At 47.4% G+C, this 51,773-nt stretch overlaps 1 protein-coding gene across 1 annotated transcript; it reads right to left on the reverse strand.

The window, feature by feature from the left end:
- Positions 1–3,858: 3,858 nt before the first annotated feature.
- Positions 3,859–43,446, reverse strand: LOC311117438 (EH domain-binding protein 1-like; the record flags this gene model as incomplete). Its single annotated transcript, XM_084192370.1, has 5 exons — positions 43,398–43,446; positions 41,660–42,132; positions 15,506–15,563; positions 13,705–13,800; positions 3,859–3,912 (listed from the first exon to the last, which is right to left on the reverse strand). Coding segments are annotated over exons 2-5 (312 nt in total), but the record flags the coding sequence as incomplete, so codon positions are not given.
- Between the last annotated feature and the right edge of the window lie 8,327 nt (positions 43,447–51,773).

Raw genomic sequence — 51,773 nt, forward strand, 5'->3', positions numbered from 1 at the left:
TAGAGAGGAGGTAGAGATAGAGGAAGAGAGGGGGAGAGAGAGATAGATGGAGAAAGAGAGGAGGGAGAGCGAGAGAAAGGGAGAGACATTTTGAGAGAGGTACCAGTGGACTGGCTTCGTGCCACCCAGGAGCCTCCTACCCATCTGTTATTTTCCCCCAGTGGAGAACACACACACACACACACAATAATGGTCCCGTGCCAAGGGTTCCAGACAGATGTGACCTTTCCCATTGACTCAGTACTAGAAGCATGCTCTGGATTTCCCAACCTGAGATTTAATTCCCCAAGGTGTACTCAGTCTTTGAACACACACACACACACACACACACACACAGTAAAGGTATGAGTGCCCTATGCCAAAAACATTCCTAATATGACTTCATTACCCGTCATTGGAGATGCAGTGAATGTATTTACTTAAGGACTGAAAGCTAATATCTGAGTCTGACCACTAGATGGCAGCATGTACCCATGTAATGCCAGGCCAGCCCTGTCCAGTCCATATAGTCCAGCCCTGTCCAGTCCATATAGTCCAGCCCTGTCCAGTCCATATAGTCCAGCCCTGTCCAGTCCATATAGTCCAGCCCTGTCCAGTCCATATAGGCCAGCCCTGTCCAGTCCATATAGTCCAGCCCTGTCCAGTCCATATAGTCCAGCCCTGTCCAGTCCATATAGTCCAGCCCTGTCCAGTCCATATAGTCCAGCCCTGTCCAGTCCATATAGTCCAGCCCTGTCCAGTCCATATAGTCCAGCCCTGTCCAGTCCATATAGTCCAGCCCTGTCCAGTCCATATAGTCCAGCCCTGTCCATATAGTCCAGCCCTGTCCAGTCCATATAGTCCAGCCCTGTCCAGTCCATATAGTCCAGCCCTGTCCAGTCCATATAGTCCAGCCCTGTCCAGTCCATATAGTCCAGCCCTGTCCAGTCCATATAGTCCAGCCCTGTCCAGTCCATATAGTCCAGCCCTGTCCAGTCCATATAGTCCAGCCCTGTCCAGTCCATATAGTCCAACCCTGTCCAGTCCATATAGTCCAGCCCTGTCCAGTCCATATAGTCCAGCCCTGTCCAGTCCATATAGTCCAACCCTGTCCAGTCCATATAGTCCAGCCCTGTCCAGTCCATATAGTCCAGCCCTGTCCAGTCCATATAGTCCAGCCCTGTCCAGTCCATATAGTCCAGCCCTGTCCAGTCCATATAGTCCAGCCCTGTCCAGTCCATATAGTCCAGCCCTGTCCAGTCCATATAGTCCAGCCCTGTCCAGTCCATATAGTCCAGCCCTGTCCAGTCCATATAGTCCAGCCCTGTCCAGTCCATATAGTCCAGCCCTGTCCAGTCCATATAGTCCAGCCCTGTCCAGTCCATATAGTCCAGCCCTGTCCAGTCCATATAGTCCAGCCCTGTCCAGTCCATATAGTCCAGCCCTGTCCAGTCCATATAGTCCAGTCCATATAGTCCAGCCCTGTCCAGTCCATATAGTCCAGCCCTGTCCAGTCCATATAGTCCAACCCTGTCCAGTCCATATAGTCCAGCCCTGTCCAGTCCATATAGTCCAGCCCTGTCCAGTCCATATAGTCCAGCCCTGTCCAGTCCATATAGTCCAGCCCTGTCCAGTCCATATAGTCCAGCCCTGTCCAGTCCATATAGTCCAGCCCTGTCCAGTCCATATAGTCCAGCCCTGTCCAGTCCATATAGTCCAGCCCTGTCCAGTCCATATAGTCCAGCCCTGTCCAGTCCATATAGTCCAGCCCTGTCCAGTCCATATAGTCCAGCCCTGTCCATATAGTCCAGCCCTGTCCAGTCCATATAGTCCAGCCCTGTCCAGTCCATATAGTCCAGCCCTGTCCAGTCCATATAGTCCAGCCCTGTCCAGTCCATATAGTCCAGCCCTGTCCAGTCCATATAGTCCAGCCCTGTCCAGTCCATATAGTCCAGCCCTGTCCAGTCCATATAGTCCAGCCCTGTCCAGTCCATATAGTCCAACCCTGTCCAGTCCATATAGTCCAGCCCTGTCCAGTCCATATAGTCCAGCCCTGTCCAGTCCATATAGTCCAACCCTGTCCAGTCCATATAGTCCAGCCCTGTCCAGTCCATATAGTCCAGCCCTGTCCAGTCCATATAGTCCAGCCCTGTCCAGTCCATATAGTCCAGCCCTGTCCAGTCCATATAGTCCAGCCCTGTCCAGTCCATATAGTCCAGCCCTGTCCAGTCCATATAGTCCAGCCCTGTCCAGTCCATATAGTCCAGCCCTGTCCAGTCCATATAGTCCAGCCCTGTCCAGTCCATATAGTCCAGCCCTGTCCAGTCCATATAGTCCAGCCCTGTCCAGTCCATATAGTCCAGCCCTGTCCAGTCCATATAGTCCAGCCCTGTCCAGTCCATATAGTCCAGTCCATATAGTCCAGCCCTGTCCAGTCCATATAGTCCAGCCCTGTCCAGTCCATATAGTCCAACCCTGTCCAGTCCATATAGTCCAGCCCTGTCCAGTCCATATAGTCCAGCCCTGTCCAGTCCATATAGTCCAGCCCTGTCCAGTCCATATAGTCCAGCCCTGTCCAGTCCATATAGTCCAGCCCTGTCCAGTCCATATAGTCCAGCCCTGTCCAGTCCATATAGTCCAGCCCTGTCCAGTCCATATAGTCCAGCCCCGTCCAGTCCATATAGTCCAGCCCCGTCCAGTCCATATAGTCCAGCCCCGTTCAGTCCATATAGTCCAGCCCTGTCCAGTCCATATAGTCCAGCCCTGTCCAGTCCATATAGTCCAGCCCTGTCCAGTCCATATAGTCCAGCCCTGTCCAGTCCATATAGTCCAGCCCTGTCCAGTCCATATAGTCCAGCCCTGTCCAGTCCATATAGTCCAGCCCTGTCCAGTCCATATAGTCCAGCTCTGTCCAGTCCATATAGTCCAGCCCTGTCCAGTCCATATAGTCCAGCCCTGTCCAGTCCATATAGTCCAGCCCTGTCCAGTCCATATAGTCCAGCCCTGTCCAGTCCATATAGTCCAGCCCTGTCCAGTCCATATAGTCCAGCCCTGTCCAGTCCATATAGTCCAGCCTGTCCAGTCCATATAGTCCAGCCCTGTCCAGTCCATATAGTCCAGCCCTGTCCAGTCCATATAGTCCAGCCCTGTCCAGTCCATATAGTCCAGCTCTGTCCAGTCCATATAGTCCAGCCCTGTCCAGTCCATATAGTCCAGCCCTGTCCAGTCCATATAGTCCAGCCCTGTCCAGTCCATATAGTCCAGCCCTGTCCAGTCCATATAGTCCAGCCCTGTCCAGTCCATATAGTCCAGCCCTGTCCAGTCCATATAGTCCAGCCCTGTCCAGTCCATATAGTCCAGCCCTGTCCAGTCCATATAGTCCAGCCCTGTCCAGTCCATATAGTCCAGCCCTGTCCAGTCCATATAGTCCAGCCCTGTCCAGTCCATATAGTCCAGCCCTGTCCAGTCCATATAGTCCAGCCCTGTCCAGTCCATATAGTCCAGCCCTGTCCAGTCCATATAGTCCAGCCCTGTCCAGTCCATATAGTCCAGCCCTGTCCAGTCCATATAGTCCAGCCCTGTCCAGTCCATATAGTCCAGCCCTGTCCAGTCCATATAGTCCAGCCCTGTCCAGTCCATATAGTCCAGCCCTGTCCAGTCCATATAGTCCAGCCCTGTCCAGTCCATATAGTCCAGCCCTGTCCAGTCCATATAGTCCAGCCCTGTCCAGTCCATATAGTCCAGCCCTGTCCAGTCCATATAGTCCAGCCCTGTCCAGTCCATATAGTCCAGCCCTGTCCAGTCCATATAGTCCAGCCCTTTGCAGCCCAGACTAGACCAGCCCAGTATAAGTGAGGGGAGAGGTAAGACTGTACTCACATTTTCTATGACAAACGTCCACTCCTTGTCTTCAAACTCTTCTGCGTGGGGGTCCTAGGAGAGAAAACAAATGAGACAGTGCCTTCAGAAAGTATTCAGACACCTTCCCCTTTTCCACATTTTGTTACCTTACAGCCTTATTCTAAAATTGATTAAATTGATTTTTTCCCCTCATCAATCCACACACAATACCCCATAATGACTAAGCGAAAACCGGTTTTTAGACATTTTTGCAATTGTATAAAAAAATTCAAACAGAAATACCTTATTTACATAAGTATTCAGACCCTTTGTTATGAGACTCGAAATTGAGCACAGGTGCATCCTGTTTCCATTGATCATCATTGAGATGCTTCTACAACTTGATTGGAGTCCACCTGTGGTAAATTCAATTGATTGGACATGATTTGGAAAGGCACACACCTGTCTATATAAGGTCACACAGTTGACAGTGCATGTCAGAGCAAAAACCAAGCAATGAGGTTGAAGGAATAGTCCATAGACCCCCGAGACAGGATTGTGTCGAGACACAGATCTGGGGAAGGGTACCAAAAAATGTCTGCAGCATTGGAGGTCCCCAAGAACACACTGGCCTCCATCATTCTTAAATGGAAGGAGTTTGGAACCACCAAGACTCTTCCTAGAGCTGGCCGGCCGGCCAGCCAAACTGAGCAATCGGGGGAGAAGGGCCTTGGTCAGGGAGGTGATCAAGAACCCGATGGTCACGCTGACAGAGCTCCAGAGTTCCTCTGTGGAGATGGGAGAACCTTCCAGAAGAAGAACCATCTCTGCAGCACTCCACCAAATCAGGCCTTTATGGTAAAGTGGCCAGATGGAAGCCACTCCTCAATAAAAGGCACATAACAGCCTGCTCGGAGTTTGCCAAAAGGCACCTAAAGGACTCTCAGACCAAGAGAAACAAGATTCTATGGTCTGATGAAACCAAGATTGAACTCTTTGGCCTGAATGTCAAGCGTCACGTCTGGAGGAAACCTGGCCCCATCCCTACGGTGAAGCATGGGACAAGTCTCTGAATGTCCTTGAGTGGCCCAGCCAGAGCCCGGACTTGAACCCGATCTAACATCTCTGGAGACCTGAAAATAGCTGTGCAGCACCGCTTCCCATCCAACCTGACAGAGCATGAGAGGATCTGCAGAGAAGAATGGGAGAAACTCCCCAAATACAGGTGTGCCAAGCTTGTAGCGTCATACCCAAGAAGAATCAAGGCTGTAATCTCTGCCAAAGGTGCTTCAACAAAGTACTTAGTAAAAGGTCTGAATACTTATGTAAATGTTATATTTCAGTTTTTTTATTGATACATTTGCAAACATTTCTGAAAACCTGTTTTTGCTTTGTCATTATGGGGTATTATGACTAGATTGATGAGGGGGGGAAATAATTTCATCCATTTTAGAATAAGGCTGTAATGTAACAAAATGTGTAAAAAGTCAAGGGGTCTGAATACTTTCCGAATCCACTGTAAGTATTGAACTTTAGAAACGTTCAATGTTGTATTGATCGGCTAGTTAACACAGAAATGTGGCAGTTTCCCAGACATAGAACAACCTAGTGCAGGACTAAAATGCATTCTCAATAGAGATCCAATGAAATACCTTTTTAGTCCAGGGCTAAGCTTAATATGCATAATAGATAGTTATCACTGGCTGGTGTAACGCTAACCATGTATCTGGGATAGTATGCATGCATCGCCTGCATGTATTTACATTGTGTGCTCATGCTTCAGGTGACAGAAATCTGAACTTACAACCAGTGTTTTGAAACGTCTTTAATAATACTTTCCTGTGGGTCTCAAAGACCCAGTTGCATAAGGACCCCACCACCCAGAAAACCAGTAGAGTTTATGTCCAAATGTCATTTGATTCAACATTCCTTGCTGAGGTCCTGAGAGAAAGTCATTACATTACATTCTCCCAGACAGTACATCGTTAGCATTAGCTACCTAGCTATCACCGGCTGGTCAATCAGGCTACTGGGAAACTGCCTAGCTATCACCGGCTGGTCTATCAGGCTATTGGGAAACTACCTAGCTATCACCGGCAGGTCAATCAGGCTACTGGGAAACTACCTAGCTATCACCGGCTGGTCAATCAGGCTACTGGGAAACTGCCTAGCTATCACCGGCTGGTCTATCAGGCTATTGGGAAACTACCTAGCTATCACCGGCAGGTCAAATCAGGCTACTGGGAAACTACCTAGCTATCACCGGCAGGTCAAATCAGGCTACTGGGAATCTACCTAGCTATCACCGGCTGTTCTATCAGGCTACTGGGAAACTACCTAGGTATCACCGGCAGGTCAAATCAGGCTACTGGGAAACTACCTAGCTATCACCGGCTGGTCAATCAGGCTACTGGGAAACTACCTAGCTATCACCGGCTGGTCTATCAGGCTACTGGGAAACTACCTAGCTATCACCGGCTGGTCTATCAAGCTACTGGGAAACTACCTAGCTATCACCGGCTGGTCTATCAGGCTACTGGGAAACTACCTAGCTATCACCGGCTGGTCTATCAAGCTACTGGGAAACCACCTAGCTATCACCGGCTGGTCTATCAGGCTACTGGGAAACTACCTAGCTATCACCGGCTGGTCTATCAGGCTACTGGGAAACTACCTAGCTATCACCGGCTGGTCTATCAGGCTACTGGGAAACTACCTAGCTATCACCGGCTGGTCTATCAAGCTACTGGGAAACTACCTAGCTATCACCGGCTGGTCTATCAGGCTACTGGGAAACTACCTAGCTATCACCGGCTGGTCTATCAGGCTATTGGGAAACTACCTAGCTATCACCGGCAGGTCAAATCAGGCTACTGGGAAACTACCTAGCTATCACCGGCAGGTCAAATCAGGCTACTGGGAATCTACCTAGCTATCACCGGCTGTTCTATCAGGCTACTGGGAAACTACCTAGGTATCACCGGCAGGTCAAATCAGGCTACTGGGAAACTACCTAGCTATCACCGGCTGGTCAATCAGGCTACTGGGAAACTACCTAGCTATCACCGGCTGGTCAATCAGGCTACTGGGAAACTACCTAGCCATCACCGGCTGTTCTATCAGGCTACTGGGAAACTACCTAGCTATCACCGGCAGGTCAAATCAGGCTACTGGGAAACTACCTAGCTATCACCGGCAGGTCAAATCAGGCTACTGGGAATCTACCTAGCTATCACCGGCAGGTCAAATCAGGCTACTGGGAAACTACCTAGCTATCACCGGCAGGTCTATCAGGCTACTGGGAAACTACCTAGCTATCACCGGCAGGTCTATCAAGCTACTGGGAAACTACCTAGCTATCACCGGCTGGTCTATCAGGCTACTGGGAAACTACCTAGCTATCACCGGCAGGTCTATCAGGCTACTGGGAAACTACCTAGCTATCACCGGCAGGTCTATCAGGCTACTGGGAAACTACCTAGCTATCACCGGCAGGTCTATCAGGCTACTGGGAAACTACCTAGCTATCACCGGCTGGTCTATCAGGCTACTGGGAAACCACCTAGCTATCACTGGCTGGTCTATTAAGCTACTGGGAAACCACCTAGCTATCACCGGCAGGTCAAATCAGGCTACTGGGAAACTACCTAGCTATCACCGGCTGGTCTATCAGGCTACTGGGAAACTACCTAGCTATCACCGGCTGGTCTATCAGGCTACTGGGAAACTACCTAGCTATCACCGGCTGGTCTATCAGGCTACTGGGAAACTACCTAGCTATCACCGGCTGGTTTATCAGGCTACTGGGAAAGTACCTAGCTATCACCGGCTGGTCTATCAGGCTACTGGGAAACTACCTAGCTATCACCGGCTGGTCTATCAAGCTACTGGGAAACTACCTAGGTATCACCGGCAGGTCAAATCAGGCTACTGGGAAACCATATGGGCCATTTCCAGGTCTATTAGCCATCCAGGCTGTCTGTCAGATGATGGTTTGGATGCTGATGTGAGATGACACTGAGTCATTCAGAACAGAAGGGCTCAGAGGGAGAGGACATACACCATTAGGCCTGTCCTCAAACTGATGGGACGGATGGGAGGATGGTATGGAAGGATGGTAGTGAGTTGGAGGAGAGTAAAGGGCAGTAATGGAAGCAATATGCACTCAGTCTGACTGGGCTGGCATTGGACCTTTTGAGGAAGTAGGCCTACTCCAGGAACATGCACGCAGGCAGGCACGCGCACAACATGGGGTTGAACTCTTTCAGTGTGACTGCTGGTTCTAATCCCCAAGCCGACTGGGGGAACATTCCCATATGTAACATGTATGCAGAATGACTGAGTGGCTTTGGATAAAACTCGGATAAATGGCATATATTATATGACATTATAAGGCGCTCTGGATAAGAGCGTCTGCTAAATGACTTAAATGTGAATGTAAAAATGATATAAGATATTCTGTACAGAACCTGAAAAGGTCTGTACTTTTCTATACCTCGCCACAGAACACAGTTGACTACTTCCTGTGTGAACAGGAAGGAGGGGCGGGTCCAGAATAAAGAGCGATGACATCATTAACTGTTTTACTGCCGCTATCCTAGAACCTCAGCCTGTAGAGCTCCGGGGTCATTTCCATAAAGCACCTCAGAGGAGGAGCGCTGATCTAGGATCAGGAGGACGTGGACAGGAGGGACGTGGACAGGAGGACGTGGACAGGAGGGACGTGGACAGGAGGGACGTGGACAGGAGGGACGTGGACAGGAGGGACGTGGACAGGAGGGACGTGGACAGGAGGGACGTGGACAGGAGGGACGTGGACAGGAGGGACGTGGACAGGAGGGACGTGGACAGGAGGGACGTGGACAGGAGGGACGTGGACAGGAGGGACGTGGACAGGAGGGACGTGGACAGGAGGGACGTGGACAGGAGGGACGTGGACAGGAGGGACGTGGACAGGAGGGACGTGGACAGGAGGGACGTGGACAGGAGGGACGTGGATCAGGAGGGACGTGGATCAGGAGGGACGTGGACAGGAGGGACGTGGACAGGAGAGACGTGGACAGGAGGGACGTGGACAGGAGGGACGTGGACAGGAGGGACGTGGACAGGAGGGACGTGGACAGGAGGGACGTGGACAGGAGGGACGTGGACAGGAGGGACCTGACCCTAAATCAGCAGTCCTACTATGGTTGGGCCGTATTTCGAAATAGATTTGAATATTTGTACGTTTTAAATAAATACCTGCAGTCAACTTGTGCATAATTTCACCTGTTTATAATTATGAAGTTTCCTGGTACTAGTTTCCCAAAACAGCAGTTTGAGCCGTGTATTTGTTTATAAAGAAGCACAATGAGCTAAACGGGAGGTTCCTGAGGTGAGCAAGTTACACCTGTATGAAATTCACTACTCATGTTTGCCAGATATATAATAACTATTAAGTGAACTATCTAAGATGTGCCAAATAAATTCTCTCCAGCTGAGTTTTGCTAACGCTAGCTAAGTGGCTAACGTTAGCTTGCAAGATGAAGCTTCTTGGTAACAACAGCAGAGACAATCCCCTCCTGGATTAAGATCCCTGCTATACAGAAGCATACCAGATGGACATCATGAAAATGATCGGAGGAAGTTCAGGAGCAAAAACAAACAAAATATAATTAGTGACTGTGTCCATAAAATGTATATAGTATGTATAAGCTGGAAGTAGAGGCCTAAGCATTGTTGTTCACTAGTTTACTCCAATTAGGGAAGGGATGGTGGGGTTGGAAAGTAATAAAGGGAAATATATTTTCTAAAGGATATGTATGTAGTGGAAGCTAGGTAAACGCGGGAAGAGCGCAAGCAAACATTTACTAAGACAGACAACCCAGCTCATAAAGTTATGCAAGTATCTCAAAATGCAGTTTGCAGCACGCACAAAACAAATAGCAGGGATCTTTTTTTTTTTCTTAGGGGGTAGATAAGCTTTAATATTGCAGATAGATTGTAACTTCCATCAATGTAATTGTTTGCATCTCTTCCATTCCCCGATATGTTTTTAGTATTTATTCTCTCGCATATATATATATATATATATATATACACTTGCATAACTTTATGAGCTGGGTTGTCTGTCTTAGTAAATGTTTGCTTGCGCTCTTCCCGCGTTTACCTAGCTTCCGCTATTGGGGATTCCTTATTCTGGTGAGTGACGTTTATGTTTTATTTTTATTTTTTATATATAGCGCCCCTTGTGTGCACTACCGGTAATAGCGTATTTCCTGGTACGGCACCCCAACTACTACTCTGAGACGCTTTATGAATACAGGCCCTGGCTACTATGTGTAGCTTTGACTTGTTACACAACCTCAGCCTACAGTTGTAACATATTAGATGTTTACCTTTGACTTGTTACACAACCTCAGCCTACAGTTGTAACAGATTAGATGTTTACCTTTGACTTGTTACACAACCTCAGCCTACAGTTGTAACAGATTAGATGTTTACCTTTGACTTGTTACACAACCTCAGCCTACAGTTGTAACAGATTAGATGTTTACCTTTGACTTGTTACACAACCTCAGCCTACAGTTGTAACAGATTAGATGTTTACCTTTGACTTGTTACACAACCTCAGCCTACAGTTGTAACAGATTAGATGTTTACCTTTGACTTGTTACACAACCTCAGCCTACAGTTGTAACAGATTAGATGTTTACCTTTGACTTGTTACACAACCTCAGCCTACAGTTGTAACAGATTAGATCAGGGGTGTCAAACGTCCGGCCCACGGGCCGGATCAGGCCCGCAAACGGGTTTAATCCGGCCCGCGAGATGATTTTGTAAAGTATAAAAATGAGCTGCAATTTTTCAATAAAAGAAACTGCTGTTCCAATTGCGTCCACTGGATGGCGCAATATTAATTGTGTTAAGCAAGCAAACTGTTTATACCGGGGCAGAGCAAATAGGTCAAGCAAGTGCAGCCAGTCCGGATGAGCTACTTTGTTTTGCCCGCGATATTTATTACGGCTTCTACTTTTAACATTATGTGCTTTGGCACCCTCATTGCCCCAATATGTCTCTGTCAAAAAAGAGAAAAGTGGACGCAGAGTGCAGAGTGTTCCAAGAAAAATTGTCATCCTTCTATTTATTCACGGAATTGAATGGGAAAGCTGTATGTTTGGTGTGTTCACAGCATGTTGCAGTGCTGAAAGAATATAACCTTCGTCGCCACTATGTGAGTCTTCATGCCGACAAATATGACAACTTTCAAGGACAGCGGAGAAAGGAGAAGGTGAATGAACTGTTGGCGGGTCTGAAGAAACAGCAGTCTGTTTACTCACAGCCGAGACATCAGTGACGCTGCAGTGAAAGCTAGCTACCTCATTGCTAATGAAATCGCAGTGGCTTCAAAACCATTTAGTGAGGGTGAATTTGTAAAAACATGCATGATGAAGGCAGCAGAGATTGTGTGCCCTGAAAAGCACCAGGCTTTTGCAAATATCAGCCTGACAAGAAACACAGTTGCAGACAGGATTTCCGATCTTTCAGTGGATTTGGACAGCCAGTGGAAGCAAAAAGTAAAGTAATTTATTGCGTTTTCGGTTGCAATTGATGAAAGCACGGACATTACAGATGTTGCACAACTGGCCATTTTCATCCGCGGAGTTGATGACACATTGACCGTCACCGAGGAGTTCATGGAGTTGGTGCCGATGACAGATACAACGACAGCAGCTGATATTTTCACTGCACTCGTCGGCGCGCTGGACAGGGTCGGAGTGGACTGGTCCCGCGCTGTCAGCCTGGCTACAGATGGTGCGCCCTCAATTATCGGGAAAAAAACAGGCGTTGTGACAAAGTTCAGAGAGAAAGTGCAATCTGCAAATGGAGGACGTGATTTTTGGACTTTTCACTGTATTTTGCACCAGGAGGCTTTGTGTTGCAAGTCATTAAAGATGGATAACGTCATGAAGGTGGTCATCCAAACTGTTAATTTCATCCGATCCAGAAGCCTGAATCACCGTCAGTTTGACAGCCTTCTCAGAGAGAAAGACCACATCTATGGCCTGCCATACCACACTGAGGTAAGATGGTTAAGCCGAGGTGCTGTGCTGAGGCGTTTCTTTGATTTACGAGAAGAAATTGAACAGTTCATGGAAGAAAAGGGCAAACCAGTGTTAGAATTTAATTCCGCAGAATGGATGCAGGACCTTGCATTTATGGTGGATGTTACAGAGCACCTGAATAACTTGAACAAACAGCTGCAAGGGCGCAACAAAGTTGCCACGCAGTATTATGACAGCATACATTCTTTCAAGTTGAAGCTGTCATTGTGGGAGATGCAACTCACTGGTGGTGATGCAGCTCACTTCCCCTGTCTGAAAAATGTGTGCGCGACCCAACATGTGGCAGACATGAAGCGGTTCAAAGATAAAATAACGGGACTGTTAAGGGAGTTTGAGCAACGCTTTCAGATTTTTGGTGAACTGGAGAAAGACTTCAAAGTTTTTTGTTCGCCATTCACCGTGAATCCCTCTGATCTGCCGTCAGCATCCAACTTGAAATAATAGACTTGCAGTGTGACTTGGATTTGAAGGGCAAATTTGCCGCAGCTGGCTTGGACACATTTTATCAGAATCTCTTGCCAGGTTACCCCAACTTGACAGCCCTCGCTGCAAAACTGTTGTGCATGTTTGGAACCACATATCTTTGTGAGCAAGTTCTCTGTAATGAGCATAAATAAAACAAAGCTGCGCTCAAGGCTCACGCACAAGCACTTGAATCACATCCTGAAGTTGGCTGCCACTCAGGATGTGACGCCTGATATTGATGCGCTGGTGAAAGCTAAAAGATGCCAGGTATCAGGAGTCAAATAAACTATGCAACCCCACTTAAAGTGCTGCATGAGACACCCTGATATAGTTCTGTGATCTGTGATATACTTCTGTGAATCACTGAGGCATTGTGTGTTTGTGTGTTGTTTGTCCTGAGAATTTCAAATAACTTGAGGTGTTTTATGATTAATAGTGATGTTGTGCTTTTGGACACACTGTCCTCAGGCTCCAGCTTTATGTTTATATGTTTTTATGTTGATGTGCTATTGTTTTTAATTGATTGTATTTTATTTGTATATTTAACCTATTCTTGACTATGTGGTTCTTGCACTTGATTGGGGAACAGGATTTCATTATTTGTATCTACATTTCTGCCTGAGAAATGACACCCTGATATAGTTCTGTGATCTGTGAAACAGTTATGTGAATCACTGAGGCATTGTGTGTTTGTGTGTTCTTTTTCTTTAGAATTTTCAAATAAACTTCAGGTGTTTTATGATTAATAGTGATGTTGTGCTTGTACTATTTTGGACACACTGTCCTCAGGCTCCAGCTTTATGTTTTATGTTGATAGTATTAAAACAAAGAAAACAATCTGAAGTTGTTGTTTTTAAGTTATATATACCATGATTTTACCGGTCCGGCCCACTTGGGAATAGATTTTCCTCCATGTGGCCCCTGAGCTAAAATGAGTTTGACACCCCTGGATTAGATGTTTACCTTTGACTTGTTACACAACCTCAGCCTACAGTTGTAACAGATTAGATGTGTACCTTTGACTTGTTACACAACCTCAGCCTACAGTTGTAACAGATTAGATGTTTACCTTTGACTTGTTACACAACCTCAGCCTACAGTTGTGACAGATTAGATGTGTACCTTTGACTTGTTACACAACCTCAGCCTACAGTTGTAACAGATTAGATGTTTACCTTTGACTTGTTACACAACCTCAGCCTACAGTTGTAACAGATTAGATGTGTACCTGTTTGCTTCTACACCAGCTAGCCTGTCAGCAAGAAATCAGCATGTTGAAATACCAGTCTCTCTCACACACACACAGAAAACCTACCTTGAAGAGTGTGACAGTGATTTCTATGTTTTCTGGTACAGGCCAAACCACCACTCCTCGGTAGGGGTTCTTGATGCCTGGCTGCCAACTGTGAGCCTGGGGAGAGATTGAGAGAGTTTATTTATTTTCCCTTTTGTACTTTAACTATTTGCACATAGCCATAATATGTTGTGAGTGTAATGTTTACTGTTAATTTCTGATTGTTTATTTAACTTTTGTTTATTATCTATGTTTCCCATGCCAATAAAGCAATTTGAATTGATTTGAGAGAGGAAGAGAGAGACACAGAGAGACAGAGAGACACAGAGACACACAGAGTGACAGAGACACACAGAGTGACAGAGACACACAGAGTGACAGAGAGACACAGAGTGACAGAGAAACACAGAGTGACAGAGAAACACAGAGTGACAGAAACACAGAGGGAGACAGACACACAGAGACAGAGGGAGACAGACACACAGAGACAGAGAGAGAGACAGACACACAGAGACAGAGGGAGACAGACACACAGAGACAGAGGGAGACAGACACACAGAGACAGAGGGAGACAGACACACAGAGACAGAGGGAGACAGACACACAGAGACAGAGGGAGACAGACACACAGAGACAGAGGGAGAGACAGACACACAGAGACAGAGGGAGACAGACACACAGAGACAGGGGGAGAGACAGACACACAGAGACAGAGGGAGACAGACACACAGAGACAGAGGGAGACAGACACACAGAGACAGAGGGAGAGACAGACACACAGAGACAGAGAGAGAGACAGACACACAGAGACAGAGGGAGACAGACACACAGAGACAGAGGGAGACAGACACACAGAGACAGAGGGAGACAGACACACAGAGACAGAGGGAGACAGACACACAGAGACAGAGGGAGACAGACACACAGAGACAGAGGGAGACAGACACACAGAGACAGAGGGAGAGACAGACACACAGAGACAGAGGGAGACAGACACACAGAGACAGGGGGAGAGACAGACACACAGAGACAGAGGGAGACAGACACACAGAGACAGAGGGAGACAGACACACAGAGACAGAGAGAGAGACAGACACACAGAGACAGAGGGAGACAGACACACAGAGACAGAGGGAGACAGACACACAGAGACAGAGAGAGAGACAGACACACAGAGACAGAGGGAGACAGACACACAGAGACAGAGGGAGACAGACACACAGAGACAGAGAGAGAGACAGACACACAGAGACAGAGAGAGAGACAGACACACAGAGACAGAGGGAGACAGACACACAGAGACAGAGGGAGACAGACACACAGAGACAGAGGGAGACAGACACACAGAGACAGAGAGAGAGACAGACACACAGAGACAGAGGGAGACAGACACACAGAGACAGAGGGAGACAGACACACAGAGACAGAGGGAGAGACAGACACACAGAGACAGAGGGAGACAGACACACAGAGACAGGGGGAGACAGACACACAGAGACAGAGGGAGACAGACACACAGAGACAGGGGGAGAGACAGACACACAGAGACAGAGGGAGACAGACACACAGAGACAGAGAGAGAGACAGAGAACACAATAAATACACTTTAAATCACTAAATATAACATGATGAAGGGTAAAGCCCCTTACCCAAATGGCTGCCAAGGTGCAGACCAACGAATAATAAACTCTGAACAAATACTGTAGAAGGTTGTACACTATATCTCTCCCCAGGGATTTAGCCTGCCTTCTGCCTCCTACTTCCTACTTCCAGCTAAACAGCCTGAAGTGCTACCAAGACACAGAGCTAACAGGACACACACCTTGGAGGACTTCCGTCGGCTCCTGCGCGTCCACACCACTACCAGCTTGTCTGGCTGCCTGGAAAAGAACAGAGGAAGGAGGATGGATGAGGAGAGGACAGTCTGGAGATGATCATATCACAGACCGGCCATTTAATAAGGGAAAGGTTTGACCTGTGTGCCCTCTAGCCATGTCTTTCCATGATTCATTCAATCAATCAAATCTATTTTATAAAGCCATTTTTACATCAGCAGTTGTCACAAGGTGCTTTACAGTAACCCGGCCTAGAGCCTCATTTCCTAATGCGCTGTGTGGTACTATGTCCCCCTATAACTACAGCAGTACCCAGCCCATTCAGGTGGCTCAGTGGGTAGGAGCGAGGTGCTGGCACACTCAAGGTTGTGGGTTCAAATCCCGCCTAGGCATTGAGTTTCTGTGTCCAAGAGAAATGTCACGAACGCTGTATGAACTAGCGTGTCCACGTTCCACAAAGAAACACACTCCCCTGAATACATCCCAGCACAGTACAACAGAGACCCATGTCCGATACAACACACAGAGAATGATGACCCCTGACCTAGTCTCTGTGGACTGATGCAGTCCAGTATAAATGAATGATGTCCCCTGACCTAGTCAATGTGGACTGATGCAGACCAGTATAAATGAATGATGACCCCTGACCTAGTCAATGTGGACTGATGCAGACCAGTATAAATGAATGATGACCCCTGACCTAGTCTCTCTGGACTGATGCAGACCAGTACAAATGAATGATGACCCCTGACCTAGTCAATGTGGACTGATGCAGACCAGTATAAATGAATGATGACCCCTGACCTAGTCAATGTGGACTGATGCAGTCCAGTATAAATGAATGATGACCCCTGACCTAGTCAATGTGGACTGATGCAGACCAGTATAAATGAATGATGACCCCTGACCTAGTCAATGTGGACTGATGCAGTCCAGTATAAATGAATGATGACCCCTGACCTAGTCAATGTGGACTGATGCAGTCCAGTATAAATGAATGATGACCCCTGACCTAGTCAATGTGGACTGATGCAGACCAGTATAAATGAATGATGACCCCTGACCTAGTCTCTGTGGACTGATGCAGACCAGTATAAATGAATGATGACCCCTGACCTAGTCTCTGTGGACTGATGCAGACCAGTATAAATGAATGATGACCCCTGACCTAGTCTCTGTGGACTGATGCAGACCAGTATAAATGAATGATGACCCCTGACCTAGTCTCTGTGGACAGATGCAGTCCAGTATAAATGAATGATGACCCCTGACCTAGTCAATGTGGACTGATGCAGACCAGTATAAATGAATGATGACCCCTGACCTAGTCAATGTGGACTGATGCAGACACAGACCAGACCAGAGGGGAGACACTCAAATCAAATATTATTTGTCACATACACGTGTTTAGTGGGTGTAGCGAAATGCTTGTGTTTCTAGCTCCGACAGTGCAGCAATATCTAACAATTTCACAACATATACCCAATACACACAAATCTAAGTAAGGAATTAATTAAGAATATATATTTGGACGAGCGGCATGGACTAAGATACAGTAGAATATTGTAGAATACAGTATATACATTTGAGATGAGCAAGATGTGTCAACATTATTAAAGTGACCAGTGATTTCTATAGGCAGCAGCAGCCTCTAATGTGCTAGTGATGGCTATTTAACAGTCTGATGGCCTTGAGATAGAAGCTGTTTTTCAGTCTCTCTGTCCCAGCTTTGAGGCACCTGTACTGACCTCGCCTTCTGGATGATAGCGGGGTGAACAGGCAGTGGCTCGGGTGGTTGATGTCCTTGATGATCTTTTTGGCCTTCTGTGACATCGGGTGCTGTAGGTGTCCTGGACGGCGGGTAGTTTGCCCCCGGTAATGCGTTCGGCAGACCGCACCACCCTCTGGAGAGCCCTGCGGTTGCGGGTGGTGCAGTTGCCGTACCAGGCGGTGATACAGCCCGACAGGATGCTCTCAATTGTGCATCTGTAAAAGTTTGTGAGGGTTTTAGGTGCCAAGCCAAATTTCTCTGTTGCACCTTCTTCACCACACTGTCTGCGTGGGTGGACCATTTCAGTTTGTCAGTGATGTGTACGCCAAGGAACTTGAAGCTTTCCACCTTCTCCACTGCAGTCCCGTCGATTTGGATAGGGGGGTGCACCCTCTGCTGTTTCCTGATGTCCACGATCATCTCCTTTGTTTTGCTGACGTTGAGTGAGAGGTTATGTTCCTGGCACCACACTCCCAGAGCCCTCACCTCGTCCCTGTAGGCTGTCTCGTCATTGTTGGTAATCAAGCCTACTACTGTTGTGTTGTCTGCAAACTTGCTGATTGAGTTGGAGGCGTGCTTGGCCACGCAGTCATGGGTGAACAGGGAGTACAAGAGGGGGCTGAGCACGCACCCTTGTGGGGCCCCAGTGTTGAGGATCAGCGAAGTGGAGGTGTTGTTTCCTACCTTCACCACCTGGGGTGGCCATTTAGGAAGTCCAGGACCCAGTTGCACAGGGCGGGGTTCAGACCCAGGGCCTTCAGCTTAATGATGAGCTTGGAGGGTACTATGGTGTTGAATGCTGAGCTATAGTCAATGAACAGCATTCTTACATAGGTATTCCTCTTGTCCATATGGGATAGGGCAGCGTGATGGCGATTGCATCGTCTGTGGATCTATTGGGGCGGTAAGCAAATTGAAGTGGGTCTAGGCTGACAGGTAAGGAAGAGGTGATATGATCCTTGACTAGTCTCGCAAAGCACTTCATGATGACAGAGGTGAGTGCTACGGGGCGATAGTCATTTAGTTTAGTTACCTTTGCTTTCTTGGGTACAGGAACAACGGTGGCCATTTTGAAGCATGTGGGAACAGCAGACTGGGAAAGGGAGAGATTGATTATGTCTGTAAACACACCAGCCAGCTGGTCTGCGCATGCTCTGAGGACGCGGCTAGGGATGCCGTCTGGGCCGGCAGCCTTGCAGGGGTTAACATGCTTAAATGTCTTACTCACGTCGGCCACGGAGGAGGAGAGCCCACAGTCCTTGGTAGTGGGCTGCGTCGGTGGCACTGTGTTATCCTCAAAGCGGGCGAAGAAAGTGTTTTAGCTTGACCGGAAGCAAGACGACGGTGTCGTCTGGTTAGGGGAGGTTTTAATAGTCACAGTGGGCACAACATCTCCTATACACTTCCTGATAACTTCAGTCACCGTTTCAGTGTATTCGTCTAAATTATTTTCGCAAGCTACCCGGAACATATCCCAGTCTGCGTGATCAAAACAATCTTGAAGCGTGGATTCCGATTGGTCAGACCAGCGTTGAATAGTCCTTAGCAGGGGTACTTCCTGCTTGAGTTTCTGCCTATAGGAAGGGAGGATCAAAATGGAGTCGTGGTCAGATTTGCCGAAAGGAGGGCAGGGGAGGGCCTTATAAGCATCCCAGAAGTTCGAATAGAAATGGTTGAGAATTTTAGCTGCCCGAGTACAACAGTCGATATGTTGATAGAACTTCGGCAGCCTAGTCCTCAAAAATGGCTTGAGGGGGGATATACACGGCCGTGACTATAACCGAAGAAAATTATCTTGTGAAATAATACGGTCTGCATTTGATTATGAGGTATTCTAGGTCGGGTGAACAAAAGGACTTGAGTTCCTGTATGTTACTACAATTACACCATGAGTCGTTAATCATGAAACACACACCTTCGCCCTTCTGCTTCCCGGAGAGATATTTATTTCTGTCTGCGCGATGAACTGAGAACCCATCTGGCTGGACCGATTCTGACAGAATATCCCCAGAGAGCCATGTTTCTGTGAAACAATGTATGTTACAGGCCCTGATGTCTCTCTGGGAAGAAATCCTTGCCCTGAACTCGTCGACTTTGATATCCAAAGACTGAACATTAGCGAGTAGTATACTTGGAAGCAGTGGGTGGTGTGTGCGCCTCCTAAGTCGAACAGCAGGCCGCTCCGAGTGCCTCTCCTCCGCCGGCGATGTTTTGGGTCAGCCGCTGGAATCAGTTCAGTTGCCCTGGGGAGAGCAAACAAAGGATCTGCTTCGGGAAAGACGTATTCCTGGTCGTAATGCTGGTAGTTCTGGTGAGTTACCGCCGCTCTGATATCCAATAGTTTTTCCCGGCTGTATGTAATGATATAAAACACTTTCTGAGCTAATAATGTAAAAAATAATACATAAAAAAACTAAATATTGCAAAGTTTCCTAAGAGCTAGTCGCGAGGCTGCCATCTTCGTCGGCGCCAAATACATCACAGACCAGACCAGAGGGGAGACACACTCACAGACCAGAAGGCAGACACTCACAGACCAGACCTGAGGGGAGACACACTCACAGACCAGACCTGAGGGGAGACACACTCACAGACCAGACCAGAGGGGAGACACACTCACAGACCAGACCAGAGGTGAGACACACTCACAGACCAAACCAGAGGTGAGACACACTCACAGACCAGAGGAGACACACAGCTAGAGCTAATACAGAAACACAGAGTCAAATATTATCATATCAACCATACAGGTAAGAGGCCAATAATATCATATCAACCATACAGGTAAGAGGCCAATATTATCATATCAACCATACAGGTAAGAGGCCAATATTATCATATCAACCATACAGGTAAGAGGCCAATATTATCATATCAACCATACAGGTAAGAGGCCAATAATATCATATCAACCATACAGGTAAGAGGCCAATAATATCATATCAACCATACAGGTAAGAGGCCAATAATATCATATCAACCATACAGGTAAGAGGCCAATAATATCATATCAACCATACAGGTAAGAGGCCAATATTATCATATCAACCATACAGGTAAGGCTAACACACTGACAGACAGCTGAAACAGGTGCAAAGAGACAAACCCACTGTACCTTTCATTACACCCCTTCAGTATCAGAGAGGGGAACAGAATTGGGAACACACACCAACATTCAGCAACCGCAGTGCTTGCTGAGCCTCATACTGCAGATAATCTGACCCCTGAGCAAGGAATCCTCCTGCACTCCTAGGCCTGTGTGTTGATATGATTGGCCTCCTCCTGCACTCCTAGTCCTGTGTGTTGATATGATTGGCCTCCTCCTGCACTCCTAGTCCTGTGTGTTGATATGATTGGCCTCCTCCTGCACTCCTAGGCCTGTGTGTTGATATGATTGGCCTCCTCCTGCACTCCTAAGCCTGTGTGTTGATATGATTGGCTTCCTCCTGCACTCCTAGGCCTGTGTGTTGATATGATTGGCCTCCTCCTGCACTCCTAGGCCTGTGTGTTGATATGATAGGACTCTGTTTGGGTGTATTGGCTGTGAGTGACTGTCCTACTCTATGTACGTGGGTGAGATCGACAGAGACAGAGACAGAGACAGAGACAGAGAGAGACAGACAGAGACAGATAGACAGACAGACAGACAGACAGACAGACAGACAGACAGAGAGAGAGAGAGAGAGAGAGGAGAGAGAGAGAGGAGAGAGAGAGACAAACTGGTGAAGAAAGTGTAGGAGAGGAATTCCAGAATCCATGTGGGACTAGTCCAGTCCAGGTCTTTCCTGTAGTTCTGACTGTTCTGCTGTGGCTCAGGCACTTCATACTAAGCTTGGGCGAGATATATATATATATATATAACTTTTGGGTTGGGGGCAGGGGTGAGTGCTCCACCACTGCTTATAACTATCAGTTCAGTATAACTATAAGAAATCTAAGATATGTCAAATAAATGATATCCAGCTCAGGGCTCCAGCTATGCATCTGGTTTGCTAGATGTCAAGATCAAGCTTCTTGGTTACAGCAGGGACATCCCTGTTGCTTAAAAAAAAAATATATATATATATATATAATAATAATTGAAATTGTGTGCACTTCCGGTGATACCGTCCAAACCTACTTTATACCAGCCAATGAACAGGTATGATGGGTGGGTGTGTGTCTGTGTCATGCCTAAGGAGTACTCTAGTGGGAAACACTGACTGTCAGTGTGACAGAGAGGGAGAGGACAGAGAGAGAGAGAGAGAGAGAGAGAGAGAACAGAGAGAGAGGACAGAGAGAGAGACAGAGAGAGAGAGACAGAGAGAGAGAGAGAGAGAGAACAGAGAGAGAGGACAGAGAGAGAGACAGAGAGACAGAGAGAGAGAGACAGAGAGAGAGAGACAGAGAGAGAGAGAGAGAGAGAGAGAGAGAGAGAGAGAGAGAGAGAGAGAGAGAACAGAGAGAGAGAGAGAACAGAGAGAGAGAGAGAGAAGAGAATAGGGTGACTGCAGCGGAGGCCCACACAGAGAAGCTATTGTCCCACAAGACAGAACGTGTGTCATATCAGAGAAAGACATGCACACACATCACGTCTGACCCCCAGGCTGTGCCGTACACAGTGTACAATTCTAACCATTCATCCTCAGACCATCCAACTAAGACTGTCTGATTTCTAGATGAGTTTCTCTCCCTCAGTAATACACACACACACACACACACACACACACACACACACACACACACACACACACACACAGTCCCTCAGTAAAGGCCTCAGCACGCTTCAGTTCGGCTGGCGCTTATCCGAACCGAACAACCTTAGAAGTCCTATTGTACACACAAACACATCCCTGCTACCACCGCACTCGCACACAAATACAAACACACACGTCAGATCCACAGGCCTGCCTCCTCTCCATGTCGTCAGATCCACAGGCCTGACTCCTCTCCATGTCGTCAGATCCACAGGCCTGCCTCCTCTCCATGTCGTCAGATCCACAGGCCCGCCTCCTCTCCATGTCGTCAGATCCACAGGCCTGCCTCCTCTCCATGTCGTCAGATCCACAGGCCTGCCTCCTCTCCATGTCGTCAGATCCACAGGCCCGACTCCTCTCCATGTCGTCAGATCCACAGGCCCGACTCCTCTCCATGTCGTCAGATCCACAGGCCCGACTCCTCTCCATGTCGTCAGATCCACAGGCCCGACTCCTCTCCATGTCGTCAGATCCACAGGCCCGACTCCTCTCCATGTCGTCAGATCCACAGGCCCGCCTCCTCTCCATGTCGTCAGATCCACAGGCCCGCCTCCTCTCCATGTCGTCAGATCCACAGGCCCGCCTCCTCTCCATGTCGTCAGATCCACAGGCCCGACTCCTCTCCATGTCGTCAGATCCACAGGCCCGACTCCTCTCCATGTCGTCAGATCCACAGGCCCGACTCCTCTCCATGTCGTCAGATCCACAGGCCCGACTCCTCTCCATGTCGTCAAATCCACAGGCCCGACTCCTCTCCATGTCGTCAGATCCACAGGCCTGACTCCTCTCCATGTCGTCAGATCCACAGGCCTGACTCCTCTCCATGTCGTCAGATCCACAGGCCTGACTCCTCTCCATGTCGTCAGATCCACAGGCCTGACTCCTCTCCATGTCGTCAGATCCACAGGCCTGACTCCTCTCCATGTCGTCAGATCCACAGGCCTGACTCCTCTCCATGTCGTCAGATCCACAGGCCTGACTCCTCTCCATGTCCGGCACTACAGCCCTCAGACTTTAGCATCTATCACTTGTTTTCAACATGGCCGCCCTGGGACAACATGGCCGCCCTGGGACAACATGGCCGCCCTGGGACAACATGGCCGCCCTGGGACAACATGGCCGCCCTGGGACAACATGGCAGCCCTGGGACAACATGGCCGCCCTGGGACAACATGGCCGCCCTGGGACAACATGGCCGCCCTGGGACAACATGGCCGCCCTGGGACAACATGGCCGCCCTGGGACAACATGGCCGCCCTGGGACAACATGGCCGCCCTGGGACAACATGGCCGCCCTGGGACAACATGGCCGCCCTGGGACAACATGGCAGCCCTGGGACAACATGGCTGCCCTGGGACAGCCCTGGGACAACATGGCCGCCCTGGGACAACATGGCTGCCCTGGGACAACATGGCAGCCCTGGGACAACATGGCTGCCCTGGGACAACATGGCTGCCCTGGGACAACATGGCTGCCCTGGGACAACATGGCAGTCCTGGGACAACATGGCTGCCCTGGGACAACATGGCCGCCCTGGGACAACATGGCCGCCCTGGGACAACATGGCTGCCCTGGGACAACACGTCACACCTTCCAGGCTGTAGGGCAGACAGAGAAACTGAGGAAGAGGGAGTAAAAGAAGGAGAAAGAGGGTGCTCCATGTGATCTACTGGAGGGAAGAAACTACTGGAAAATATCTGACAGAGAGAGAGATTTTTCCCTCAGATTACACGGACCCACAAAGAATTCGAAAACAAACCCAATTTTGATAAACTCTCATATCTATTAGGTGAAATACCACAGTGTGTAATCCCAGATTTGTGAACTGTTGCCACAAGAAAAGGGCAACCAGTGAAGAACAAACACAATTGTAAATACAACCCATATTTATGTTTATTTATTTTCCCTTTTGTACTTTAACTATTTGCACATCATTACACCACTGTATATAGACATAATATGACATTAGAAATGTCTTTATTATTTTGGAACTGTGAGTGTAATGTTTACTGTTCATTTTTTCTTATTTATTTCACTTTTGTTTATTATCTATTTCACTTGCTTTGGCAATGTTAACACATGTTTCCCATGCCAATAAAGCCCTTAAATTGAAATATGAGAGAGAGAGAGAGAGACCGAGACACAGAGAGACTGAGAAACCGACAGACAGAGAGACATAGAAACATAGAGACAGAGTCTCTCTATGTCTCTCTGTCTCTGTCTGTCTCTCTGTTTGTCGGTCTCTCTCTGTCTCTCTGTCTCTCGGTCTACACTCAGAGAGAGACAGAGAGAGACAGAGAGAAAAAGACAGAGAGAGACAGAGACAGAGAGAGACAGAGACAGAGAGAGAGAGACAGAGAGACAGAGACACAGAGACAAAGAGAGAGTCTCTCTGCCTCTCTCTGCCTCTCGGTCTACACTCAGAGAGAGACAGAGAGACAAAGTAAGAGGCTGGAAGGAAGAAACTAGCACCCATTTCAGACATGTTTTTTTTACAGGTAATATACCACATCTTCTAAGGCAATGTTTATATGACAGACTTTCAAACAGCCCCTTAGTTACCACTTATTTGCAGGGTAACTGGCAAACTGGGAGGGGTTAAACCATGGGGGCTGTTTGTAGTTCAAATTAGGTGTTAAACAACGGAAGTGTTAGGGAACTTACCTATTAAAAAAGAGAACCACTCACACAGACCCTATATCTGTATTTTGGTTAAATGGAAAATGCAGGAATCATGACCAGGTCTTTATGTGGCTTTTAAGTGGCCATGTTTTATACCCCCTCCCCCTTTCAGATATACCAACAAGCAGGCAACAAGAAGCAGGCATTGGTCAATTAGTGGGATTTGGGTCTGTGTATTAAAAGGCATATATCTGACAGAGACAAGTCTCATCATTATCAGATTCATTCTGGGGGAAAGAAATCTATCCTTCAGGACATTCAGGAGGCATAGTGGAGTGTGTGTGTGTGTGTGTGTGTGTGTGTGTGTGTGTGTGTGTGTGCAGTATTGTGATAGACACATACACACTCACATGCAGACACACAAACACACACTCCCTCCACTCTTGCACCACATGAATCAAGGCAGAATGTCCCCATTTGACACAACTGAAGACAGAAGACAGAGACAAGAAAGTGTTTTTTTAAACAGAGAAAGAGAGGATGAGAGAATGAGAGAGAGAGAACGAGAGAGAGGGAATGAGAGAACGAGAGAGAGAGAGAATGAGAGAGAAGGAGAGAGAGAACGAGAGAGAACGAGAGAGAGAGATAACGAGAGAGAGAACGAGAGAGCGCGAGAGAGAACGAGAGAGAGAACGAGAGAGAGAACGAGAGCGAGAGAGAGAGAGAATGAGAGAGAGAGAACAAGAGAGAACACGAGAGAGAAGAGAGAACGACAGAGAGAGCGAGAGAGAACGAGAGAGAACGAGAGAGAGAGCAAGAGAACGAGAGAGAATGAGAGAGAGAGAACGAGAGAGAGAGAACGAGAGAGAGGGAATGAGAGAACGAGAGAGAGAGAGAATGAGAGAGAAGGAGAGAGAGAACGAGAGAGAACGAGAGAGAATGAGAGAGAGAGATAACGAGAGAGAGAACGAGAGAGAGAACGAGAGAGAGAACGAGAGAGCGCGAGAGAGAACGAGAGAGAGAACGAGAGCGAGAGAGAGAGAATGAGAGAGAGAGAACAAGAGAGAACACGAGAGAGAGAGAACGAGAGAGAGAAAATGAGAGAGAGAGAACGAGAGAGAAAATGAGAGAGAGAAAATGAGAGAGAGAGAACGAGAGAACGAGAGAGAAAGAACAAGAGAGAGAGAATGAGAGAGAAGAGAGAGAGGATGAGAGAACGAGAGAGAGAGAAGAAAGAGAGTGGGGGAGAGCAGGGGCTTAGATATCTCTAGGAGTCTACACTCAGCAGGCAAGCAGACAAAGAGGATGTGGTAACTGGAAGTGGAGGGCGTGACAGGATACTGTAGTTAACTATCTGTAGTCTCAGAGGAAGTACTTCAGATATTATATTACACTGCTTTTTCTGTGTGTCACAGAAAGGGAGGAACAGGAAGAGAAGAGAGGTTGGGGGTGGTGAGGTAGAGAGAGAGGCTGAAATGTATAGGGAAGAGATTGGAAGGGAGGATGGTTGGGGGTAGAGAGAGGCTGAAATGTATTCTCTCTCTCTAATTCAATTCAATTTAAATTCAATTTAAGGGCTTTATTGGCATGGGAAACGTATGTTAACATTGCCAAAGCAAGTGAAATAGATAAACTAAAGTGAAATAAACAATACAAATTAACAGTAAACATTACAGGTTCCCTTGGAGAGTTCATCAATGAGCTTGACGCCTTGATAAGTTCCTTTCCTGAGGATGGCTCACCCCTCACAGTTTTGGGGGATTTCAACCTCCCTATGTCCACATTTGACTCATTTCTCTCTGCCTCCTTCTTTCCACTCCTCTCCTCTTTTGACCTCACCCTCTCACCGTCCCCCCCTACTCACAAGGCAGGCAATACGCTTGACCTCATCTTCACTAGATGCTGCTCCTCTACTAATCTCACTGCAACTCCCCTCCATGTCTCCGACCACTACTTTGTTTCCTTTTCTCTCTCGCTCTCCTCCCACACTACTCACTCTGCCCCTACACAGATGGTAATGCGCCGCCGCAACCTTCGCTCTCTCTCTCCCACTACTCTCTCCTCTTCCATCCTATCATCTCTTCCCTCTGCTCAATCCTTCTCCCTCCAATCTCCTGATTCTGCCTCCTCAACCCTCCTCTCCTCCCTTTCTGCATCCTTTGACTCTCTGTGTCCCCTATCCTCCCGGCCGGCTCGGTCCTCCCCCCCAGCTCCGTGGCTTGATGACTCATTGCGAGCTCACAGAACAGAGCTCCGGGCAGCGGAGCGGAAATGGAAGAAAACTAAACTCCCTGCCGACCTGGCATCTTTTCACTCCCTCCTCTCTACATTTTCTTCATCTGTTTCTGCTGCTAAGGCCACCTTCTACCACTCTAAATTCCAAGCATCTGCCTCTAACCCTAGGAAGCTCTTTGCCACATTTTCCTCCCTCCTGAATCCTCCCCCCCCCCCCTCCTCCTCTCTCTCTGTGGATGACTTCGTCAACCACTTTGAAAAGAAGGTTGACGACATCCGATCCTCGTTTGTTAAGTCTAATGACACTGCTGGTCCTGCTCACACTGCCCTACCCTATGCTTTGACTTCTTTCTCCCCTCTCTCTCCAGATAAAATCCTGCGACTTGTGACTGCAGGCCGCCCAACAACCTGCCCGCTTGACCCCATCCCCTCCTCTCTTCTCCAGACCATCTCCGGTGACCTTCTCCCCTACCTCACCTCGCTGATCAACTCATCCTTGACCGCTGGCCATGTCCCTTCCGTCTTCAAGAGAGCGAGAGTTGCTCCCCTTCTCAAAAAACCAACACTCGACCCCACTGATGTCAACAACTACAGACCAGTATCCCTTCTTTCTTTTCTTTCCAAAACTATTGAGCGTGCCGTCTTTAGCCAACTCTCTTGCTATCTCTCTCAGAATGACCTTCTTGATCCAAACCAATCAGGTTTCAGGACTGGTCATTCAACTGAGACTGCTCTTCTCTGTGTCACGGAGGCTCTCCGCACTGCTAAAGCTAACTCTCTCTCCTCTGCTCTTGTCCTTCTAGACCTGTCTGCTGCCTTTGATACTGTGAACCATCAGATCCTCCTCTCCACCCTCTCCGAGCTGGGCATCTCCGGCGCGGCTCACTCCTGGATTGCGTCCTACCTGACCGGTCGCTCCTACCAAGTGGCGTGGCGAGAAGCTGTCTCCGCACCACGTGCTCTCACCACTGGTGTCCCCCAGGGCTCAGTTCTAGGCCCTCTCCTTTTCTCCCTATACACCAAGTCACTTGGCTCTGTCATATCCTCACACGGCCTCTCCTATCATTGCTACGCTGACGATACACAACTAATCTTCTCCTTTCCCCCTTCTGATAACCAGGTGGCGAATCGCATCTCTGCATGTCTGGCAGACATATCAGTATGGATGACGGATCACCACCTCAAGCTGAACCCTGGCAAGACGGAGCTGCTCTTCCTCCCGGGGAAGGACTGCCCGTTCCATGATCTCGCCATCACGGTTGACAACTCCGTTGTGTCCTCCTCCCAGAGTGCGAAGAGCCTTGGCGTGACCCTGGACAACACCCTGTCGTTCTCCGCTAACATCAAGGCGGTGACCCGCTCCTGCAGGTTCATGCTCTACAACATTCGGAGAGTACGACCCTGCCTCACACAGGAAGCGGCACAGGTCCTAATCCAGGCACTTGTCATCTCCCGTCTGGATTACTGCAACTCGCTGTTGGCTGGCCTCCCTGCATGTGCCATTAAACCCCTACAACTCATCCAGAATGCCGCAGCCCGTCTGGTGTTCAACCTTCCCAAGTTCTCTCACGTCACCCCCCTCCTCCGCACACTCCACTGGCTTCCAGTTGAAGCTCGCATCCGTTACAAGACCATGGTGCTTGCCTTTGGAGCAGCGAGGGGAACGGCACCTCTGTACCTTCGGGCTCTGATCAGTCCCTACACCCAAACGAGGGCATTGCGTTCATCCACCTCTGGCCTGCTGGCTCCCCTTCCTCTGCGGAAGCATAGTTCCCGCTCAGCCCAGTCAAAACTGTTCGCTGCTCTGGCACCCCAATGGTGGAACAAGCTCCCTCACGACGCCAGGACAGCGGAGTCACTCACCACCTTCCGGAGACATTTGAAACCCCACCTCTTTAAGGAATACCTGGGATAGGATAAAGCAATCCTTCTACCCCCCCCCCCCCACACACACAGCGGAGTCGCTCACCACCTTCCGGAGACATTTGAAACCCCACCTCTTTAAGGAATACCTGGGATAGGATAAAGTAATCCTTCTAACCCCCCCCCCCCCACAGCGGAGTCACTCACCACCTTCCGGAGACATTTGAAACCCCACCTCTTTAAGGAATACCTGGGATAGGATAAAGCAATCCTTCTACCCCCCCCCCCCCCCACACACACAGCGGAGTCGCTCACCACCTTCCGGAGACATTTGAAACCCCACCTCTTTAAGGAATACCTGGGATAGGATAAAGTAATCCTTCTACCCCCCCCCCCCCCACAGCGGAGTCACTCACCACCTTCCGGAGACATTTGAAACCCCACCTCTTTAAGGAATACCTGGGATAGGATAAAGTAATCCTTCTACCCCAACAAGTTCAAACAGGTGCCATTAATACAGGTAACGAGTGGAGGACAGAGGAGCCTCTTAAAGAAGAAGTTACAGGTCTGTGAGAGCCAGAAATCTTGCTTGTTTGTAGGTGACCAAATACTTATTTTCCACCATAATTTGCAAATAAATTCATTAAAAATCCTACAATGTGATTTTCTGGAAAAAACATTCTCAATTTGTCTGTCATAGTTGACGTGTACCTATGATGAAAATTACAGGCCTCTCATCTTTTTAAGTGGGAGAACTTGCACAATTGGTGGCTGACTAAATACTTTTTTTCCCCACTGTAAACATAGGTTGTATTTCCAATGGTGTTTGTTCTTCACTGGCTGCCCTTTTCTTGTGGCAACTGGTCACAAATCTTGATGCTGTGATGGCTCACTGTGGTGTTTCACCCAGTAGATATGGGAGTTTATCCTAAATGGATTTGTTTTCAAATTCTTTGCGGATCTGTGTAATCTGAGGGAAATATGTGTCTCTAATATGGTCATACATTTGGCAGGAAGTTAGGAAATGCAGCTCAGTTTCCACTTCAGTTTGTGGGCAGTGTGCACATAGCCTGTCTTCTCTTGGAAGCTTTCCTTAATTTTGGGTCAGTCACAGTGGTCAGGTATTCTACCACTGTGTACTCTATTTATGGCCAATCGCTTCCTTTTAGGTGGTTGTAGAATTTAACGGCTCTTTTCTGGATTTTGATAATTAGCGGTTATCTGCCTAATTCTGCTCTGCATGCATTATTTTGTGTTTTACGTTGTACACTGAGGATATTTTTGCAGAATTCTGCATGCAGAGTCCCATTTTGTGAATTCTTGGTTGGTGAGCGGACCCCAGACCTCACAACCATAAAGGGCAATGGGTTCTATAACTGATTCAAGTATTTTTAGCCAGATCCTAATTGGTATGTTGAATTTTATGTTCCTTTTGGTAGCATAGAAGGCCCTTCTTGCCTTGTCTCTCAGATTGTTCACAGCTTTGTGGAAGTTACCTGTGGCGCTGATGTTTAGGCCGAGGTATGTATAGTTTTTTGTGTGCTCTAGGGCAACGGTGTCTAGATGGAATTTGTATTTGTGGTCCTGGCAACTGGACCTTTTTTGGAACACCATTATTTTTGTCTTACTGAGATTTACTGTCAGGGCCCAGGTCTGACAGAATCTGTGCAGAAGATCTAGGTGCTGCTGTAGGCCCTCCTTGGTTGGTGACAGAAGCACCAGATCATCAGCAAACAGTAGACATCAGATTCTCTCTCTCATAGTTTTAACCATGTTTTTGAGTCAATGTTTGCATTTACTTTGTCCACAAACATTGGAGTATAACAAGCTTATATTTTTGCCTGCTTTATATAGCAAGCCACGGTCACGTGACTCACTGTCTATAGGAGTAAATTATTTGTGTGAACAGGGTGGTGTACCTAATAGATTGGCCAGTGAGAGTGTATATAGGTTTTTAAAAGTTTCGGTTTTCCTCTGTTTTTTTTTTAAAGGTTTCCGCTCTCAAAAATCACACTTTTTAATAGACAAACAACTACATTGGATCTTGTAAGTCCACAACAATGTTTAAACCACATCAGGAGACCAAAAAGGACACCATTTCTTGGGGGGGGTGTAGTTACCCTTTAATTCCAGTGTGCATCTAGCAAGAGGCTGTTGTCTAGCGGTGTTTTCGTAGCACACACGTGATGGTAAAGTTAGCAAAACAAATACCCACTGGATTGATGCAAATCATGATATCATTTAGCTATGTAAGCATTGTAGTTAACATTTAATTGAGAAGGTTTTTGGTAAAGCCTTTCCATCTACCAGAAGCTTTTTCATTAGCATCATCGCTAACGGCTACACAAAGTGGTAGCTGCGTGCACCGCCCATACAGACGGGGGGAATTCACATTGCCTCTTCAGAAAGTTTCAGGAAATACGAATCACTGATGCATTCGGTTCATGCCTTATGATAAATTTGGGCAAATTAATGAATTTAGTTGATTCCCTAATAAATTCAATACATTTTTGAATATTGTTGAATTATGTTTTATTGTCTGGATTCCGTCCACATTCTCCGTATACTATTTTAAAGCTGCAATATGTCACTTTTTGGGCGACCTGACCAAATTCACACAGAAATATAAGTTATAGATCTGTCATTCTCATTGAAAGCAAGTGTAAGAAGCGGTAGATCTGTTCTATGTGCACTATTTCTATGCTTACCGTTCTTAAGTTTTGTTCTTGCATCTTTTACTTTTGGTTTTGTACACCAGCTTCCAACAGCAGAAAATACATGATTTTTGGTTATGGAAAATATATTTCATAGCAGTTTAGATGGTACATTGATTCTCTACACTATAATTGCTTGTTTTGTCATATAAACTTAAAATATTAGGCGAATTATTAGAATTTTAGCAACCAGGAAATGGCTAAGCGATTTCTGCATAGTGCATCTTCATAGTGCATCTTCTTAAATATAATTTTTTACCCCTTTTTCTCCTCAATTTCGTGGTATCCAATTGGTAGTTACAGTCTTGTCCCATCGCTGCAACTCCCGTACGGACTCCGGAGATGCGAAGTTCGAAAGCCGTGCGTCCTCCAAAACACAACCCAACTGAGCCGCACTGCTTCCGCACTGTTTAACCCGGAAGCCAGCCGCACCAATGTGTCGGAGGAAACACCGTACATTTGGCGACCGTATCAGCGTGCACTGCGCCCGGCCCGCCACAGTAGTCACTAGTGCGCGACGGGACAAGATCATCCCTGCTGGCCAAACCCTCCCCTAACCTGGACGACACTGGGCCAATTGTTTGCCGCCCCATGGGTCTACTGGTCGCGGCCGGCTGCGAAAGAGCCTGGACTCGAACCAGGATCTCTAGTGGCACAGCTAGCTAGCACATTGCAGTGCCTTAGACCACAGCGCCACTCTGTGCATAATGCATCTTTAACAGTAAAATATAACAACAGCCTAATTGTCAACCCAAATTTCATGACAATAACTGAATTAGTTTCCACTTAAAAATATCTTCAATCATGCATTCCACGTTATTTATTGAATACCACCTCAGTACTCTATTACACAGTTGTTAATAAAGCTGTGAATTACATTATACGAGGATTACTCTTTTTTTCTACTGCGTGACGCCGCAATTTTTTTTGGGTGCGACCAAATCATGGGCTGGTGTCACCAACGGAAGAAGTTAGTGGCACCAGTGCCACCAGAGGAAAATGTTAGTCTGGAGCCCTGGAGTATGTTGCCGTGTTGGCAGTGTGTGTGTGTGTGTGTGTGTGTGTGTGTGTGTATGCTGAGTGCTACGGGGCCGTACTAGACCCTTGACCCCAAGACACAGAAATAACAGCAGAGATATAGACCCAACACACACCACTCAGAGTAAGAGGTGGTGAAACAGAGCCAACACAGAGTGGCTGTATTAGAGAGTCGAGTGAGGAGTCAAGCACCTCTCTGATCAGTGTGTGTGTGTGTGTGTGTGTGAGAGAGTGAGTGAGTGAGTGAGTGAGTGAGTGAGTGAGTGAGTGAGTGAGTGAGTGAGTGAGTGAGTGAGTGAGTGAGTGAGTGAGTGAGTGAGTGAGTGAGTGAGTGAGTGAGTGAGTGAGTGAGAGAGAGAGAGAGAGAGAGAGAGAGAGAGAACGAGAGAGAACGAGAGAGAACGAGAGAGAGAAAGAGAAAGTCAATATGGTTTCTGCTGAGTCTCTTCCGCTTCCTCTCTGACTGGCTTTCTGGCTTCTGTAATGGAAATGTTTCTTTTATTGAGATGTAGCTATAAAAACCTATTTTATTGGCCCCATTCTGACACAGCAGAGCTTCAGACTGGCAGTCTGTAGAGAAACTAGAAGAGACAGAGACTGGCAGTCTGTAGAGAGACCAGTAGAGATAGAAACTGGAAGTCTGTAGAGAAACTAGAAGTGACAGAGACTGGCAGTCTGTAGAGAAACTAGAAGAGACAGAGACGGGCAGTCTGTAGAGAAACTAGAAGAGACAGAGACTGGCAGTCTGTAGAGAGACTAGAAGAGACAGAGACTGGCAGTCTGTATCTAGTAAAGAATAATGGTCCATTCTAAATCAAAACTAATTTCACACACATTATTTAGAATATGTAAAGACAAGATTAAATTAAGAATGATCACTTGTGAATGATGCCCAGTGTAAGGCAGGAAACAATGCCTTTATTTTTTTCAAATCATAGTCACACCTCTCATGTAGCCCAGTTTATAGGCCTAGATGTTTTTATAAGGTTTGTATCACAACTAAAGTGGCCAAATAACTTCTTAAAATGAAGCACATTCATTCGCTTTACAACCGGTGTAGAACTGGAATACATAGGCGGCGCCTGAGTTTCAAGTTTGGGGAAGATCATTTTTCACCATAAAAATGCACCTTTATAATAAAGCATTACATACTTAAAATCGCATTTGCGGTCACTTTTGAGAACAGCGTTTTCCCACTAATTGATTGCATTTTGGAACATTTGCGCATATAGCCTACTGCCGTGTGCGCATTGCTGTGCTTATAATGTGAAGAAATAGCCTAATAGTTTATCAACATTTGAAGCTAAACGTTCTGAACTGTTGCATCAGCCTCATTGCTTTTAATAGTATTTTTTGATGCGAGTGGTTGTATTAATTTGGGATCCATCGCATCCCACAACTGTCCCAGAGTATGTTTGGAATATTTATTTCTCGCACAGTAGGACAAGTTGACCAATAGAATAGGTCGACGTTTGTACTATGGGGGATAGTAGATTGACATAGGCTAGTGCTTTTGCTGTTCGTTAGGCCTACTCATCTTGTTGGATGGTAAATGTGGACAGTTCTTCTAACATCGGAATTGGATAAGAGGGACGTGGACAGTTGCGTCCCCAATTAGTCCGTCTCCACTTCGGAGCTGAGATGCCTGTTAGAAGGACCTGATCACGTGACAGGCATTGGCTAGTAAGAATCGAGATATCTGAGAGAGCCATGTGAGTGAGAGGTGCTTCGGAGCACGGCGATTGGCAGCCGGGAATTATAATGATTACATTTAGCCCGAGGGCACAACGGCCACAAAAAAGGCATGGATTTTTTAAGGGGCGTTACGGCCACACAAGGGGGATGCCGCCGGGAAATTTGAGGCATTATCAAGTGCTTGTCAAATTGTGAATGAGAGACTGATGAAGTGTGTGCAGCCTGCGCAATAAACAAATCAGAGCTCATGCCTTTAACGCAACTCTTTCAAATATTCATTAGTCTCATCATACAGCCTTAGAATGTATTAAAAATCTAAACATATAGCCTAACATTTGTATCACAACTAAAGTTGCATAAATAACTCTAAATTAAGCATATAGGAGGACCTGTTTCTTTGTTAACCGCTCAACACAGAATAGCCGCATGTGCGCACACCCTCGGAAATCGTTTGGAGAAAATATCCTTTCTATTTTATCCAGCTTTGTTCAATTGTATTATTCATACTATAAAATAATGCCACGGAATTCTAAGCAAATCTTGTCTGCTAAATGAACTAGTGTAGCCCACAGCCATATGGCTTAGCCAGATCAGGACCTAACATAAGGACAACTCAGAGTATGCTATTCTGTTCTTCTGAAATAGACTACGTTTTCTTCATATCATGTTTCTTTAGACCTATCTAAAATAAATAACTGATTGATTGTGAAGGTGTAGGCTATATTACATGGATTTATTAGACTTTTTAAATGTAGATGTTCCAAAGGTCTGCATCAGTGGCTTGTAGGCTATGCGTGGAAGCCATGAGATGCTAAACTTGTTTATATTAATTATCAGTAAATTACCGTGAGACCGGCAGTTATTGGCTGACAAAATGTCCTGACCACCACAGCTCTGGCTACGTCTCACATGCTGAAAGACAGATGACTCTTAGGAACACATGCTAGCCATACGACAGACACAATGTCCCAGCCATAAACAGCTTGCAGCCCCCCCCACAAACTCACAGTAAATATATGAATTTCCCTGCTGTAAGTATGACGTAGCCTATGTGTTGCCTGTGTGAGAGAGAGAAACTGACAGATGGCAGGGGAGTCAAGTGGGAGTCCAGAGTGAGACTCACTTCTCAAACACTCATAGCCCTCTTTAATCCCTTCCCGAGTCTGTCTGTCTGTCTGTGTGTCTGTGTGTGTGTGTCTGTGTGTAAGACAGAGAGAGCTGGTAGCAGTTAGTGGGCTAAAGGCTGTGTGTTGATGCTGATTGAGAGGCGGTGTGTTGATGCTCAGATTGAGAGGCTGTGTGTTGATGCTCAGATTGAGAGGCTGTGTGTTGATGCTCAGATTGAGAGGCTGTGTGTTGATGCTCAGATTGAGAGGCTGTGTGTTGATGCTGATTGAGAGGCTGTGTGTTGATGCACAGATTGAGAGGCTGTGTGTTGATGCTCAGATTGAGAGGCTGTGTGTTGATGCTCAGATTGAGAGGCTGTGTGTTGATGCTCAGATTGAGAGGCTGTGTGTTGATGCTGATTGAGAGGCTGTGTGTTGATGCTGATTGAGAGGCTGTGTGTTGATGCTCAGACAAAGTGCTCCTGACATGGTGCTCTCCCTCAGAACCAGTTAAGTGTAAACACCATGAGAAGAGAGGGAGATAAGAGAGAGAGAGAAGAGAGGGAGAGAAGAGAGAGAGAGCAGAGAGGGAAAGAAGAGAGAGAGAGAAGAGAGGGAGAGAAGAGAGAGAGAGAAGAGAGGGAGAGAAGAGAGGGAGAGAAGAGAGAGAGAGCAGAGAGGGAGAGGAGGGAGAGAAGAGAGAGAGAGAAGAGAGGGAGAGAAGAGAGAGAGAGAAGAGAGGGAGAGAAGAGAGGGAGAGAAGAGAGAGAGCAAAAACTATTTATCTGGAGGGAGTGCAAGGCAGCTGGATATGGTGAAGCTTACAAACAGGACTGGTGTGTGTGTGTGTGTGTGTCTCCATTATGACTGGCCAGCACTGCAGATTTAGTCTATTCTTTCTGAATAAGATTCTAAAACAGTGGGAATCATCCTTTCTTATGTTGCCGGTACCCCGTGTATATAGCCAGGTACCCCGTGTATATAGCCAGGTACCCCGTGTATATAGCCAGGTACCCCGTGTATATAGCCAGGTACCCCGTGTATATAGCCAGGTACCCCGTGTATATAGCCAGGTTATCATTACTCACTGTGTATTTATTACTTTTCCGGCCGAGACAGTGTTTCGGAGGACGCATGGCTCTCGACCTTTGCGTCTCCCGAGTCCATAAAAAGAAATGGTGCACTACGTAGGGAATAGGATTCATCCCAGGGAAGAGAAAAGGTCAAAAACAACACTGTCTATTGTACATCTGCAGGACGTAAAGAGACATACATTATAGCCCAATCTGGTCTGTTTTATCAGACACCCAGGGTCATGTTGGGTCTGTTCCATCAGACACCCAGGGTCATGTCTGGTCTGTTATATCAGACACCCAGGGTCATGTCTGGTCTGCTATATCAGACACCCAGGGTCATGTCTGGTCTGCTATATCAGACACCCAGGGTCATGTCTGGTCTGTTATATCAGACACCCAGGGTCATGTCTGGTCTGCTATATCAGACACCCAGGGTCATGTCTGGTCTGCTCTATCAGACACCCAGGGTCATGTCTGGTCTGCTATATCAGACACCCAGGGTCATGTCTGGTCTGCTATATCAGACACCCAGGGTCATGTCTGGTCTGCTCTATCAGACACCCAGGGTCATGTCTGGTCTGCTATATCAGACACCCAGGGTCATGTCTGGTCTGCTATATCAGACACCCAGGGTCATGTCTGGTCTGCTATATCAGACACCCAGGGTCATGTCTGGTCTGTTACATCAGACACCCAGGGTCATGTCTGGTCTGCTATATCAGACACCCAGGGTCATGTCTGGTCTGCTATATCAGACCCCCAGGGTCATGTCTGGTCTGCTATATCAGACACCCAGGGTCATGTCTGGTCTGTTATTTCAGACACCCAGGGTCATGTCTGGTCTGCTATATCAGACACCCAGGGTCATGTCTGGTCTGCTATATCAGACACCCAGGGTCATGTCTGGTCTGTTATATCAGACACCCAGGGTCATGTCTGGTCTGTTATATCAGACACCCAGGGTCATGTCTGGTCTGTTATATTTACATTTACATTTACATTTACATTTACATTTTAGTCATTTAGCAGACGCTCTTATCCAGAGCGACTTACAGGAGCAATTAGGGTTAAGTGCCTTGCTCAAGGGCACATCGACAGATTTTTCATCTAGTTGGCTCGGGGATTAGAACCAGCGACCTTTCGGTTACTGGCACAACGCTCTTAACCACTAAGCTACCTGCCGCCCGTTATATCAGACCCCCGCTCCTGCAGGTTCATGCTCTACAACATTCGGAGAGTACGACCCTGCCTTACACAGGAAGCGGCACAGGTCCTAATCCAGGCACTTGTCATCTCCCGTCTGGACTACTGCAACTCGCTGTTGGCTGGCCTCCCTGCCTGTGCCATTAAACCCCTACAACTCATCCAGAATGCCGCAGCCCGTCTGGTGTTCAACCTTCCCAAGTTCTCTCACGTCACCCCCCTCCTCCGCACACTCCACTGGCTTCCAGTTGAAGCTCGCATCCGCTACAAGACCATGGTGCTTGCCTATGGAGCAGTGAGGGGAACGGCACCTCTGTACCTTCGGGCTCTGATCAGTCCCTACACCCAAACGAGGGCATTGCGTTCATCCACCTCTGGCCTGCTGGCTCCCCTTCCTCTGCGGAAGCATAGTTCCCGCTCAGCCCAGTCAAAACTGTTCGCTGCTCTGGCACCCCAATGGTGGAACAAGCTCCCTCACGACGCCAGGACAGCGGAGTCACTCACCACCTTCCGGAGACATTTGAAACCCCACCTCTTTAAGGAATACCTGGGATAGGATAAAGTAATCCTTCTACCCCCCCAAAAAAATTGTAAAGTGGTTATCCCACTGGCTATAGGGTGAACGCACCAATTGGTGAGTCGCTCTGGATAAGAGTGTCTGCTAAATGACGTAAATGTGCCCTTGAGCAAGGCACTTAACCCTAATTGCTCCTGTAAGTCGCTCTGGATAAGAGCGTCTGCTAAATGACTAAAATGTAAATGTAAATGTAATGTCTGGTCTGTTCTATCAGACCCCCAGGGTCATGTCTGGTCTGCTATATCAGACACCCAGGGTCATGTCTGGTCTGTTATATCAGACACCCAGGGTCATGTCTGGTCTGCTCTATCAGACACCCAGGGTCATGTCTGGTCTGCTCTATCAGACACCCAGGGTCATGTCTGGTCTGCTATATCAGACACCCAGGGTCATGTCTGGTCTGTTATATCAGACACCCAGGGTCATGTCTGGTCTGCTCTATCAGACACCCAGGGTCATGTCTGGTCTGTTACATCAGACACCCAGGGTCATGTCTGGTCTGTTACATCAGACACCCAGGGTCATGTCTGGTCTGTTACATCAGACACCCAGGGTCATGTCTGGTCTGCTATATCAGACACCCAGGGTCATGTCTGGTCTGTTATATCAGACACCCAGGGTCAAGTCTGGTCTGTTATATCAGACACCCAGGGTCATGTCTGGTCTGTTACATCAGACACCCAGGGTCATGTCTGGTCTGTTACATCAGACACCCAGGGTCATGTCTGGTCTGCTATATCAGACACCCAGGGTCATGTCTGGTCTGTTATATCAGACACCCAGGGTCATGTCTGGTCTGCTATATCAGACACCCAGGGTCATGTCTGGTCTGCTATATCAGACACCCAGGGTCATGTCTGGTCTGTTACATCAGACACCCAGGGTCATGTCTGATCTGTTACATCAGACACCCAGGGTCATGTCTGGTCTGCTATATCAGACACCCAGGGTCATGTCTGGTCTGCTATATCAGACACCCAGGGTCATGTCTGGTCTGTTATTTCAGACACCCAGGGTCATGTCTGGTCTGTTATATCAGACACCCAGGGTCATGTCTGGTCTGCTATATCAGACACCCAGGGTCATGTCTGGTCTGCTATATCAGACACCCAGGGTCATGTCTGGTCTGCTATATCAGACACCCAGGGTCATGTCTGGTCTGTTATATCAGACACCCAGGTTCTGTCGGTTCAAGAGATTAATTGTGGAAGAACTGAAAGATGACTGACCGCATTGGGAGGGAGAGACGGGGATAGAGAGACGGGGAGAGGGGGATAGGGAGAGAGATGGACAGAGGGGGATACAGAGACGGAGAGAAGGGGTTAGAGAGACAGAGAGGGGGGATAGAGAGAGAGATAGAGAGCGATAGAGAGCGATAGAGGGGGACAGAGAGAGATAGAGACAGAGAGAGGGGGATAGAGAGAGATAGAGGGGATAGAGAGAGAGGGGGATAGAGAGAGACGGAGAGAGGGGGATAGAGAGAGACGGAGAGAGGGGGATAGAGAGAGACGGAGAGAGGGGGATAGAGAGACGGAGAGAGGGGGATAGAGAGACAGAGAGAGAGGGGGGGATAGAGAGACGGAGAGAGGGGGATAGAGAGACAGAGAGAGAGAGGGGGGGATAGAGAGAGACGGAGAGAGGGGGATAGAAAGAGAGGGGGGATAGAGAGACAGAGAGGGGGATAGAGAGAGAGACAGAGAGGGATAGAGAGAGACAGAGAGGGGGATAGAGAGACAGAGGGGGATAGAGAGACAGAGAGGGGGATAGAGAGAGAGGGGGATAGAGAGACGGAGAGAGGGGGATAGAGAGAGACGGAGAGAGGGGGATAGAGAGAGAGGGGGATAAGAGAGAGAGGGGGATAGAGAGACAGAGAGAGGGGGATAGAGAGACGGAGAGAGGGGGATAGAGAGACGGAGAGAGGGGGATAGAGAGACAGAGAGAGGGGGATAGAGAGACAGAGAGAGAGAGGGGGGGATAGAGAGAGACGGAGAGAGGGGGATAGAGAGAGAGGGGGGATAGAGAGACAGAGAGGGGGATAGAGAGAGAGAGAGACAGAGAGGGATAGAGAGAGACAGAGAGGGGGATAGAGAGACAGAGGGGGATAGAGAGAGAGAGAGAGAGAGAGGGAGAGGGGGGGGGATAGAGAGAGAGAGAGACGGAGAGGGGGATAGAGCGAGAGGATAGATACGGAGATAGAGCGAGAGAGACAGAGAGAGGGGGACAGAGAGATGGGGAGAAAGAGACAGAGAGAGGGGGAGAAAGAGACGGAGAGAGGGGGAGAGAGGGAGAGAGAGACGGAGAGAGAGGATGTGTGTGGCTCTGCCACCCCATTATTCAGAGTGTTAAGCTAACTGACCACACTTCAGCCATGGGAAATATCACATGTGAAAAGTCACACATGCACCTCTCTCTGACACACACACACCTTGCCAGGACTGCAAGCTACATCCCACCGCGCCAGGGTTGGGAAAGGTGTGTGTGACTATACACTGAGAGGACAGCTTATTAGGTACACCTATCTAGTACCGGGTCGGACCCCTCTTTGCCTCTAGAACAGCCCGAATTCTTCGAGGCATGGAAACGTTGCTCACTTGGTATCAAGGGAACTAACGTGTGACAGGAAAACATTCCCCACACCATTACACCACCAGCCTGTACCTGTTTGTGGGCCGCCTGTTAGCTTGCACACTCAAAGTCGCTTAGGTCACTCGTTTTGCCCATTCTAACATTCAAAATCGTACACTAACAGTCTGCCTGCTTTATATAGCAAGCCACAGCCACGTGACTCACTGCCTGTAGGCGCAAACCATTTTCAAGAACGGGGTGGTGTACCTAATAAACTGGCCACTGATTGTATGTGTGGCTAAGTGAGTAATCTGGAAGAAAGTATGGTTTACTGTTTAATTGGGAAAGAAATTAGAGAAGCCTGGAGGATTTCTAGAGAAGACAATCAAACACACCTCTGAGAGGCTTTCTAGAGAAGAGAGAAACACACCTCTGAGGGGCTTTCTAGAGAAGACAGTCAAACACACCTCAGAGGCTTTCTAGAGAAGAGAGTCAAACACACCTCTGAGGGGCTTTCTAGAGAAGAGAGTCAAACACACCTCTGAGGGGCTTTCTAGAGAAGAGAGTCAAACACACCTCTGAGGGGCTTTCTAGAGAAGAGAGTCAAACACACCTCTGAGGGGCTTTCTAGAGAAGAGAGTCAAACACACCTCTGAGAGCACAACAAACTGTTCTGACTGTAGCTCATCTCCTCCCCTCCCATCTCCTCACTCTTAGAGATTTTTGTCATGCCATTCTCCAACACGTTAACATCTGTCCCGGATCGCAGGCCTGTTAGGCATGTTAGTCATGCCAGTGGCCCAGGGCACGCTACTATTGAAACATATCTGCAGGTTATGTCCCAACTCTCCTGTCTATTTACTTACCTAAACACTACAATACACACTACTAGCCATTACTGTGTGTGTGTGTGTGTGTGTAGTCTATGGCCCAACTCACCATTTCTTTGTGGATTCCACCATCAACTCCTGATAGGAAGCCACGAACTGAAACTTGGACGCATGTTTCCCCACACGTTGTAATCTTTTCCACACCGATGCCATGATATTTATTTAGGGGGAAAGGATCGTTTGTGTATTACTTGTCCCGTGCTGGGGTTTCCTTTCGTCGATTTCAGTCCCACTCACTTGAAAGTTTAAACGTATCCAAACAAATCCAAGCTGTTGCTTAGATACATAGTTAATATTTTACCAGGAAAATAGAAAACGGGGCACAATCCAAAGTCAACGGTTTCTCTCCCGGTGGTGGCGACATGACTTCAAAAACATCCCGAAAAAAACGACGGAAGGCTCGTGGAATCTCTGCCGCGGTGGCTGTCACATCTGACGGTGTGCATGGTGGTAAAAGTAGTGAAAAATAACTTTACAGAATAATAAAAATCTAGGTAATCCTTATCCTTTGTCTCGAAAAACCTAAACAGGAGAAAGGGACAGAGTTACAAGCAACGTTGGAGGGAGAGCAGGGGGGGCTGCCTGCTGCAACGAACACACCCGAAATTGTGCAGTAACTGCGGCTTGTGTGTCACAACACACACGGACAAAGGTGAAACGATATACAAGCAGTATGGGCAAATCAGCATCATAATAACTGTTAGACTGCTATTGCATTACTACTGTATTTGGATTACGATAACCGAAACGCAAGACTTTCATCATAGCTTGTGGATCTCGGATCTTGGTTTGGCCACTCCACATTCCACTCCACATTCCTTGGGGTAGACCACACCATAACACGTCAGAATGTCATCAAACTGAAACTATACTACCTGTATTAGATTTTAGCTAGAAGACAGTTATATTTGTTTAATCATCAGCAGATGCATCATGTATTTGACCTATCATGCGTTATCCTTGGAAAACAATATAAAATCGCCAGATAACTAGCTAACTTTACATTGTCACCTAGCAAAGCAATACATGACCCATATGATGACTATTGCCCGGCAATAAACAGTCTTCTTGACTAATATAAATATAGCTAACGAAAAGTGTCATACAAATAAGGACTAGCCACCAGAGAAAACAACTGGCGGTGATGTTACAGGGCTATCCCCTGGCTTCATTGTGTGTGGCATTCCAGAACACCGAGTCCCATTGAAAAACTCGAATAAGTGACAAGCTGGTGGTGGCCGCTACATTGTAGCTCAATCAGTGATTACTATCTGTCACGTTTCGAGTTACAATACTTGATAGCTACATTAGGTAGCTAGGTAGCTAACAGTAGATATATAGAAATTGAATACATATTCTAGCTAAAGGAAAGCAATACATAACCTGGGATAGGTCCACACGGACACAGAAAGGAGAGAGTTCCAGGTGTAGTTAGGTAGTTTAAATCTAGGCTTCAGCCAATGGATATCTAGCTAACGTTAGCTTGTTATCTTAGCTACCTAACTAGCTAATAAGATAGACAATAGCTAAATAAATGGGACTTGAACGGGGAAACCTAAAAGCTAGCCATAACATGCTACTCGGTTAGCTTGCAACAAGCATTGACTGAAACTTAAAACTGGGGCTGGTTTACCGCACAATCAGCTAGCTATCTCGCCTACTAACTAGCCGCACTGAACCAATCGGAATTACAATTTTGCTGCGTCTAGCGTATCTAGCTATCTACCTGCTTGCCAACACAACGCTAGGACTGAAACGAGTAGCTAACATGTGTGATAGCTGCTTACCTTTAAATATCCACTAAAACTGTTCAGCTAAAAAGCGATCTATCTAATTATCACATAGCATTGCAGCGGTACCAGCCACTCAGCTAGCAAGTGCTAGCCATCATAACATGGAAAACACAGCGGAAATAGTTGTCCGGACCGCCAGCAAACAGGATTCGGGGCGTCCTCCCAGGTGAGAAGAGAAGCTACGTGAAGATTAGCTCAATTTCAAGACGACAGATGGATTTGTGCTTGTTGACAAAAAGTATTCCAACCCTGGCGTAAAATTCCAACAACCTATTTTTACTGACACAGTCCACACTCACCCTTCCATAATTTTTTCCCTACACTGGAGGACTTGTGTTACCGTTACGTTATGCCTGGAAGAAACGCCCCCGGGAGCCTACCATTGGTCCATTCCGTGTGTCATCTCTGGAGTGTTGAATGATTCATGAGGTCTCTTTGAATTGGTCGAATGACAAATCAATCAAATACGTTTCATCACAGCTCTGAGTACAGTAAATTATGGCCCCGTACTGAAACAAAGTCTCATTTTATTGGTCGATGACAACCGACACTGGGAACAAATTGTTCACATAATTGTGTGACTTACCTGTGGAGGTTCGAAATGTGAATCTAACCTTTTTTAGTTTTAGTTTCAGGTACCAATGAGGATGAGAATGGGGTCTAGGGTTAGGGTTAGGGACAGGTAAGTAATTCACAAACTCCCTTCAGAAGGTAGATTGATGTCCCGGGGGCGTGGTCCTCTGTAGCTCAGCTGGTAGAGCACGGCGCTTGTAACGCCAAGGTAGTGGGTTCGATCCCCGGGACCACCCATACACAAAAAAAAATGTATGCACGCATGAGCTTTGGATAAAAGCGTCTGCTAAATGGCTTATTATTATTATGTCTGGTACTAACATTAACAGAAAACCATAAAATATACAATCAATCAAATATAGCCTACAATCATAGTGTTGGTAGTGCCATTCCATAGCCACTGTGCTTCTGCCTCTCCATTGCATGCTCTTTGGGGGTTTAGGCTGGGTATCTGTAAAGCACTTTGTGACAACTGCTGATGTAAAAAGGGCTTTATAAAATATATTTCATTTATTTGATATGACTTCAATAGTGAAACCATTGCCAATTTAAAAAACAATCATTTATACCTCCAAACTAGAAGAGAAATAAGGTCTTACATTACCTCTAATTTCATGCATATGATTATTACCATATTACCATGTGGCTAATGCCTGCTCTTGGCGCTGTATCATTGTATCATAACACTAACATGTCCCCTTAGGTCGAGGCTTGTAATGAGGATGCCTTCAAGTTGCAATTTCCTTCTGTCTCGGTGTCACATAAATTAGAGCGTTAGCCTTGTCCCTGCCATCTGAGCCAAGGATCCTCTTCACATGTAAAAGGGACATTTGGCACCCTATTCCCTATACAGTACACTACTTTTGACCAGAAGTGCAGTATATAGGGAATAGGGTGCCACATAAAAACACCCCCTCCCCTCCCTCCCTCCCTCCCTCCCTCCCTCCCTCCTCCCCTCCCGCTCTCCCCCACTCCCTCCCTCCCCCCTCCCTCCCTTCCTCCCCCCTGCTGAAATCAATGTCCGCCTCACGCCCCCAGACTCAGGAAATGAATATCTGTTCTTGTATTGTCTGTTGTGCAGCAGTATCTTTTCAGTTTAAATCTGAGGTTAGATTTAGACCATTGGGGTTAGGCAGTTGTACAGAGTTCCCCTATCACTTTAGTAAGCTGCTCAGTGAAAACAGGTGTTGGTATTTTTCATAATATTCAATAGACAGCCAGTCAGTAATTGTGTCACCTTTGGTATATTTTGTTTTCGTATATTATAGCACACTGTCTCTCTGTCTCTGTCTCTGTCTCTCTCTGTCTGCCTCTCTCTGTCTCTGTCTGTCTCTGTCTGTCTCTCTGTCTCTGTCTCTCTCTGTCTCTCTCAGTCTCTCAGTCTCTGTCTCTCTTTGTCTCTCTGTCTCGTTCTTTCTCTCTGTCTCTCTGTCTCTCTGTCTCTCGGTCTCTCTGTCTCTCTCTGTCTCTCTGTCTCTCTCTGTCTCTCTCTCTCTGTCTCCCTGTCTCTCTATGTCTCTCTCTGTCTCTCTCTTTCTTTCTCTCTGTCTCTCTGTCTCTCTCTTTCTCTCTCTGTCTCTCTCTTTCGGTTTCTCTGTCTCTCTGTCTCTCTCAGTCTCTCTCTGTCTCTCTGTCTCTTTCTTTCTCTCTGTCTCTCTGTCTCCCTGTCTCTCTCTGTCTCTCTGTCTCTCTCTGTCTCTCTGTCTCTCTGTCTCTCTCTGTCTCTGTCTCTCTGTCTCTCTGTCTCTCTGTCTCCCTGTCTCTCTCTGTCTCTCTCTTTCTTTCTCTCTGTCTCTCTGTCTCTCTCTGTCACTCTCTTTCTTTCTGTCTCTCTGTCTCTCTGTCTCTCTGTCTCTTGCCCTCCACCTCTCTAATATTAGTCTCTCTAGAAAGACAGGTTGCATCCCACAATGTTATCAATGTTCCAGCATGGTTTGGGATTTCCGAGACTACTCAAATATTGCAAATATCTAAGATTGCAACAGCAACAACAAAACGGAGGCAAGTGGTGTCTGGATAATATTACACAATACATAATTCTATTGATCAGCATGCTCTCTGTCAGCAAGGATTCACTGTAGTTTGATACACAAACACACACACACTCAAACGCACGCACACACATACACACGCACGCTCGCTCGCTCACACACGCGCGCACGCACACAGTACGCACACGCACGCTCGCACACGCGCATGCACACAGACACACACACACACACACACACACACACACACACCCCTCACTCTGAATGTGGTGTAGGTGAGGAGCAGATTTAACAGGGGGTAGCTGGCTGTAGACAGATTTAACTGGGGGTAGCTGGCTGCAGACATATTTAACTGCGGGGTAGCTGGCTACAGACAGATTTAACTGGGGGTAGCTGGCTGCAGACAGATATAACAGGGGGTAGCAGCTGGCTGCAGACAGATTTAACAGGGGGTAGCAGCTGGCTGCAGACAGATTTAACAGGGGGTAGCTGGCTGCAGACAGATTTAACGGGGTAGATGGCTGCAGACAGATTTAACGGGGGTAGCTGGCTGCAGACAGATTTAACGGGGGTAGCTGGCTGCAGACAGATTTAACTGGGGCTAGCTGGCTGCAGACAGATTTAACTGGGGGGTAGCTGGCTACAGACAGATTTAACTGGGGATAGCTTGCTGCAGACAGATTTAACAGGGGGTAGCAGCTGGCTGCAGACAGATTTAACAGGGGGTAGCTGGCTGCATACAGATTTAACAAGGGGTAGCTGGCTGCAGACATATTTAACTGGGGGTAGATGGCTGCAGACAGATTTAACAGGGGGTAGCTGGCTGCAGAGAGATTTAACTGGGGGTAGATGGCTGCAGACAGATTTAACCACTTGATGTCTCATAGGTCAAGGAATGCTTTGATGTGACAATCTGGCACTAAACACCGCCTTGTGTCTGTCAGGGTGAGAAGGAAAGAGGGAGGTGTGTACTGTGATTGTGTGTGTGTGTGTGTGTGTGTGTGTGTGTGTGTGTGTGTGTGAATGTGTGTGTGAATGTGTGTGTGAATGTGTGTGTGTGAGTGTGTGTGTGTGAATGTGTGTGAGTGTGTGTCAGCTTCCACAAGAGGTGTTTGATATGAGTGGACTCTTAACTGCTACCAGCGCCCTCCCTCACCCCTCACCGTCCTCCTCCTCACCCTCCTCACCCCCCCCCCACCCTTCGCACCCTCCCCCTCAGCCTTCTCCCTCCTCTGCCCTTCTATAAAGAGGCAACAATAACAATTTCAAGGCTATGTAGTCTATGTCCCAAATGGCACCCTATTATCAATTCAGTGCACTATATAGGGAATAGGGTGCCATTTGGTACGCAACCCAGTATCTAAGTCTAACCCTTAAAGCAGGGGAAGTTCCTGTGAGCTTGGTTCTGTAGTGTAGCACTTAACAAGACTTGTTAACAAAGCACATCCCTTGAGATATAAGCCCAGCCGAGTTGAAATCACTTAGATAGGAGAACAGGTAGCCTAAACTATAGCTGACATTGTCACGTTCGTTCAAGGACGGGTCAGACCAAGGCGCAGCGTGATATGCGTACATGTTTATTTAACTTATAAACACACGACAAAACAACAAACGAAACTAAACGTGAAGTCCAAAGGTTGAACAAACCTTACACGGAACAAGATCCCACAACTAAACAGTGCCAATCGGCTGCCTAGGTATGATCCCCAATCAGACAACGAGCGACAGCTGCCTCTGACCCGCTGCCTCTGAACAGGCCGGGCCGGACTGGCGACACGCACCACTGGTTTGGTGCGAGGAGCAGGAACGGGCCGGGCCGGACTGGAGACACGCACCACAGGTCCTCTCCTACCCTTCACCCAGGATCCTTTATCGGCTACACTCTCCTTCATCGCCTCCCGATAACGGACGGCCTCCTCCTCTGTAATTCTCCCCCAACCGAGGAGGACATCTACTAAGGTAACCTCCTGTTGAGTCCCAGGCGTCTGCTCCTTCTCTGCACGCTGCTTGGTCCTTGTGTGGGATCTTCTGTCACGTTCGTTCAAGGACGGGTCAGACCAAGGCACAGCGTGATATGCATACATGTTTATTTAACTTATAAACACACGACAAAACAACAAACGAAACGAAACGTGAAGTCCAAAGGTTGACCAAACAACAAACCTTACACGGAACAAGATCCCACAACTAAACAGTGCCAATCAGTTGCCTAAGTATGATCCCCAATCAGAGACAACGAGCGACAGCTGCCTCTGATTGGGAACCACACCGGCCAACATAGATCTATACATACTAGATAAACCACATAGACTATACACAACATAGAAATATACACACCCTGACTCAACATATACGAGTCCCCTGAGTCAGGGCGTGATGGGGAGCGCTTTGTTTGAAGGGTAGGCTACCTACATAAGGACTTCCTGACAAATGTATAACCCATACGTAAAGCTTTCCTGTCAACAACCACTTTGGAAGTCGTTGTTGTAACCTTCGTAAGTAACCTTCAAATTAAGTCTTAACCAAATGTTAAAAATTATAAACCAATATGGATGTTTTTCCATCTAATACAGTGTTTTAAATCAAATCAAATCACATTTTATTTGTCACATGCGCCGAATACAACAGGTGTAGACCTTACTGTGAAATGCTTACTTTCAAGCCCTTAACCAACAATGCAGTTTTAAGAAAATACAGTTAAGAAAATTTTTACTAAATAAAAAATAAAGTACAAAATTGCCATACCAGGCGCTGACGCAACCAGTCAGGATGCTCTCGATGGTGCAGCTGTATAACTTTTTGAGGATCTGGGGACCCATGCCAAATCTTTTCAGTCTCCTGAGGGGGAAAAGGCGTTGTCGTGCCTTCTTCATGACTTTCTTGGTGTGTTTGGACCATGATAGATTGTTGGTGATGTGGACACTAAGGAACTTGAAACTCTCGACCCACTCCACTACAGCCCTGTCGATGTGAATGGGGGCGTGTTCGGCCCTCCTTTTCCTGTAGTCCACGATCATCTCCTTTGTCTGGCTCACGTTGAGGGAGGGGTTGTCTCTGACCTCCTCCCTATAGGCTGTCTCATCGTTGTCGGTGATCAGGCCTACAACCGTTGTGTCGTCAGCAAACTTAATGATGGTGTTGGAGTTGTGCTTGTTCACGCAGTCGTGGGTGAACAGGGAGTACAGGAGGGGACTAAGCACGCACCCCTGAGGGGCCCCCGTGTTGAGGATCAGCGTGGCAGATGTGTTGTTGCTTACCCTTACCACCTGGGGGTGGCCCGTCAGGAAGTCTAGGACATAGTTGCAGAGGGAGGTGTTTAGTCCCAGGGTCCTTAGCTTAGTGATGAGCTTTGTGGGCACTATGGTGTTGAACGCTGAGCTGTAGTCAATGAACAGCATTCTCACATAGGTGTTCCTTTTGTCCAGGTGGGAAAGGGCAGTGTGGAGTGTGATTGAGATTGCGTCATGCGATTGAGATTGCGTCATCTGTGGATCTGTTGGGGCGGTATGCGGATTGGAGTGGGTCTAGGGTTTCTGGGATGATGGTGTTGATGTGAGCCATGACCAGCCTTTCAAAGCACTTCATGGCTACCGATGTGAGTGCTACGGACGGTAGTCATTTAGGCAGGTTACCTTCGCTTTCTTGGGCACAGGGACTATGGTGGTCTGCTTGAAACATGTAGGTATTACAAACTCGGTCAGGGAGAGGTTGAACATGTCAGTGACGACACTTGCCAGTTGGTCCGCGCATGCTCTGAGTACACGTCCTGGTAATCAGTCTGACCAGTTGGCCTTGTGAATGTTGACCTGTTTAAAGGTCTTGCTCACATCGGCTACAGAGAGCGTGATCACACAGTCGTCCGGAACAGCTGGTGCTCTCATGCATGCTTCAGTGTTGCTTGCCTTGAAGCGAGCATAAAAGGCATTTAGCCCGTCTGGTAGGCTCGTGTCACTGGGCAACTCGCGGCTGGGTTTCCCTTTGTAGTCCGCAATAGTTTGCAAGCCCTGCCACATTCAACGAGAGTCAGAGCCGGTGTAGTTTTACCATCTAATACAGTGTTTTTCCATCTATTACAGTGTTTTACCATCTAATACAGTGTTTTACTATCCAATACAGTGTTTTACCATCTAATACAGTGTTTTACCATCTAATACAGTGTTTTACCATCTAATACAGTGTTTTACCATCTAATACAGTGTTAATACAGTGTTTTCCCATCTAATACAGTGTTAATACAGTGTTTTACCATCCAATACAGTGTTTTACTATCCAATACAGTGTTTTACCATCTAATACAGTGTTTTACCATCTAATACAGTGTTTTACCATCTAATACAGTGTTTTACCATCTAATAAAGTATTTTTCCATGTAATACAGTGTTTTTAGGAGTATGAACGTATATGTTCTCTGTACTTAAGATTGAAACAGGAAATACATGTCTTTCTACAACACCAAGTCACCGTGTCACTTATGACATCAAATCCAATGGTATTTGTCACGTGTCATAAACAACAGGTGTAGACTAACAGCGAAATGCTTACTTACGGTCCCATCTCAAAAATGCAGAGAGAAAAATATAAACATTCTAGAAAAATAATAACACAAGGATTAAATACACAATGAGTAACGATAACTTGGCTATATACACAGGGTACCAGTATCGAGTCGATGTGCAAGGGTACGAGGTAATTTATGTAGATATGTACATATAGGTAGGGATAAAGTGACTAGGCAACAGGATAGATAACAAACAGCAGCGTATGTGATGAGTCAAAAGAGTTAGTGCAAAAAGGGTCAGTGCAGATAGTCCGGGTAGCTATTTGGTTAGCTATTTAACTAACTAGCAGTCTTATGGCTTGGGGGTAGAAGCTGTTCAGGGGCCTGTTGGTTCCAGGCTTGGTGCATCGGTACCGTTTGCCGTGCGGAAGCAGAGAGAACAGTCTATAACATCATCCTTTGTGCTGACATGCGCTCGCTTCTGACCAATCACCATTGCCTGGTTGTACAGCACTGTACAGCCCTATGTAATATTATAATATTATTAATATATGCCACTAAGTAGATGCTTTTATGCACAGCACCTTTACAGTAGAGTGAGTGCATAGTGCATACACTTTTCATATGTGTATAATGACCTTGGCATTACTAGCACCACGCCACACAGGACCATGTGCATTAGTGCATAGAAATGGACACCACAACACAGGTCCATAAAATTAATGATATTCATTATATGTGCATAATAATATCTGCCCATAAACAAATCTCTCAAACGCAACCCAATGTAATATAGGTGCATCAGTAGTCCATAGAAAGTAATAATATTCATAATCTGTCGCTCTACACTAATCTCTATAAGGGTACTGAGTTTAGATATTTACAGTCAGCAGTTTGGGTCTGATCCGTATCATATTCTCCTCCTCTCCTCCTCTCCTCCTCCTCTCCTCCTCTCCTCCTCTCCTCCTCCTCTCCTCCTCCTCCTCCTCTCCTCCTCTCCTCCTCCTCTCCTCCTCCTCTCCTCCTCTCCTCCTCTCCTCCTCCTCCTCTCCTCCTCTCCTCCTCCTCCTCTCCTCCTCTCCTCCTCCTCTCCTCCTCTCCTCCTCTCCTCCTCCTCCTCCTCCTCTCCTCCTCCTCTCCTCCTCCTCTCCTCCTCTCCTCCTCCTCCTCTCCTCCTCCTCTCCTCCTCCTCCTCTCCTCCTCTCCTCCTCTCCTCCTCTCCTCCTCCTCCTCCTCCTCTCCTCCTCTCCTCCTCTCCTCCTCTCCTCCTCTCCTCCTCTCCTCCTCCTCCTCTCCTCCTCCTCTGGATGG

This window comes from Coregonus lavaretus (genome assembly GCF_964263955.1).
Source record: "Coregonus lavaretus genome assembly, contig: HAP1_SCAFFOLD_4298, whole genome shotgun sequence".
Classification (NCBI taxonomy): domain Eukaryota; kingdom Metazoa; phylum Chordata; class Actinopteri; order Salmoniformes; family Salmonidae; genus Coregonus; species Coregonus lavaretus.